This window comes from Balaenoptera acutorostrata, chromosome 11 (genome assembly GCF_949987535.1).
Source record: "Balaenoptera acutorostrata chromosome 11, mBalAcu1.1, whole genome shotgun sequence".
In the NCBI taxonomy this organism is placed as follows: Eukaryota; Metazoa; Chordata; class Mammalia; order Artiodactyla; family Balaenopteridae; genus Balaenoptera; species Balaenoptera acutorostrata.
This window is the reverse complement of record NC_080074.1, coordinates 67,902,494-67,974,582: the sequence shown is the minus strand read 5'-3', so window position 1 is coordinate 67,974,582 and position 72,089 is coordinate 67,902,494.

Sequence of the window (72,089 nt, the reverse complement as noted above, 5' to 3'; positions counted from 1 at the left end):
TTACCAAAGGAGAAGGCAGGTCAGGGATAAATTGGGAGTATGGGATTAACAGATGCACACTACAAAATATAAAATAGATAAGCAATAAGTTTTTACTGTATAGCACAGGGAACTATATTCAATATCTTGTGATAACTTATAATGGAAAAGAATTTTTAAAAATACGGTCATATTATCTGGCATTTCCACAAGACTATTATACCCCCCCTAAATAACACAACTAGCAAATGTTTAGCCTTGATCTACTAACTCGGAGTAAATAATTAGCTTACGTATACTTTTAAGTGTTCATACTCAGGCTTAAATGTTTCAACTTCTAGTATTTAAATGAGATACATTAAAAGCTGAGCTTATCCTGCCTTGGGAAAGGAGGAAAGGACAATCATTATCAGCTTGTACTTGGAGAACCCCTTAAAGTATGCAAAACACCAACCCATTCCTGGGAGGAGTAAAGTGGGCCACCTGGAGACCCCACTCCCTCCTCACTGGGAGACTACAGGCTCACATTTACTGCACATGTTCTCCAACTATACAAACCAATCCTGAAAGCCACACCAGGTCCCCACTATAGCCACTGGACTTACTTCAAGGACACAGCCAAATTCCACTAAATCCAGACGCTCACCTCCTCCATTGCACCTTCTAATTGAGTTTATGTGGGTCACATAAAATGCATGCAGGCATCTCTGGTCATCTACCATCCGTGGAGTCCTCATCCCCAGGCTGCCTTCTGTGTCCTATCTGTTCACAGAACCCCAGATCCTCTCCTCAGTCTCACACCCATACCTCTGACCTCTATACTTCTGGCACTGCAATCACCAATCTTCCCTAGATCTGCAACTTCTTTCCTGGACATGTGTTCCACCTCCTTGACTTCACTGAAATAACCCCCAGATGGCACTATTTCCCCTGCAGCCTTCTCACATGGGGGTTATTTCCTTTTGTGCTCTCCAGAGTCACGTGGGTTGCTCTCCATAATTTCCAGGCCTGCATCGAGGTTAATGTTTCCCTTCCTTCTTGTAAAACCCTTGCCATTGAGGCTCATGCTCTCCTGGTACAACACCTTTTTCCTTCTAATCACCTGCATCTCACAACTTCCTAAGCACTCTTGTTCATTGACTGAGATAGCTCCTTGTTGACAGTTTTCTCCTCCCCAGTCCAGAGGGTTACTGGGCATCCATGCCCACAAAGATGTCCTACCCAATATCCCAGTCTCTTGTTATTTGACCTCCAGTGACCTCCTCTTCTTCACTTCAGACACCCACTTGCTTTTTCCCTGTGCCATGTCATCACCAGAAACACTCCTTCCCTGAAATCACTGATTCTAACATTCTTCTTCTATCACAACCCAGTATCTTTCTGGTTCTTTGCTCAAGAACTCTCACTGAAATAGTGTTTTAACCTCTTTAAGACTTCTAACTCATTGACCATGCCCATTTCTCTCATAACCCCCCTTCTACCTTCATTAACTCCTTATCTAGCCTTGATGTCCTGGCCCATCACTACAACCTCTCTCCCTTGGTAATCTTCATTCCCTTGGTCAGAATTCAAATCCTGTTGCTTCATCTTTAAAATGAGAATAATATTAATATTATTATTACAACTTACAGGGTTGTTAGGAGAATTAAATCTTAGTGTATGTGAAACACTTGGAAGTTCACCTGAAACTTAAATAGTACTAAATAAGTGTTATTCTGTCATGCCTTCCTGGAAAAACCCAACTCTGGATAAATCTGATCTCTGGCATTCTCAGAATATGTGTTCAAAGACTGAACATTACCAGAAATTTTTTTAATGTAATTGTGAAAAATAACAGCTGTAGATACTCTTGATCATCAAACTCAAATTGGCCCTTAATATTGCTAGAAGTAAATTCATTCTTCCTTCTACAAGTGTTTCATATGCTTTTCCCTCATCTTCAACATTGCATCTGACTTCTCTAAACTTACATGACTATCTTATGACTACCTCATAAATTATAAAGGATCACTCATGGGCCCCCCCTTTTGCTCCAGCAAGTCTAAAACTGTTCTTGTATCTGTTCCTTTCTTCTTTTCATCCTTTCTGCTAAGAGATAAGTGTTCCCACAGTTATCAAAAGCAAGTGTCTCCTTGAGTGTTCTGATCTTTTCCTGCCTTCCCAAAGACCTCCATCTTTTAATTATCCCATCCCTGTCCTTTACCTTCCCTTTTATGTAGGTCCTTCTTATCTTAAGAAGAAACTCTAGACTTACGAATTTTATACATGTGTTTCAATACTACCCACTCCCAGTTTGTGGATTGTCATTTCACTCTCTTTGTGGTGTCTTTTGATGAACATGGGTTCTTAAATGTAATTAAACTCATCAACTTTTCATGCTTTATGCTTTTATATCATATTTACAACATTCTCCCATAAGCTGAAGTCATAAAGTATTCTATTTTCTATTTTTAATGTTTAATAATTTTGGCTTTCTCATTTAGTTTTTAATCTATCTGTGATTGTTTTTATTTACAGTGTGAGAAATGCATCCAACTTTATTTTTTTCTGAAAGTATAGCTAAGTAATGTACAGAATGGTTTAGTGAAAAAAAATTGTTTCCTTATTGATCTGCAGTTCTACCCCTGTCTTATTTCAACAGCCCACATGTTAATGGGTTTACTTGGGGAGTCTCTAATTTTTTTCTATTAGTCTATTTCCCTATGCCTGCATCAATACCTTATAGTATTAATTACTTTAGCTTGATAATGCCTTATGGAAAGGATGTCTACTTGGGTGTGACCCCCACCTGTTTTTTTCTTCAAACATGTCTTAATTATTCTTGGCCCTTTCCATATATAAAATTTTCAATTAGCTTATCAATTTTCAAAAGAAACATTTTAGATATATATTATATTTTATTAAATTTATTTAGAGAGACAAACTTTTTTAAATACTGCATTTTCTAATCAATGAACATGGTCTATCTTTCCACTTATTTAGGCCTCCTTAAACATCATTCAGAAAAGTTTTATACATTTATCCAGAAAAGTTTTGCCTATCTCCTGTTATATTCATTATTAGGTACCTCTTTAATGTTATTTTAAATCATATCTCTTTAATTTTATTTTTAAACTGTTGCTGGTATGTGAAATGCAAATCAACATTTATTTCCAGCAAATTTGCTAAACTCTCTTGTTATTTCTACTAATTTTCTGAAACATCTTTTGGAGTCTTTATGTACAAGATCATATCATTTGCAAGTGATTTCAGTTTTGTTTCTTTCTTTATAATCCTTGTAATTTTACTTTCCTCTCCTTGTCTTCTTTTCATATAGGTATGCTAAATTCAAATGGAACTGTGCTGTGTTGTAAGCATGTACTACACAAATTCCACCTTTATTTGTATCCATTTGCTATAGTTCTTTGGTGTAGAGGTAAATATATAATGAAGAATGTTCAATAAACCTGTTAGGGGCTTCCCCGGTGGCGCAGTGGTTGAGAATCTGCCTGCTAATGCAGGGGACACGGGTTTGAGCCCTGGTCTGGGAAGATCCCACATGCCGCGGAGCAACTAGTCCCGTGAGCCACAACTACTGAGCCTGCGCGTCTGGAGCCTGTGCTCCGCAACAAGAGAGGCCGCGATAGTGAGAGGCCCGCGCACCGCGATGAAGAGTGGCCCCCGCTCGCCGCAGCTAGAGAAAGCCCTCTCACAGAAACGAAGATCCAACACAGCCAAAAATAAAATAAATAAATAAATAAATTTAAAAAATAAAAAATAAAAAAAATAAACCTGTTAATGTCAGGTTAATAATGATTTCTAAGATGCTGCAATGCTATATCATCTTGATGCCAGTAAGTACACTTTACAGAGCTATCAAACTGTGCCTCATTAAAAATGCCATTTGAAGATCGGCAAATTGCTAAAATTTTGACTAATATGATATCTGATTATCTTGAACTAGCAAGCAGAGCTTTGATGTTAATAACATCACTTTTTACAACACAGTTGAGAGCAGGCACTGGCATTTATATTGTTGATGTTAAAAAAAAAAAAGAGAAACAGGCTGCATCTTTCAACTACTAAGTCAAGCTTTGGCAATTTAGCTTCTGCAAAACAGCATCTTCTGTAATAGTATATTAATGTCCTAAATTTGAGTTATATTTTTCCTAGTGTTTAATTTGTAAATGTATTGAGTTTAAAGCCATAAGAACTATAATTATACATCGTTTATGCCTAGTTTTATTACATGTTTAAATAACTTTATAATTAAAATAGGTTTAAAAAATCCTGGTAGCCCGTGTGCACTTTTTTCCTTTGAAATAGTCTCTCATTCTATTACTTACATTTGAGAAATTCTGTTCTAATGAGTAGGAGACTCTCCTTGGTCTCACTTTGGGGATCCTGGCTTGGCTGGTCTTCCTAAATGTGTAAGTTACCTACTTATATTGGGTGATTGTACCTCACTACATCTGTTTAACCACAAGGGCTCCTGAGTGCTCTTTCTAAGAGGCAAATTGATTCTAAACTTTGTCTACTTAAAAGTATTCAATAATCTTCGTTTATTTTTAAGATAATATTCAAAAATTCTTAACATAATTCAGAAAGCTCTGTATAATTTTTTTCCTACCTACCTCTCTAAATGCATCTTTGCAAACTGCTTCTCCCACAGTTGACTCTGTTTCAATGGAAACACCATCTTTGCAAATGCTCAGACCAAAAGCCTTGGAGGGACACTTGGCTCCTCTCAGTTGTACACCAGATCAGCAGATCATCCAAGCTCTACCTTAAAAACATACACAGACTCACCACTTCTCATCACTTCCATACTGTTGCCTGGACCATGGCACCAACATCTCTTACTAGAATTTTGCAGTAATTTCTTGATTAGTGTTTATGCCCTTACTCCTGTATTAGTTTTCTGTTGCTGCTGTAACAAATTATCAAATAAAATGTTTAAATAATTTGCTGTAACAAATTATCAAAACTCAGCGTCTTAAGGGACTTCCCTGGTGGCACAGTGGTTAAGAATCTGCCTGCCAACGCAGGGGACAAGGGTTCGAGCCCTGGTCCAGGAAGATCCCACATGCCAGAGCAACTAAGCCCATGCGCCACAATTACTGAGCATGTGCTTTAGAGCCCGCGAGCCACAACTACTGAGCCCTGCATGCTGCAACTACTGAAGCCCACGCACCTAGGGCCTGTGCTCCGCAACAAGAGAAGCCACCGCAGTGAGAAGCCCGCGCACCACAACAAAGAGTAGCCCCCGCTTGCCGCAACTAGCAAAAGCCTGCGCGCAGGAGCGAAGACCCAACACAGCCAAAAATAAGTAAATAAATTTATGAAAAACAAACAAACAAAAACTCAGCATCTTAAAACAACATTAATTATCATTTCACAGCTCCATTGCAATCCAATTGGCTTGGCTGGCTTTCTGATGTGGAACCTACAAAGTCGAAAGTATTGGCAGGGCTGCTCTCCTTTCTGGAGGCTCTGAGGATTATTCCACTTTCAAGCTCATTCAAGTGGTTGGCAGAATGTAGCTCCATGTGGATATAGGCAATGCAATGTTTCTGTGCTGACAATCACGTGCAGGCTGAAGGCCTTTGTAGTGCGGAGAATCATGGTCCAATGATTGAGCTGGCTCTCACTGAGCATGGGGGGAACACATACATCCACAGTGCACTGCAATAGAGTGTTTTATATATAATGTGCTATGTGTGTGTCTCGTGTGTGTGTATTTTTAAGGAAACAGTTTCAAAATAAATGGTGTTGTAACAAATCAATGCTGCATACATAGGCTGGCTTTAAAGGAGGTATGTGTGCACTTGCAGGACTGTTTATTATTAGGCTCTTCCCCTGCTAGACTGTAAGATTCGAGGGCAGAGGCCCTGCTTCTGTTGTTTATCACTCAATCTTCAGGGCCAAACGCAGTGCCTGGCACAGAGGAAGTAGTCAGTAAGTACATGTTGAAGAAATAAATGAACAACGGTTTTATATTGGTCACCAAAACGAGACTACAAAAATGTTTTAAATCTTAGTTAAGTGTTCTATTCATAAGCAAAATAAAACCATTGAGCATAGCTGTAATCTGTACCTGCGTGAGTTTAGGAGAAAATAAGTCTATGAGAAGTAAGTTTCTCTTCCTGATGCAGTAGCCCTGGGGTGGATCAACCAGAGATGAACAGGTCCTGCCCTAATGGACAGATATGGGGTGAGACCTGAGCCCCGGGCAGGCCAGGGCTGCTGTTTTATCTAGCTCACTGGTTTAGGTGGTGCTTTGAGACCGACCTGTTCCCGATGTCTTCTCCCTCTGGGCAAGATTACAAGGATGGAGATGCAGCAGCAATCGAGCCTTGGTCCAAGAAGAAGCCCTAATTCTTCATCTGTCCCAACCACAGCTGCCCCAAAGGAGACCATGTAGACCCTCAGAATACACTACCTTAGAACTAAAAGAGCAGGCTATATGGGGGATGCGCTAGTCAGTCTTCATGAATTTTCGTTATTGTATATGATTCCCTTCGAGTAGGCCCTTCTTCCTTGTGTAAGGGCCTGTACTGAAGGCTCAAATTGATCTGACAATGTGGGTGGCTTACAATGGGTTGTCTTTAACTCCACTCAACTACTACAGAAGAGATCCAGGTGAAACTGAGCAAAATAAAGAGAATGAACTAGTGCCATTTGTGAATATTTTTCTCTACTTCCAATATTATAGAAGCTGGAGGAATGATTATACTAATGTGTGGAGTCTATTCCATACACCAGAAACTATTCAGTAAGCTAATGATGAGCAGGATTCATCATGCGAGTACCTCTTTAAACAGGAATATTAGTTCCATATCTAAAAGTTAAGAATGTATTTGTTCAATTCATACAGTCAAACAGACATTTAAAATAATCATCATTCAATTTCTGTTAATCGTCCAAAAAAGAAAGTTGTATTGGATAACCCCCTCTGAACGTTCCCAGGGTTTTGTGGATTTCCCCAGTATAGTGAGCAGTTACACGTCAGGGTCAAAGCCAAGGAGACAAAGACACTTTGTGGTGAGAGCTAATGATTTGCCACATGACTTTAGATGCGGTTTTCTGATCTATCTGGGCTCAGTCCCTAATCTCTAAGAGAGGGTGAACATTTCTCCTTAAGGGTTTTGAGAAGCAATCAATGAGCTAATTATAAAACACTTTGCCAAAATACCATGCCACACAAGTGCTCGAAAATAAAGGCTGCTTTGTAATTGCAGAATGTCTTGAAAGCTGATCAGAGATGATGAGGGTGATGTTCATTTCGAAGCTAAAGTTTTGGTTAGATTTGTTTTCATTTTTTGCGGGGTGGTCCTGTGGGGAGGGCTGCAGTCCCAGGGTCTAGTGACTTAGGTCTAGTGTCCTGTGTGGTGGGCATTTTGACAGGCAATGGGAAGACAGCAATGAATAAGTAGCTCTTGTCTTCAAGGAGATTAGAGAATGGGGGAGGCAGGAAAATGGGCACTTACAAAAGCACTTTGTGTTGTGTTTGTGCTGTGAAATAGAAGAGGGCAATGCCACCGTAAAGCAGCTAAAATCTGGGGGAAAAAATTGTTGAGGGGAGAAGAGGAGAAGAAGGTCCCAGGAGGAGTGAAGAGAGAGAAAGCCAATCTTAGAGGAACTAAAAGTAGTTCCTGTTTGGCTAAAGCGCAGAGAAGAGTAGCCTCATGGCAGGATAGTGGAGGGCTTTCATCCACATTAGGGATTTTAAACTTTATCCTAAGGGAAATAGGCAATCAAAAGATTTTAAACAGGGAAGCAACATAACCAATTTGTGTTTTAAAAAGTCACTATGTCATGTATATTTTGCCACTATATATGTATATATATATATTTTTTAAACAGCCACTATGAACACAACTTTCCAAAATCCATGGGACATGGCAAAAGCAGTTCTAAGAAGGAAGTTTATACTGATACAGGTCTACCTCAGAAACAAGAAAAACCTCAAATTAAAAAAAAATGGTCACTATGGATAATTTTTTCATAAAAGGAAAAAATTGGACCTCATCAAATTAAAAACATTTGCTCTATGAGAGTGTATGTGAAGGGGATGAAAATACAAGCTACAGACTGGGAGAAAATGTTTGCAAACCAAATATCCAACAAAGGTTTAATATCTAGAATATATAAAGAATTCTCAAAACTTAATAGTAAGACAGCAACAGCAACAAAATAATGCAATTAGAAAATGGAAAAAAAAACCCATTAGCTGTCATTTCACTGAGGAGGATATACAGATAGCAAATAAGCACATGAAAAGATGTTCAATATCATTAGCCTTTAGAGAAATATAAATTAAAACTCCAATGAGATATTACTACACACCTATCAAAATGGCTAAAAGGAAAAGCTATGCCAATACCAAATGCTGGTGAGGACGCAGAGAACTAGATCACTCATACTTTACTGTAGGAATATAAGTGGTAGGAACAGCCACTCTGAAAAATAGTTTGGGAGTTTCTTATAAAACTAAACATGCAACTACATACCACCTGGCAATTGCATTCCTGGGTATTTATCCCCAGAGAAATGAAAACATACACTCACACAAAAACCAGTACATGAATGATTCAATAGCCACTTTTTTTCTAATAGCCAGAAACTGAAGTCAGTCTAGATGACCTTCACCAGGAATGATTAAACAAATTGTGGTACATAAGTACCATAGAAATTACTCAGCAATAAAAAGGAACAAACTGTAGATACACACAATTTGGATGAATCTCCAGGGAATTATGCTGAGTGAAAAAAGCCAATCCCAAAAAGTTACACACAGTATGTTTCCACTGGTATAACAGTTTCACAATGACAGTTTTAGAAAAGGAAAACAGATTAGAGGTGGTCAGAGGTTAGGGACGAGGGAGGTGGGTATAGTCATCAAAGGACAAACTGAAGGATCTTTGTGGTGTTGGCACATGCCTGTGGTGGGGGAATGCATGAAAGCACACAGGTGATAAAACTGTATAGAGCTTAATACACACACACAAATGACTACTAGTAAAACTGGAGACATCTGAACAAAATAGGTATATTTTATCAGTGTTAAAATCCTGGTTATGGGGGGCACTTTCAAGACGACAGAGGAGTAAGACGTGGAGATCACCTTCCTCCCCACAAATACATCAAAACTACATCTACATGTGGAGCAACTCCTACAGAACACCTACTGAACACTGGCAGAAGACCTCAGACCCCCCAAAAGGCAAGAAACTCCCCACGTACCTGGGTAGGGCAAAAAAAAAAAAAGGAAGAACAGAGACAAAAGAATAGGGACGGGACCTGCACCAGTGGGAGAGAGCTGTGAAGGAGGGAAAGTTTCCACACACTAGCAAGACCCTTCACTGGTGGAGACGGGGGGGGCGGGGTGGCGGGGGGGAAGTTTTGGAGCCATGGAGGAGAGCGCAGCAACAGGGGTGCAGAGGGCAAAGCAGAGAGATTCCTGCACAGAGGATCGGTGCCGACCAGCACTCACCAGCTTGAGAGGCTTGTTTGCTCACCCGCTGGGGCGGGCGGGGGCTGGGAGCCGAGGCTTGGGCTTCGGTCGGATCCCAGGGAGAGGACTGGGGTTGGTGGCGTGAACACAGCCTGAAGGGGGTTAGTGCGCCACAGCTAGGCAGGAGGGAGTCCGGGAAAAAGTCTGGAGCTGCCGAAGAAAGAGGCAAGAGACCATTGTTTCGGGGTGCGCGAGGAGAGGGGATTCAGAGCGCTGCCTAAACGAGTTCCAGAGACAGGCGAGAGCCGCTGCTATCAGCGCGGACACCAGAGACGGGCATGAAATGCTAAGGCTGCTGCTGCAGCCACCAAGAAGCCTGTGTGCGAGCACAGGTCACTATCCACACCTCCCCTCCTGGAAGCCTGTGCAGCCTGCCACTGCCAGGGTCCCATGATCCAGTGACAACTTGCATGGGAGAACATATGGCACGCCTCAGGCTGTCGCAATGTCATGCCGGCCTCTGCAGCCACAGACAGGCCCCGCATTCCATACCCCACCCCCCGCCCCGGCCTGAGTGAGCCAGAGCCCCCTAATGAGCTGCTCCTTTAACCCTGTCCTGTCTGGGTGAAGAATAGACGTCCTCAGGCAACCTACACGCAGAGGCAGGGCTAAATCCAAAGGTGAACCCCAGGAGCTGTGCGAACAAAGAAGAGAAAGGGAAATCTCTCCCAGCAGCCTCAGGAGCGGCGGATTAAATCCCCACAATCAACTTGATGTACGTTGCATCTGTGGAATACCTGAATAGACAACGTATCATCCCAAAACTGAGGTGGTGGACTTTGGGAGCAACTGTAGACTTGGGGTTTGCTTTCTGCATCTAATTTGTTTCTGGTTTTATGTTTATCTTAGTTTAATATTTAGAGCTTATTATCACTGGTACATTTGTTTATTGATTTGGTTGCTCTCTTCCTTTTTTTATTTTATATATATATATACTTTTTTTCCCTTTTTCTCTTTTTGTGAGTGTGTATGTGTATGCTTCTTTGTGTGATTTTGTCTGTATAGCATTGCTTTTGCCATTTGTCCTAGGGTTCTGACTGTCCGTTTTTTGGGGGTTTTTTAGTATAGTTTTTAGCACTTGTTATCATTGGTGGATTAGGTTTTTGTTTGGTTGCTTTCTTCTTTATTTCTCTTTCTTTTTTCTTTATTACTTTTTTATTTTTTTATTTTTAATTTTTTTCTATTGCAATAACTTTCTTTTCCTTTCTTTCTTCCTTTCTTTCTTCCTTCCTTCCTTTCTTTCTTTCTTCTTTCTTTCTTTCTTTCTTTCTTTCTTTCTTTCTTTCTTTCTTTTTTTCCCTCTTCTTCTGAGCTGTGTGGCTGACAGGGTCTGGGTGCTCTGGCCAGTTGTCAGGCCTGAGCCTCTGAGGTGAGAGAGCCGAGTTCAGGGCATTGATCCACCAGAGACCTCCTGGCCCCACACAATATCAAATGGCAAAAGTTCTCCCAGAGAGCTCCATCTCAACACTAAGACCCAGCTCCACTCAATGGTCAGCAAGCTCCAGTGCTGGACACCCTATGCCAAACAACTAGCAAGACAGGAACACAAACCCACCCATTAGCAGAGAGGCTGCCTAAAATCATAATGAGTTCACAGACACCCAAAAAAACACCACCGGACATGGTACTGCCCACCAAAAAGACAAGATCCAGCCTTATCCACCCAGAACACAGGCAGCAGTCCCCTCCATCAGGAAGCCTACACAAACCACTGAACCAACCTTACGCACTGGGAGCACACAGCAAAAACAATGGAAACTACGAATCTGCAGCATGAGAAATGGAGACTCCAAACACACTAAGTTAAGCAAAATAAGAAGACAGAGAAATACACAGCAGATGAAGGAGCAAGGCAAAAACCCACCAGACCAAACAAATGAAGAGGAAATAGGCAGTCTACCTGAAAAAGAATTCAGAGCAATGATGGTAAAGATGATCCAAAATCTTGGAAACAGAATGGAGAAAATACAAGAAATGTTTAACAAGGACCTAGAAGAACTAAAGAGCAAACAAACAATGATGAACAACACAATAAATGAAATTAAAAAGTCTCTAGAAGGAATCAATAGCAGAACAACTGAGGCAGAAGAACGAATAAGTGACCTGGAAGATAAAATACTGGAAATAACTACTGCAGAGCAGAATAAAGAAAAAAAGAATGAAAAGAATTGAGGAGAGTCTCAGAGACCTCTGGGACAACATTAAATGTGCCAACATTTGAATTATAGGGGTCCAGGAGAAGAAGAGAAAAAGAAAGGCTCTGAGAAAATATTTGAAGAGATTAAAGTTGAAAACTTCCCTAATGTGGGAAATGAAATAGTTAATCTAGTCCAGGAAGCGCAGAGAGTCCCATACAGGATAAATCCAAGGAGAAACACAGCAAGACACATATTAATCGAACTATCAAAAATTAAATACAAAGAAAAAATATTAAAAGCATCAAGCGAAAAACAACAAATAACGTACAAGGGAATCCCCATAAGGTTAACAGCTGATCTTTCAGTAGAAACTCTGCAAGCCAGAAGGGAGTGGCAGGACATATTTAGAGTGATGAAAGGGAAAAACCTACAACCAAGATTACTCTACCCAGCAAGAATCTCATTCAGATTTGACAGACAAGTTAAAACCTTTACAAACAAGCAAAAGCTAAGAGAATTCAGCACCACCAAACCAGCTCTACAACAAATGCTAAAGGAACTTCTCTAGGCAGGAAAGACAAAAGAAGGAGAAGACCTACAAAAACAAACCCAGAACAATTAAGAAAATGGTCATAGGGACATACATATTGATAACTACTATAAATGTAAATGGATTAAATGCTCCAACCAAAAGACATAGACTGGCTGAATGGATTCAAAAACAAGACCCATACATATGCTGTCTACAAGAGACCCACTTCAGACCTAGGGACACATACAGACTGAAAATGAGGGGATGGAAAAAGATATTTCATGCAAATTGAAATCAAAAGAAAGCTGGAGTAGAAATGGAAATAAAAACAAAAATAAACAAATGGGACCTAGTGAAACTTAAAAGCTTCTGCACAGCAAAGGAAACCATAAATCTTTGTCCCTCACAATGGGAGAAAATATTTGCAAATGAAGCAACTGACAAAGGATTAATCTCCAAAATATACAAGCAGCTTATGCAGCTCAAAATCAAAAACACAAACAACTGAATCCAAAATGGGCAGAAGACCTAAATAGACATTTCTCAAAAGAAGATATACAGATTGCCAACAAACACATGTAAGGATGCTCAACATCACTAATCATTAAAAAAATGCAAATCAAAACTACAATGAGGTATCACCTCACACCAGTCAGAATGGCCATCATCAAAAAATGTACAAACAATAAATGCTGGAGAGGGTGTGGAGAAAAGGGAACCCTCTTGCACTGTTGGTGGGAATGTAAATTGATACAGCCACTATGGAGAACAGTATGGAGGTTCCTTAAAAAACTAAAAATAGAATTACCATATGGTCCCGCAATCCCACTACTGGGCGTATACCCAGAGAAAACCATAATTCAAAAAGAGTCATGTACCACAATGTTCATTGCAGCACTATTTACAATAGCCAGGACATGGAAGCAACCTAAGTGTCCATCGACAGATGAATGGATAAAGAAGATGTGGCACATATATACAGTGGAATACTACTCAGCCATAAAAGAAACAAAATTGAGTTATTTGTAGTGAGGTGGATGTACCTAGAGACTGTCATACAGAGTGAAGTAAGTCAGAAAGAGAAAAACAAGTACTGTATGCTAACACATATATATGGAATCTAAAAAAAAAAAAAATGGTTCTGAAGAATCTAGGGGCAGGACAGGAATAAAGACGCAGACATCGAGAATGGACTAGAGGACACGGGGAGGGGGAAGGGTAAGATGGGACGAAGTGAGAGAGTGGCATGGACATATATACACTACCAAATGTAAAACCTATAGCTAGTGGGAAGCAGCCGCATAGCACTGGGAGATCAGCTCAGTGCTTTGTGTCCACCTAGAGGGGTGGGATAGGGAGGGTGGGAGGGAGATGCAAGAGGGAGGAGATATGGGGATGTATGTATATGTATAGCTGATTCACTTTGTTATACAGCAGAAACTAACACATCTTTGCAAAGCAATTATACTCCAATAAAGATGTTAAAGAAAGATTACTGGTTATGACATTTTTGCAAGGTGTCATCTTTCTGCTGGGAAAAGAGTACAAAGAATCTCCCTCTATTATTTCTTACATCTGCAGGTAAATCTACAATTATCACAATAAAATTTCAATTAAAAAGAAAAATACCACTCTTGCTCATAGAGAATGTGGGTCAGGCAGGGGTGTGTGTATAAAACACAGATTGCTGGGCTCTTCCTGTAGAATATCGGATTCAGCTGGTCTGGGTGGGGCCTGAGAATCTGCATTCCTAACAAGTTCCCAGGTGATGCTGATACTTCTGGTTGGGGAACCACACTTTGAGAGCCACTAAATTAGAAGGTCACTGTGGATTTCCTCCATTTAAGGGAAAAAGCAGAGTTTGGCTTTTCCAAATTGTTTCTTTTCACAAAGCCTTGAGTCTCCATGCTGGGCTTCTGCAAGGCTAGATCTTTGAAGACTTGCCTGAGTCTTGTGTTCTAGGGTGGCTTGGGCATATCCGGTTAGAACAGGAGTGCTCAAAGTGCAGTAGCATCAGTGTCACATAGGAACTTTCTAGAAATGCACAGTTGGGGGCTTCACCCTAGATTTGGTGAACAGGAAGCCCCGTAATCTGTTGATTCTGATACAGGCCGAAGTTTGAGGACCACTGGATTAGAGAGGATGTTGGGAAGCCATTTAGGATCTTTTTAGTTAATATTAGCAACTGTGAAGGGCCTTCTAGGTGCAACTATTTGAAGACAATATGTGGCAAAGGAAAAGTCGAGCTGTGGTCTTCTTAGGGCAGTGGTCACTGACTTCCAGTCTCTTATGAGTAGATGCAGAAGGCAGCACTAACTTACCTCCTTCACAGCCAGTTCTGGTCTAATTAACAAATTAAGGGATCATGGAGCACACAGAAAGACTAAAGCCCAAGGTTAACACTAAGTGGCAATTTGTGGTATTAGGCAGTGCCCATTATATGCTCATAAACACATCAACATTTTGCTCTTAAATGGGAATGAATACCACCAGACAGTGTTCGTGAACTGCCAGGCTTCTAGGGGCCTCTCGTTTACTGCAAGTCACAGGATCAATTGCCCCTTGATCAATTACGTTTCATGTTGGTTCATGCTCTCATCCCAGAACTTAATCTATCAGCTGCCTACTGAAGCCCTAATCTGGTTTTTCCATTATGCTGCTGTGAGGTTTCTGGAAGTAGTGAGTGGTGTCTGGTTTCTAAGTCTCCTTCCTTTCCTAGCTGGGGTTTTAGATGTGGCTGGATGTCAACATTCAGAAACACGGTAAGTCACTGGGGACCACAACTCAGGGTGCGTGTGTGAGCAAGTGGGTTTAATACCAACTCTGTGTGCATGAGTCATCTCTGCTCCATTTGTGGAATGGGACAATGACTGCCAGGTCATCTTCAATGCCTGATGGCTCAACAGCTGTCTAAGTGGAGGTGAAGTTGGATAATTCTACCCATTTATTGCTCTGCTTGCAAACTAACCAGTAAAATATCTAAAACTTATAACATTTTTTTCAACATATCGTGGAGGGAAATTGACAACTCTCAAAAATGCTCCTTTGTTGAAAACTTCTCCCAGGGTCTTCTGAAATGTCTCACCAACTTCTGACTTCATAAAGAGATGATACGGTATAGAGGAAAGAACCTGAGTGTTGAAATCTAACAGATTTGTTTGAATAGCAGTACTGTCCCTTAATAGCTGTTTGACTGGTCAAGGGACTTAAATTCTCTAAGCCTCAGATTGGCATCTGTATCATGGGCTAACATGCTTGCCTTATGCGGTTGATTTGAGAAAAACAAAACGACACATGTACAGTGCCTGGCATGCATCTGACATAAAAACCTCTTGGTTCCTTTCTCCTAGTATTGAAGATAATTTCTTGGTCTTGGTGTGAGTTTTTTCCCCATAAATGTAATAGTATGTGGGAAAATTCAAGCAATCATACGACAGGTCCACTTTGCTTTCTGTTGTTTCCTTTTCGCGCTGTGTCAGTCAGCATAAAGCCAGTTCTTCTGAGGTTCAGTCAGTTCTAATCCATTTGCCAAGGATCCTATCACTCCTTTTATGGTCTGAAAAGTGATATTCATATCTGGAAAGCATCCAAATCATAACGATACTTCAGCTCATGTTTGTCAGGGCTACAAAAAACAGACTATAAAGTATTTAAAGGAACAGAATCATTTTCCTATACCCTCAAAAGCACTGAATAAAAAACAACTGCATGTTTAGAACAGTATGATCCAAAACGAGCTATATATATGATTATAACAAAATGATAAAGTAGGATACAAGTTGCTAATATTCAACTCCACAAATAATAGCAAACTCATGTTAGACAGCAAAATATTTTGTAAAAGTTATAAGCAAATGCTTTTTGGCCGTGTGTGCATTCTCCAGCTAGCCACAGTACCACCCTTGCTGTTTCATGCCCACTGGCCCACCTGCTTCATCTATTACAGGGCTTGCCAAGTCCCTGAAGTCATTTAAGTTTGTAGACACCAGTGCCAAAAATTTAGATCAAATTACTGGGTTCCTACTCAAGCAGCTGGGCTCCAGTAGCAAGAGCCCTATCAGCACATCTGACCTGGCCTTTGGGTAAAGTTTTTCCTCTTTAGCACAGAGATGGTAGCAGTCTCCTATAGTTATTAATCTTTGAGTAACTTCTTCTTACCATTTTTTGCATCTCCAGAATTTCCAACAATCTTGTAAAGAATCTCTGTATTAAATTTGATCTGTATTAATGTTTGAAATACCTAGTGTGGTTGCTGTTTTCCTATTTGAACTCTGACTGATATAGAGCCAGACTGAACACAGCTACACAGGAAACCAAACTCAGCATGTGTACTGATCAATAATCATAATCATAAAGAGGAAATCAAGGGTTACTAGGCATTTAAGGAAAATCAACACCATGGAAGAGAAAGACAAAGATAAACAAAAGAAATACTAACTCTAGGGAAAAGGACATAACTTGGTGAACAAACAAGAACTTACACTTCATTTGGGATTAAAATATACACACTGCTATATGTAAAATAGATAACCAACAAAGACCTACTGTATAGCACAGGGAACTATACTTAATATCTTGTAATAACCTATAATGGAAAAGAATCTGAAAAACAAATATATATATATATAACTGAATCACTTTGCTGTACACCCGAAACCAACACAACATTGTAAATCAACTATGTTTAAATTAAAAAAAAATTTTAAAGAACTTACACTTTAAAAAAATGTTTAAAAGATTTTGCAGCCAAAAATGAGAACAGGCTGCTATAAAAATAGAGCAATCAGAAAATGGGAAAGACTTTATTGCAATTAAAAGTACCATTGCCCAAATGAAAACAAAATTAACAAGTGGTCTGAATAATGAATTAGACACCTAGGAAAGTTGATGATATGGAAGGTAAATTCAAGGAACTCTTTAGAATATATGAGCAAAGAGTCAATGAAGAAATAATAGTAGCCCTTAATATGTGCCAATCTGTTCTAAGTGCTTTAGTTATGATAACATAGTTAATTTTCATAACAACTCTCTGAGCTGAGAACTATTATTATACACAGAGAGAGGTTAAGAAACATACCCAGTCACACAGCTAATGAGGTGGTAGAGCTGAAATTCAAATCCAGGGAATTTGACTCCAAAGACCTTGCTCTTAACTAGTATTCTGCATCATCTATTTTAAAAGCAAAAGATAAGTTGAGAGATGTGGAAGATATATTTAGGAAGTCCAATAGCCACCTAATTTGAGTTCCAAAAGAAGCAAACAGGATGAATAAAAGGAAGAAAATAATTGAGAAAAAAGAGTAGAAATGTACTGAGTTGAAGAAAGATTCGAAAGACCCTATTAAGTGGCAACAATAATAACTTAAAAAAAAAATCTAGACACATATTTAAGAAATTTTAGAACTCTGGGATAAAGAGAAACCTTAAAAACCTCCAAAGGAAAAATAACTAGCTACAGGGTACTGTGAATCGGATTAGTATCAGATGTTTCATATATAGCAATAGAATAATGGTTTATAAATTCTGAAGTTTGGATTTAGACTTCTGTACCCAGACAAATATTAATCAAATGGTCATGGAAAATTAAGACATTTTTGGACGTGCAAGAATTCAGAAAGTCTAGTGTCCATTGCTATTTAAACAGACAAACCAACAAAATATAAAATGTGTCTTAGTTTGGACTGCTGTAACAGAATTCCATTGACTGGGTGGTTTATAAATAACAGACATTCATTTCTCACAGTTCTGGAGGCCAAGTCCGAGACCAAGGTGCTGGCAGATTCAGTGACTGGTGAGCCCACTTCCTGGTTCTTACATAGTCACTTCTTCCTGCATCCTTATGTGGCAGAAAGGGTGAGGGACCTCTCTGGAGCCCCTTTTATAAGTGCACTAATCCCATTCATGAGGGCTCCACCTTCATGACCTAATCACCTCCCAAAGGCCCCACCTCAAAATGTCATCATATTGGGGATTAGGTTTCAACATATGAATTTGGGGGGCATACAAACATTCAGTCCAAATGATTCTAAAAAACAGAAGGATGTGAGATCCAAGGAACATCAACAATTGAGTATGATGAAGAAATAAAAGACTCTAGAACAAAATTAAAAGAGAACCCATCAGGCTGGGGCTTGTGAAATATTCTCTTTAGAAAAATATAAATGACAATAATATTTTTACCTCTCTGTAACTCCAGTATTTGGTTTTACCAGCAAAATATTTACATAATCATAGTGTAAGCAATGTAAGTAAATGACTTTTCAAATTGTTATTATTTGAGATTTTAAAAAATTATGTTCATTAATTTTTAAATATCTAATTAATGATAATGAAGACAATATGTTCCAGTAGTTATAAAGGGATTTAAGCCCAAAAAACAAGAACAAAAACAAAATAGGTTGTATTATAATTATCAAGTAGACCTTGATTGAGATCAAACAACCCTTTTTTCCACTTTGGAGGGAAAAACACTTTGCTTCTATATTTTTTCAGAATAATGGAAACATGTTCTTTTCTTGATTGTGTCTCAACTATTCTCGAAAAGACAAGAAACAACACCTTCCAGCAAACCTAAAGAAATTGCTAGGCAGCAGTCCAAGATACAGGCAATGGTTTGAGACCAACTGAACAATTTAGGTGTGCTGTATCTAAAAGTTACCTGCAACTTTCTCAGCAAGCTAAACAGTTTGAGAAGCCAAATCACTAACACCTCCTATTTTACATTTTGCATTTCCAGAGTTTATTAATAGATTAAACTTAGGTGTAGTAAAAATGGTGAGTAAAACCATATAACATTATAACCATATAATATTATAATATTCTCTGCCTATTTTTCTCCTGCTTCTTCAACTTCAAATAACTTATTATTTTATTCAGCTATGGTGATGTTTTGGTGACCTTATACAAGAAGAATATTAGACTCAGAACAAATGTCTCTAGGTGGTATGAAGCTAAATATCTCTTTAGAATTTTCACAATAAAACGAAACCAAAGCTCACTCAAAAGGAATATTCATTTCATCTCCTATGTGTCTCAATAGGCTTAAAAGGATAATTTTGAAACATCATGGTAATATACTAACATCCTGTTATAAATTTAATTATCTTTTAACCATCAAAATGGATTGAATTTATTAATTCAATTTAAGTCATGTTGGTGAAAAATAACACTTTGTCTTCTGGAACTGGTGGGAGGAAGAATGTGGGAAGATTGATTTAAGAGTAAGTTTAATTTGCTTTGAAGTAAGATTTCTTTGAACTAGGAGTAAATTCTTTTACCTCATCAGTCTGTGCTGACTTGCATATAAGCAAAATACAGTTTAGCTTTGGAGCTATAGTTGAGAAATTAATATACTTCATCTACTTCCCCAAGTCAGGATGTAAAAGTCAGTCAAATTCAGTGCTGTAAGTGCTGAAAAAAATTACTATGTAACAGGAGGCTACTCATGGTAGTTGGAAACTTTTTATCAGTGTCATATGGTTGCTCATTAATCTGTCCATCCATTTACAAAACATTTACAGAGAGCTCCCTATGCATTAAAAACTGTGCTATACTCTGAGAACTCAATGGTGAAAGAAAGAGACATGATGCTGCCATCAAGGGAGGTTACACTTGTCAGTGGGATGATATCTAATATGGACTATGGACTGTCATTTAGAAAGATGACTCTCTCTTACTTTCTTTAACTGTAAATTTACATTTGTTAAATTAGATTCCCCTACTGAAATTAGCAGTATTCTGATTTGAAATGAAGCTCTTTTGAAAGCTGTGCACAGTAAGAACTGAAGAGAAATGTCCTGCTTAACATGGCATACTTATCAATGGTTATCTTCTTTTGCTCCTGAACACCATTAAAATGATGAATGAGCAAAGCAAGAAAGGGAGATGAATCATCAGCAGACAGAAGATTTCAATAGACTTTCAGATGATAAAGTGAAAAAGAGGTATGGCAAGTGACTTAGAGTGGAAGAAGATAACACTGCAGTGCCTGCTGAAAGGGGCACTGATGAGAAATGAGTCAATTTGTTGCACTGAAACTAATAAAGTCTCAGAACTTGGATGCACCAAGGTGTGAATATAGCAAAAGTTTAAAATCAGGGGAATAAGTTGGAAGTCTACATTGGAAATGGTTGAATACCCACAGATAATCTGTTCCAACCCACACTGGACAAGTGACAACCTTCTGCTAACCACCTACCCATCACCTCTCTCTAAGTGATCACAGGCTAATTCTTTGGAGGAATTAAGCAAGAGATGTTCTGGACATGAAAGCAGCATGTGCAACAGGTAAAGTGCAGGGTTAAGGAGAGAGTGATATATCTTTGCATATTAGCTATCTAGGAAAATCAGGGAAAAGGCTAACTCACTGCCCAATAACCCTAGAGTAAAGCCTACCAGTTGATTAATCCCTCTCAGACACATAGCACTTCCAATTAGTCTTTTAGTATTTCACTTTTTGATATGGATGAACAAGTCTTTTCAGCAAATGGGACTGAGTCAATTGGATATCCACATGCAAAGAATGAAGTTGGACTGCTTTTTCATACCAAAAAAACTCAAAATGAATCATAGACCCAAATGTAAGAACTAAAACTATAAAACTTATAGAAGAAAATATAGGATTAAATCTTTATGACCATGGGTTAGACAAAGCCTGCTTATATATGACCCCAAAAACACAAGCCACAAAGAAACAAAAATAGATAAATTGGACTTCATTAAAATTTAAAACTTTTGTGCTTCAGAGGATGCCATAAAGAAAGTGAAAAGACAACACCCAGAATGGGAGAAAAAAACTTGCAAATCATATATCTGATAAGAGACTTACATCCAGAATACATTAGAAAAAAAAAAACCTCAATAATAAAAGGATAAATAATGCAATTAAAAATGGACAAATGATCTGGAGATACTTCTCTTAAGAAAATATACACATATTCAGGAAGCACATGAAAAGATGCTCAATATCATTAGCCTTTAGAGAAATGCAAATCAAAACAATAAGCTATCACGTCATATCCACTAAGATGACTGTAATCAAAAGGACAGATAATAACAACAGTTGGCAGATATGTAGAGAAATGGAAACCTTCATACATTGCTGGTAGGAATGTAAAATGACACAGCACTTTGGAAATCTTTTCTGGCAGTTCCTTAAAAATTTACACATAGAATTATCATATAATCCAGCAGTTCTACTCCTAGATATAAACCCTAGAGAAATGAAGACATATGCCCACATAAAAACCTGTACAGGAATGTTTATACCAGCATTATTCATAATTGGCAAAAAGTGGAAACAACTCAAATGTCCATAAACTGATGAATGGATAAACACATTATGGTATATCCTTACAATGGAATATTATTCAGCAATAAAAAGGAATGATGTTTTAATACATGCTGCAACATTGGATGAATCTTGAAAATGTCATAAGTAAAAGAAGACAGTCACAAAAGACCACATATTTTGAGTCCACTTATATGAAATGCCCCAGATAAACAAATATATAGAAATGGAAAGTAAATTAGTGACTTCCTAGAGCTGGCTCAGGAGCAGGGAGGGGAGAGATTGGTTGAGGGGAAATGGGGAATGACTACTAATGGATCTAGGGTTTCTTTCTGGGGTGATGAAAATATTCTAAACTTTATTGTGGTAATGGCTGTACAACTCTGTGAATATACTACAAAACATTGAAGTGTACACTTTAAATGGGTGAATACTATGGTATGTGAAGTATATGTCAACAAAGCTGTTAGAAAAATATGCATGGTCAGCCACAGACCACCAAACATCTGTGTAAAGCCTCCAACACAGTAATGGAAACAAACCACACACACACACATACAAAAACCCAAAAAACAAAAAACAAAACAGAACTTGGAAGGAAAAGACACAATATAAGAAATAGAAGAAAAGGTCAAATTAAACATATTTTATTAGTATCCTCAGAGAGATAAGAGAAAATATTGCATCTTGATATTTTCATAGCAGACCAAGCTGCTGCTGTGAAGAAATAAAGAGCCCCCCCCGAATAAAAATATGATTACAACTAAATCAAAGGAACTATCCCAGAAAAATGAAACAAAAAGGCAAAGAGTTGTAATCCAGTAGAGATAAGATAAAATTGGAAGATCAACCAGGAATTTCAACAATAAGGTTTCTAGAAAGAAAGAGCAGAGAATATGGAGTAGAGGAAGGTAAAATAGAAATAGAAAGAAAATTTTCTATGGCTAAAGTACATGAGCTTCCAGAATGACAACTCCACAGAACACTCTGAATAACAATTTTTTTCAAAATTCATTTCAAAGCATCTTCAAATTAAAGAAGACCAAAAATATAGATATAAAATTCTTAATACTTAAACACCCTGAACATACATACATGTGAACATATGTACAAATATGAACATATATGTGTATATATGTATGTATGTGGAGATATATGTATAAAATCAATGGCATGGCATCTCACCTTTCATTTGTAATACTGAAAGCTATAAGACAATGAATCAGTATCTTCAAAATCTGAGAAAAAAAAAAGACGTTAGGCCAAAAGTTCTATACTTGGCCCAACTACCATTGAAGTATGAGAGCAAAAGATATTTTTAGATATGCTAGGGCTCAGAAAAATAACCACCCCCGCACCCTTTCTTAGGAACGTACTGGAGAATATGCTTTAGAAAATGAGGAAATAATCCAAGAAAGAAGTTATATGACCCAGGAGACTAGGGGTCCAACACAGGAAAACAGAAAAAGGAAGAACCGGGATGAAATCTCAACTCAGGACTAGAAAGTAATTCATAAAAACTGGAACAGAGCAAAAGAAGACTCAGGAATGAAGATTTGTGTATGAGTTTCAGGGAGCAGATGTAAAATTGATAAATATCTGATGTAGGTATTTGGATAATTTAACAAGCATTTTACAGATTTCATGGGGCAGTTGAATAGACACACAAGAAACTACGAAAAAGGGGGAGGAAAACTAAAGAGCTATTATACAAAACAGAAAATACATCAGACTATAACGTTTGACTCAGCAGTGTTTACATAGCTACAATAGTGCAATCGTGAACTGATCATTTAATTTTAGAAATTGTGATACAGCTGGGAGAAGCTTGGGAGAAGGGGCAAGGGGAAGTGGCTAAGGGGGCAAGACTTGTAAGAGAGTTAAATAATCTCAACAATAAATATAATATAGGCTAAAGTTGAAATAAATCAAGATAGAGATGTTACAATTTTAAAATGTGATGGTAAAACCCAGAAGACGGTTAAAGAAATTGAAAGTTTTTGAGAGGGGGCAGTGATAGGAAGAGGTGGGTTAACCAACTGCTGATTTTTAATCAAAAAGTTTTAATACTGCTTGTTGTTTTTAAACCATGTGCGTGTATTAATTTGGATAAACTATTTTTAAATCCATTTTTAATTATAGCACTGAAAAAACTTATAGCACTGTGAGGTATAGACACAGGCTGCCAGAAATCTTACAGAGTATAGAAAAGACATTCTTTTCTTTGAAGACCACTGTCACGCTGAAAATCAAACTGCAATAGTCTGTTTTAATTCTGAATTATCTTGGAAAAACTCCTTAACTGCAAGATATATAGACCTTTAATACACTTCCTTGCCATCCAAAGACAGTTGTTCCACCTTCCAAGAAAGATATTCCATGAGAAATAAGAACTCTCTCAACACCGACTTTCCCAATATGTTTTATGACCAGAAGAAGGTTCCACATGCACAGCCAAGTGTTCCTTGGAAGGAAGCCCAGGAAAAAAGAAAAGAGGACAATGTTTCCATGCTAATCTCAAAGCCTGGAGCTGCCAGGTGGAAAGGTAATTGAGATAGAGTGAGAGTATCCTGGGGCAGCCCTGGAGAATCTACTGGGGGGGTGTTGCCGGGGCCTGTGCGTTAAAGATACACAAGGCATCAGGACAGAGGCTGGCCTATCCCCTCTAAACCTTGCAAGGCCACCATCGAAGGGACAATAGAATCCTTCCCCTTCAATCAAATCTTTGAAACCAGCTTAGATCAACAATCATGTCCCATCCTTTCTAAATCCCAGCATATGGACAGAGTAGTCAACTCTACTACAACAAGAGGGATTCTGTGGTACAAGCCCTATCCAGCTAAACAGAACACAAGATAAAGAATCTGGCCTTTGTGGGAGCTAACACATTTATCTGGCTCTGCCAAGCCCTGCTGGTCAGTTCTCATAGCTCTAGAATTTGAAGACACCAAGTCCACTCTGCCTTGGCTGAATTGCCAGTTGTGAGTACTTCCATAGCTCCCAAACTAGGAGGGGAGTGGTTTCTGATCTCTTTCCTTAATCTCCTGGGTGCCACACTCTTGGAAGATCCCTATCTACCTGCCCTTGTTAGGGTCCTATCTTGTCATTCTCAGGGTTTCCTACATTCTTAGTCTTATGCACTTATTAACCTTTTTTATTAAATGAAGAGTGAGCTTCTCAGGCCTGGTTCCTGCTTTCTACTTTCTGGGGCTCCTGGGTTTCCTGTTTCAGATGGCCTCTGGTCACCACATTATTAACAGACATCAAAATTCTTATGTCCATAGAACCTCACAGCGTGGCTCTCATCTAAAGAAGAAAGGGCAGAATTATAACATACATGTAATTATCCAGCAAAACAGAGCATAAAGTTGTTAAGAATCCAACTTGGAGGATATAATTAAGGAATGGAGTCTTTAAAATATACCTCTTTAGGACTGTGAATGCTCTTAGAGGGGCAGATGTCATTCCCATCCATTCACTTCAACAGATATTTTCCAAGTACATTCCTTGTATGCAGATTTCATGTGTTGTAAATCAAATAAGGCCCCATAACATGAAGGAATTTATAAATTGTAGAAGAGATTGGACAAGGGTAAGGGATTGAAATAGTAGAAAAAGGGTTAAATTGTATAAGAGAAGTGCTAAATGTGGTGGTTTGAGGAAAAATAAATTATATGTAGTTGGAGGGGGTTTGTACAGAGTTTATTAAATAATTTTATGCAGAATTTGGGAAGCATCTGCTCTGTGCTTTACTAGATGCTGTATTAGAGGAAACCAAAAGTGTAAAGACAAAGTTAGGCTGTAAGAATGTCAAAGTGCTGGAAGATGGGAGAAGAGGGGATAATTCATTCTCCTGGGTGTGGAAACAACGGTGGAAGTGTCAGAAAAACATAACTGAGGATATTGGTTTTTGAACTAGACCTTGAAAATAAGTGGGATAGTGATGGGCAGAAATGCTAAAATAGATATTGTAGGCATAGGTTATAGCAGGAGCAAAAGCTCAGCTATTTACCAGAAGCTGTGTAACTTGAGGCAAATTATTTAGTTTGTCTCTTGGTTTCCACACCTGTAAAATGGAGATAATAATACCAAACATGTTGGCTTTTGTGAGAATTAAATGAGCTAGAACATGTGAAATGCTTAGAATAATACCAGCCACGTAGTAAGTGCTCAGTAAGTGATGACTAATATTATTTTTATTGTGTAGTAAAAATGTCAATGCTGACAAATTTAGTGACTGGCATATACTTTTAGGGAGAAAAGCAGAGCAATTCCAGAACAAGTTTTAGTAGAATAATACATTTCTTAAAAACGTCTCTCAAAAATTGAGACTTTTTTGTGTACATAATCATAGTAACAATAAAATATTTTTTAAAAAATAAACATAGATGGTAACATGATTGAAAAGAACCGTAGCTCTTTCAAAAGTGAGAGTGAAGAACCTTTGTTCTTAGCCTCCCCTCCCGCCCCTCCCCCAACAATCAAGGATTCATGTAGTAGGAGACTGTTCGAAGGTTGTGTAGGAAGAGAGAAAACCAGAGCAGTTTGGGATGAAGTAAGGAAGAAGATAGATGACCTCAAGGGTTTGTCATCCGGGCAGTGGCCCATCATGACAGGGATGTGAAGTTGGGTAGGATTAACTGGACACAAAATTCCAAATGAAACTCTTGGGTCCAGTTCTTCCAGTATCACCGAGGGTGGACTGTGGAATCTGTGTCAGACATTTGAGGAACTGCATAGTTGGGGTCAAATCCGAGCATTCCTGAAATAGAATAGTTTAGAGAGGTTTTGTTACTACAACTTAATATGTTGATATGAGAAAATTTAATTCACAGTATCCTGTCCATTTTTTCCTTAGGCCTATTTAAATATCTTTTTAAAATTTTGTCCTGCTGTACACCATTTGCTTTTAAGAATACGATGTTTGTTCATTTCTTCAGAAAACACACAGACACACACACGATTCAGTGCTTGACTTGTGAAAGACAAGAGGGGTTGCAATCCCATTTCTCTTCCCACTGAAATATTTTTCAGAAGTTAGGCACAGAGTGGACGAATTAATTCACCTCTACATTTCTCTAAATGAAAAAATATACAAACCATCACATTTCCTCCTCGCCCTTCCTCCATCTTGTCACTTTCATCCTTCCAAAGATTCTATCATCTTGGTCATACGGACCCTGGATGTTGGAGGATGGGAGAAGGAGAGAGTTGGGGAACATACGGGGCCACCGGATCAGCCCAAATGTAACATGTTTGTCTATAATGGAAGAAAAAACTTTTATGACCATGGCAAAGAGTGTCTGTTAGCTTGGGTGGGGAACAGAATAGGATTTTCTGGAAGAGTTCTCAGGATCTCTTTCCATTCTATTGCATGAACATGATTCTGAGCTTTAAATCTATCTCAGGGCAGTAAGCAGGTGGTGCTCAGTGGATTGGTGTTTAGGGGGAGCACCTACTGTAAACTCCTCTTGGAGCTTGTAATCCAGCAGGGAGTCAGGACTTAGAACAGGAAAGAGTGAACAACACAAATTTGAAGTTCTGTGGCAGACTGTATACTCTGATTGTTCCAAGCTGAAGAATAAAAATGAAAGCTGGGATTTGGGGGAAAACACATGGAGAAAAGAATTCTGAGTTGATCCTTGAAGGATGGCCAAGATTTGATTATGTAGAAAAAGAGTATTTTCTAATGGAATCAACAGAAGCATCGATATGGTTAATTTATGAGCTTGATTGAAGAAGAGTGCTATGTGGTCAAGTTATAGAAAGGAACGGTGGAAGGTCTCGGAGGCCAGGTTAGAACATTTCACCTGATGTGATGAGGCTCAGGGAGCCAAGTGAGTTCAGCAGAACAAAGGGACTGCCACTTACTTCTCTATGTCTTCTACCACACCTGCCCTTAGTAAGTGTTGAGTAAATGTTCCTTGAGTCAAAATGTGACATGATGATGGAAGCTTTCAAAGACTTAAATTCCACAAATAGGACCTAAAAGTAACTACTTAAACTACATTTTCTGCTAATTTTTGAGAAAAGAGGGAAAGGATATTACTCATTTCAAGAATAAAAGCTACAACCATTATGAATGTACTTCATTGAATCGATACATTATACAGGTAATATTTATTGCACATTTACTGTGGGTCAGGCATTATTCAAGGCTCCTGAGCTTCCACCATGAACAAGAGAGGCAAGATGCCTGCAAGCTCATTTTACCCAATGATAAATGCTTTGAAGACAACAAACACAGGTGATGGAAGAATTACTGGCCGGGATAGGTTGATCATTAAGGAAGGGCTCTCTGAGGATGTGACATATGAGCAGAGTCCTCAATGGAAAGAAGGAGAAAGGAGAGGGAAGATCAGAGCATTTGGCTAGAGGCAAAGGCCTAGGGAGGGAACACTTAGCATGCTACAACTCATAACTTAAAGACAAATTTTGTCTTCAGATGTAAATTCATTTTAAGGTATGCTAATAAAAATCTGGCAAGGAAAATGTTTTTTCTTATTTATTTATTTATTTCTCTTTGACTATTTTCAAAAATAAAACCGAGCCCTCCCAAGACCCTGTAGTAAAGGGAGAAACTTAGCAAAGAGAACAGAAAGTAAATTTGCATTGAACAAAGGTTTGAAAGGTATCTAGAAGCACAATTTCCAATAGCCAAAACATGGATGTAACCTAAATGTCCATGGACAGATGAATGGATATAGAAGATGTGGTACATATACATTGGAATACTACTCAGCTATAAAAAAGAATGAAATAATGCCATTTGCAGCAACATGGATAGACCTGGAGATTATCTACTAAATGAAGTAAATCAGAGAAAGACAAATATCACATGATATCACTTATATGTGGAATCTAAAAAAAATGATACAAATGAACTTATTTACAAAACAGAAACCGACCCACAGCACAGAAAATAAACTTATGGTTACTAAAGGGGAAAGGGGAAGGGGAAATAAATTAGGAGTTTGGGATTAACAGACACACACTACTATATATAAAATAGATAAACAGCAAAGACCTACTGTATAGCACAGGAAACTATATTCAATATCTTGTAATAACTTATAATGGGAAAGGATATGAAAAAGAATAGATAGGTATATGTATAACTGAACCACTTTGCCATACACCTGAAACTAACACAAGATTGTACATCAACTACACTTCCATTGTAAAACCTCAACCTTGGGGGGAAAAGTGTCTGGAAGATTGAGAGAGGATGGGAGTTCAAAGACACGTAAAACAGAGGGAGGAATGGTGTTGGGGGCGGGGGGCAGCAGCCAAGGGGAGCCAAGAGAATGGGTCTGCCTGCTGGGACCACAGAGGCCCGCCTTGTGCATGTACTGTGACTGCACCGTCAGCAAGGGGACCACATCCCCTTCCCCTCCTCTTCCTCCGTGGAAAAGAACCCGGAGATAAAATTTAGAAGGAGGTTGGGGTAAATAATAGGGCCTTGAAACTGACTCCGGAAAGCTTTAAGGAGATCAGCAGGCATGGGTAGAAAGCACTTTGAAACATTTGGTTGTGAACAGGAGAGACTATGGCTAGAGCTAGAGAAAAATATGGAGTCGCAGGAAGAGGTTTTTATGGTGGTGGTGATGGTGGTGGTGATGCTTTTCAAACAGCATATGGACTTGAAGATGTTGAAACTTCGGTGAAAAGAGCAGTGGAAGAGAGCTTCCTAACCAGTGTTCCTACTTCTAGGTTTCCCTCTCTTTCCTCCTTCATGGTTAATCTTAGCTAATTTTTCTAAAACACTACAGCTCCCCTGTACATAGCCCCCTTTGCTGTTGTTACCCTCTACTCATGCCCTTTCTGGTATTGAAAATACTTTCTTCACATTTCAACCCCTGAAAATGCCAGTGAACTTTTGGCTGCATTTCAAATGAAGCCTTGTCTTACATTTTCCTGGAGAACAAGCACTTGAACTTATTTCTTGTTTGTTTTTATTTCACACTCTGGCCACCTGTGCTGATTCTCCCTCCCCAGAAGGTTATCACTTTTTCTAACACCATTTGTTGAATAGTCATTCATGTCCTCACTTCCCACTCACCTCATGCTGGCTGCTGTACCCAACACATCCCTGAAAATGCATTTGGAAGATCTCCCACATGCTCTTTATGGCCAATCCAGAGAACACTTCACAGGTGTTACCCTGTGTCAGATTTCAGCAGGACTTGACTCTCTAGACTGTAACTTTCCCTCGAAAATTCTCTTCTCTTGACTTCAATAACACTTCATTTTCTTGGCTTTCTTCTGACCTCTCTGCTTCTTTTCAGTCAACTTTTCAGGATCTTTTCCCCCTTGTCTTTCCTTCAATATCATACTCACGGGCTCCAGCTTAGATTTTTTTCTTTTCTCACTCTGCCTGCTCTACCTGGGTGTGCTCTTCCACATGAATATCATCAACTGCATCTTTCTTTCCAGCCCAGATCTCTCTCCTGAGTACGAGACCAATGAGCATCATTGTCTCCAGACACCGTCTCTTGGACATCACAATCACTCTTTAAATTTAGTGTGTCCAAGACGAAACTCCTCCCCTCTGCTCCACTCCTTCCCTTCCAACCCTTATCTTCACAAACCACTTTATCCTCCATGCTTCCTTATCTCAGTGAATTAAACTATCAGCCATCTAGTTTCTTAAATCAGAGTTTGACCTCAGCATCATCCCTGATTACCAAAAGATGAGTCAATTTGTATTCCTTGGAGAGTAGTGGTGCCCGTAACAGTGACTGACACCTTCAGGAAAAGTTTAGCTCTTGTTTGTTTATTTATTTGGAGAGGACAAGGGAAGAGTGATTTAGTTGGATTAGAGAGGTTGAATTTGAAGTCAGAGATGCCTATGTAAAAAATGTTGATTGGGCATTTGGAAAGGTAGGTGCTGGAGTGATGAAGAGATTTCAGAGCTAGAGTTACGTATTTGCGAATTATCTACAATACACAGAGACGATCATTGAAACCATTTGAGAGGATGAGATCATCATGGAAAAGAGTACATAGAAACAAGGATATGTGGAAACAAGTTGTGGGAACAGGTCATAACTCTTTGAAAGCTGATAGGACTTCACACATCATCTGGCACAACTTTTCTTTTCACCTGAAAATTATACTAAGAGAGGAAGAGAGAAATTAAATTCTAAACAAAAATCTACTTATAAGGTCTTTGATGCTAAGTTACTTGAAAGTTCCAAAGACTTTTCAGACCAAGAAAAGATTCCGAAGGAGTTGACTCTACTCAAGTCAAGAGCAGCACCTCAGAATCAAGACGCCATTGTTGCTGGAACCAGAAAGAACGTGTATCTTTTATGAATTCCACGAACTAACTAATAAGCCCAAACTCTCACCCTACCCCCAGATTTCCAGTTAAACCAACATATTCCTTTACAGTGTAAGCCAGTTTGATATGTCACTTACTGAAGTAAGTGCTGGAGCCAGCTCACCGGAGCTGATTGGGCATCTCTTCCCAACTCTGTATTCAGTGACGTCATCTTGCTAGCTTGGAATTGGCCATCATGGGACTATTTAAAATTCGGAAATTAGCAAGTGCTCTGAATTAGGGAATCCCACCCCCCAATCCCGGAAACCTGGGTGTTAAACATTTTCTTGTACATCACTGGTTACAGAGAAAAGTATTCTTACTGGTACACATGTTGAATCAAAAACAGAGGATGGTCTGGACTGTCAAGAGACCCGACACAGGTGTGGACAGACTAGGAGTTAGGAGGATGGGGGGGGGGGTGATTGATGGCGGCCAACCGAGGCGGTGTCTTCGTCCAAGTCAAAGAACTGTGAGAGCCCTCTTGGGATGATATTAGGGGGTATTGATCATATCACAAGAGTCCACGATTGTGCATCTGCCATAAGAGAGCACTAATCCCAGATTATGACTGTACTATACAGTTAGAATAGGCTATCATAATTTCTCCCCTTTTCCATTTGTTCCAGCTGTGAAGAGGCTCAAAATAGCAGCTAGTAAGGGGTAAGGAGTAGGGGACTAGAAGAAACAAGGAAGAGATCAACCTCAAACTCTTAACCCTGCAGATTTTCCAGCCACAGACAAGCCTTGATGGGAGAAGCAGAGACTTTAAAGGGGATAAATGATGGACATTCCAAGGTTAGACTGGAAGATGCTTTTCCAAGCTACAGAATGAAATTACTCTTGTGACTGCTGGAGACTAGAAAAGCTGTGGAATATGCTTGGTATTTCCTCCAGGGGCAGGAAAGAACCTGCAAGAGGGAGCGTTTGAAGGGTCCTTGGGGGAAAATAGTAAAGAGAATCTTGGTTTGTGCCCTACTGGCTAATTCAATAAACATGTTAGATTTGCATAGATGATTGAGGCACTTAAAAACTTTATTAACTATAAGGACACACAGTAAATGTGCTTAATTGATGTCTTTTGAATGAATGAATAAAACTCTAACGGAGTAAGAAAAAGGATTTAGGAGGAAATTCTTCCATCTGAGCAAAATCAGAAATTGTTTGAGTCTGTGTCATGTCAGAAAGAAAGGTATTCTTGTAATTCTCTGTATTAAACAAAGTATGTATTTCACGGATTCATGGAAAGGTGGTGGTTTGTGGATATTTAATTTTTCTTTCTTTTTAGCCCCATGAAGCTAAATACAAACACAGAAATTCCATCTCTCTTCCCAACCTCTGCCCTGTGCAAAGGTGAAGAGAAAGATTCCTTCATGTCTTTTGATGGTTCTGCTTTTCTCCACAGGAAATGAGGCTATGGTAGCAATTTGGACTCCTAACTTTTTCATAGGGAGAATTAGAACTCATGGCTCTTAGGGTCTAGAAGCCCTGGATCTGCAGTGTCCAAAACAGTAGCCACTAGACACAGGTGATTACTTAATTTTAAATTAATTACCTAGAGGGGCGGGATAGGGATGGTGGGAGGGAGGGAGATGCAAGAGGGAAGAGATATGGGAACATAGGTATATGTATAACTGATTCACTTTGTTATAAAGCAGAAACTAACACACCATTGTAAAGCAATTATACTCCAATAAAGATGTTTAAAAATAGTAAAAAGAATTAAAAAGTCAGTTTTTCTATCATTCTAGACACATTTTAAATGCTCATTGCTACAGACGGCTAGCGGCACAGATTTAGAACATTTTTTATCAGCACAGAATTCTTTTGGACAGCATTACGCTAGATCTTTTTTTTTTTAAGATTTTTAAAAATTTTATTTATTTATTTTTGGCTGCATTGGGTCTTCATTGCTGCGCGTGGGCTTTCTCTAGTTGTGGCGAGTGGGGGCTACTCTTCATTGCAGTGCACGGGCTTCTCCTTGTGGTGGCTTCTCTTGTTGCGGAGCACAGGCTCTAGGCAGGAGGGCTTCACTAGTTGTGGCACACGGGCTCCAGTCGTTGCAGCATGTGGGCTCTACAGCACAGGCTCAGTAGTTGTGGTGCACGGGCTTAGTTGCTCTGCAACATGTAGGATCTTCCCAGACCAGGGATCGAACCGATGTCGCCTGCCATGGTAGGCGGATTCTTATCCACTGGGCCACCAGGGAAGTCCTACCCTAGATCTTTATTAGAGAAAGACAGAAAATATTTTTTGAGATAAATTTTTACCTAATGTGGTTCAGGTCCATTAAAAAAATAACTTTCATATTTAAACAAGTCAAGAAAGTAAATAAAATAGTCTTCAAATTAAGAATTTGGAGTACATTTAAAGACAAACTTTGATGGAAGTAGTCTTGTGTGTACATATTATTAAAATGCTTTCAATGTGACTGTTTAGATAATTTTGTTATTCTGCATTATAATCTTACAATATATCTTCTGGGATCATTCCCAGAGAGTTCAGCTCAGTTTTTGTAAAGCATTACATAGCTATTTGATAATGGCAAAGATAAATTTAAATTGTCTGCAATTAGGAAGGAATCTTTACATTCACCATGACCTAAATCTTGGACAAATCTGGACAAATTAGATTGATCCTTACCAGGGATATGAAGACTGCCTAGTTCCCCTCTCTGAATGTCAAGGATAATTTATAGCAGTTTCACTTCTAGCTCAGAGCTGGTGACTGGGGAAAAACTGTTATGTCAGAGGAGGGCCCATTGGATTTAACATATGGTAACTTCAACAAAAGATCATTATGATGAAGTATAATTACAACAATTTTCCATAGCATAGGAATTGCCAGTGGAGAGGGACAGGGATAGATGAGAGAAAGAATGGTAAGATTGTCATTTTCCTGGGAATGAAGATAGACCCCTTGAGAACAGCCATCTTTGTTTTGCTCTATATGTGCTTCGGAGCCCAAAATACTGCCTGACACACAGCAGATGCTCAATATTTGCTGAATGAAACTGTTTACCACAGATAAAGTAACTGGTGTATGTGCACATGCATATTGCTTTTTTTTTTAATCAAGTGGCCAAAGGTATGTTTTGATCAACATCTAATGGAAATGGAATGGGGAAAAAAAATACTGGTTCTATGGAAACACCCCCTTTCTCCATTAGTGGCACGTTCATTCAGCTCTTACCTTTATATTCCAGTAAGTTATTTTGCTCTCACAGTTGAACCAAAAAAGACAACAACAACATAAAAATCCTTGCATACCATTTTAATATCTGATATTGTAAAGGACAATCATAATGTTTTTGTATGTAACTATTATATGTAGGGCAATCTATATTCAAACAGGGATAAATTATGCTAAAAGAAATGAGTCCTAGATAGTTTTCCCTTCAAATCAAGTGTATTGTTTTTTAAATAAACTTCTTGTTTAAAAAGAAAAAGAAAAAGTGAGCTAGCAACCTCCTTTAATCTATCTTAGCAAGCACTCATTGAATGTCTAATAATATGCAATCATCAATATAATGTGGGAGATAACGTTTTAGTATGACAAAGTTTTTGCTCCCAGGAAACTTGCAATCTAGTGGGGGAAAACAGGTAAGTACATTAAAGACAAGGGGAGGGATGGTAAGTACAACTTGAAAGGAACACAGTCCTATGGGAACACAGAGTTGAGAAGGGTTTTTTCAGTGTGGAAGGACTAGATGATAGAAGGCAGGCACTGCAGTACATTTTAAGAATGTAATGTATTCAGTACCAATTTAAGAAACAGGCTTAAACTGGATAGAACATGAATACAGTTCAATACTCCTTCATCCTGCATCTTTCCTTCAGTCTTATCATCAACCTTCCCAACATTTTGACATCACCATTTGACTTGTTGGTTTGATTTGCCCCTTGTAGAGGTAAAAGATTGTTTCCTGGTTACTTTCTGGTCCCACCTGTTAGAAAGATATTCAGCTTCAAAAATAAGGGCCCTATATATTCTTGGCCAAAATGAGTAGTTCTCAACCTTGGGCACGTGTTGGAATCATATGGGGAAAGTTACAAAATATAGATGCCTGTTACTTGCCTCCTGTAATGATGTACTGAGAAGGACACAGCATCACTCTGGGGTGTCCCTGCCAAAAAATGCAGAGCTTGAATTTAATCATAAGGAAACATCAAAAAACTCAAATTGGGTAACATTCTACAAAATAACTAGTCTGTTATTTAATTTTTTTCATGTCATGAAAAATATGAAGAACAATTCCTTATTAAAGGGGACTAAAGAGACATGATAACTAAATGCAATGATGATCTTGAATAGGATCCTAGACTAGAAACTAGATCAGAAACATGACATCCATGGGACATTTGGAGAAATCTGAAGAAAGTTTTTAGATTAGATAATATGACAATCATCATATTTCTTAATTTTCTCGATTTCTGGATTTCTTGATTTTGATAACTGTATTATAATTATTTAAGAGAATGTTCTTGTTTTTAGGAAATACACACTAAAATATTTTGAAGTAGAGCACTGTCACACCTTTGACACCATTCTCAAATGTTTCAGAAAAGAAATATGTGTATACAGAGAGAAATATATATATTCAGAGAGAGATAGAAAGAGGGGGCAGGGGTAGAGGAAGAGAATGATAAAGGTACTGAGGAGAATCTGGAATAATGATATACAGAAATTCTTTATATTTTTTGCAACTTTTTGGTAAGTTTTATCTTATTTCAAAATTTAAAAATATTTTTAAATTAAAAGAAAATCACCGATGCCTGGATCCCACTCCCAGAGATTCTGAGTAACTTCTTCTTGGGTGTGGCCTGGGCATCAGGACATTAAGCTCTCTCCAGCTGATCCTGATGTGCAGCCAGGGTTGAGAGCCGCTGGCCTATTCAGAGCCTGGTGTCTAGAGATACAGATACTCTAAGCTGCCCATCATTTATGGAACTTATTACAGTGAAGGGCATTGGGGGTGGAGATTATTTTTAAAAGCATCTTTGGAAAGAACAGTTTATCAGGGTCTAAATACAGATACGTCAAGGACTGAGCAAGTAATATAAATGTGTAAAACAGCAGAACACAAGATAACAGGGAATGGAGAGAATATGTATGAGTTAAAGTCATTTAATTCTCCAGAACAATCCAAAATTGGCAGGCCTATTTTGGGGCAGTGGGTTATCAGCTTGTAACATCTGGACCTGAAAGAATAGAGAACTCTGGTCATGATTAGTAGGCATAGAAATTAGACAGGACTTAGATTCCCCCGAAAATACTCTATTGTTGACCAGACACTATGTTTAGAGATTAGGGTTATATTAAATTTAAGCAAAGTATACATTTAAGATAAATTTAGAAATAAGATAATATGCATTTGATAACAGTTTTCCATTAGCTTAACTTGTCTACAAGTAACGTAAAGCCTCAATTTAAACTGGTTTAAACAATAAAGGTATTTATCATCTAGTATAACAGGAAGCCTAGCTGCTTAACAATGTCCTCAAAGATCTGGGTTCTTTCCATCTCCCTTTTCCACCTTCCTTGGTGGGTCACATTTGCCCTCTGGCTAGGTCCCCTTATAGTCCCAAAAGGGCATCTAGACCTCACATCCAGATGTAGCAACAACCTTTTCTTGTTTTTACCTTCTAGGAACAAAGAGATCTTTTTCAGAAACTCCTTCCCCTATGTCCCAATGTCCTGAATTGGGTCACATGTTCATTCCTAAACTAAGCATTGGAACGAACATAGGATTTCCAGGTTGGGCTTAGACTAAACAGTGTCTGCCTTGAGGGTGGGATCACCGTCCTCTGAGACATGAGGGAGGCAGGATGCTACAAACCTGGGGCGGAGGTAGGGAATAAGTATTAAGTAATTAAACAGTAGAGTCTGCAATAACAAACTGTTTCTAATCAGACATTTCTTTGAGATTAAGTCAGACTTCCACATAAGACAGTGGACTGTGTATACACTCAATCCAAGTAGAGAGACTGGCAAATTAAGAATTTAAAAACTGAGAGATGTGGACTGTAGTGAAAAAAGCAGCAGACTAACCAAGAGATTTGGCTTTACATTAACCAGCTAAATGACCTTGATGAAGTGACAATTTTTCTAGACCTCTTTTATTTTTTCACATAAAAAATAAGGTTGGATTGGATGGTTTCTAAGATCACTTCCCACATTAATCGCCTGTTAACCTCTAATCACTGTTAACTAAACTCTCTATAAATAAATGAACAGAAGAACTTGGTATTTGTGAGGATGTCTCTCAGAGTAAATAGTTCAACAATGGAGACACAAAGAAAGAACAAGGCAAATGCTTTAAAGGCATCATTAGGACTTCCGGTTTCCTGTCTGGCATGTAGAGAGCTTGGAAGTCATCACTCCATCTTAACCAAAAGTAAAAAGCCGAACACACTGAAAAATCAACAGCTCTTCTTAGATCTATCAGAGAAGTTAGATCATAGGGCAAAGTGCTGCACCAAAAATTGGAGACACAGATGGGCAGATACAGATAATCACAATTTACCAGAGCAAAAACCCCACAAGCAGAAACAGTCTCAGGAACCAGCCTCAGTGGAGGAAAACTTACACAGTAGCTGACAAATTGCTGGAAGCTCAGTGTGGGCAATTCCACGGGGAGGGGCCTGGTCAGAGGGGAGTACCCACATTTTTGTGAATTTTACCTGCACGAATTCTCACAATGAAGATTAGAGAAAATCCCCTAGTGCTTCCCACAGATGGAGGGGAAACTAAACATTTGAAATTTACCAGAGCATTCTCTTCTTCTTAACAAGGTCTACGGACGAAAGAAATTATTTTACCAGAGCTTAAACTATTGGGGTTTTAGCAGAGCCTAACCTATCTGAGGGAAGAGAAATATTCATCTCTAGCCTTGCATGTGGGAGAAAGGAAATACCCAACTCCAGCCCACTCTAGCCATCCTGACCACCTAAGAGGGTGTGGGAAACTGACATGGACTTCTGAAGTTCACGGCTTAGAAGTACAAGCTCACTAAAAGACCAAGGATTAAAGAATGGTTCCCCTCCCCAAAACTTACCATCGCTAAAGGCCAGTACATCATGTCTGCTTTCAACAAAAAATTGTAAAGAACACTAAAAGGTAAAAACACAGTTTGAAGAGATGGGCCAAGCATGAGAACCAGACTCAGATTTGGCAGGGATGTCAGACTTAGACCAGGAATTTATAACAACTATGATTAATATACAAAGGGCTCTAATTGATAAAGTGAATAACATGTAAGAACAGATGGGCAATGTAAGCAGAGGGATGGAAATTCTAAGAAAAGGTCAAAAGGAAAAGATAGAGATCAAAAACATTGTCACAGCAATGAAGAATGCCTTTGATGGACTCATTAGCAGACTGGACACAGCTGAGGAAACAATCTTTGAGCTTGAACTTGAGTGTATGTCAATAGAAACTTCCAAAGTGGAAAAGCAAAGAGAAAAAAGACTGGAAAAAAAAAAAAAGTAAAACAGAAAACAATTTCCAAGAACTGTGGGACAATTACAAAAAATGTAACATACTCATAATGGGAATACCAGAAGAAGAAGATGCAGAGAAAGGGACAGAAATATTTGAAGCAATGACAACTGAGAATTTCTTCCAAATTAAGGTCAGATATCAAACTATAGATCCAGGAAGCTCAGAGAAGAATAAATGTCTAGGGACCTTCAAGATGGCGGAAGAGTAAGGTGTGGAGATCACCTTCCTCCCCACAAATACATCAGAAATACATCTACATGTGGAACAACTCCTACAGAACACCTACTGAACGCTGGCAGAAGACCTCAGACTTCCCAAAAGGCAAGAAACTCCCCAGGTAGCTGGGAAGGGCAAAAGAAAAAAGAAAAAACAGAGACAAAAGAATAGGGACGGGACCTGTACCAGTGGGAGGGAGCCGTGAAGGAGGAAAGGTTTCCACACACTAGGAGCCCCTTCACTGGTGGAGACAGCGGGGGTGGGGGAAGCTTCGGAGCCACGGAGGAGAGTGCAGCCACAGGGGTGCAGAGGGCAAAGCGGAGAGGTTCCCGCACAGAGGCTCGGCGCCGAGCAGCACTCACCAGCCCGAGAGGCTTGACTGCTCACCCGCCGGGGCGGGTGGGGCTGGGAGCTGAGGCTCGGGCTTCGGAGGTCAGATCCCAGGGAGAGGACTGGGGTTGGCGGCATGACACAGCCTGAAGGGGTTGGCGCAACACAGCTAGCCGGGAGGGAGGCCGGGAAAAAGTCTGCAGCTGCCGAAGAGGCAAGAGACCATTGTTTCGGAGTGCACGGGGAGAGGGGATTCAGAGCACCGACTAAATGAGTTCAAGAGACGAGCGAAAGCCACAGCTATCAGCGCGGACACCAGAGGCGGGCATGAGACGCTAAGGCTGCTGCTGCCGCCACCAAGAAGCCTGTGTGCGAGCACAGGTCACTCTCCACACCTCCCCTCCCGGTAGCCTGTGCAGCCCGCCACCGCCAGGGTCCCGTGATGCAGGGACAACTTCCCCGGGAGAACGCACTGCGCGCCTCAGGCTGCTGCAACGTCACGCCGGCCTCTGCCACCGCAGGCTCGCCCCACCTCCTCTGTACCCCTCCCTCCCCGCGGCCTGGGTGAGCCAGAGCCCCCGAATCAGCTGCTCCTTTAACTCCGTCCTGTCTGGGCGGGGAACAGACGCCCTCAGGCGACCTACACGCAGAGGCGGGTCCAAATCCAAAGCTGAACCCCGGGAACTGTGCGAACAAAGAAGAGAAAGGGAAATCTCTCCCAGCAGCCTCAGGAGCAGCGGATTAAATCTCCACAATCAACAGGTGAATGGATAAGGAAGATGTGGCACTTATATACAATGGAATATTACTCAGCCATAAATAGAAACGGAATTGAGTTATTTGTAGTGAGGTGGATGGACCTAGAGACTGTCCTACAGAGTGAAGTAAGTGAGAAAGAGAAAAACAAATATCTTATGCTAACACATATACATGGAGTCTAAAAAAAAATGGTTCTGAAGAACCTAGGGGCAGGACAGGAATAAAGACATAGAGAATGGACTTGAGGACATAGGGAGAGGGAAGGGTAAGATGGGACGGAGTGAGAGAGTGGCATGGACATATATACACTACCAAATGTAAAATAGGTAGTGGGAAGGAGCTGCATAGCACAGGGAGATCAGCTGGGTGCTTTGTGTCCACTAGAGGGGTGGGATAGGGAGGGTGAGAGGGAGACACAAGAGGGGGGGGATATGGGGATATATGTATATATATAGCTGATTCACTTTGTTATAAAGCAGAAACTAACACACCATTGTAAAGCCATTATATTCCTATAAAGATGTTTAAAAAAAAGAATAAATGCCTAAAGCACTACACTTTGATAGATACAAATATCTATCATATTCAAATTACAAAAAATCAAAAATAAAGAGAAAATCTTGAAAGAAGTCAGAGAGAAAAAGATCTTAACTCTAGAGGAGCATAGATAAGAATTATATCTGATTTGTCTTCAGAAACCATGCATGCAAGAGGAGTGGAGTGAAATATTTGAAAGGTTGGAATGAAAGAAAGACCAACGTAGAATTCTGAACCCTACAAAATTATCCCTCAAAAGTGAAGGAGAAATAAAGACTTTCTACGACAAACAAAATTTGAGAGAATTTGTTGCCAGTAGTCCTGGCTTGCAATACATTTTAAAAGAAGTTCTTTAGAGAGGAGGAAAGTGATACATGTCAGAAACTCAGATCTGCATAAAGAAAAGAAGAGCATTGAAGAAGGAATAACTGAAGTTAAAGTAAAAACTTTTATTTTTCTTATTCTTAATAAGATTCTTATTCTTAATTGATCTGACAACAGTTCCAAATAATATCAACAATGTATTTGATTATGTATTCTTATGTATGCTTCTGTATGAGTAAAATGAATGACAACAAGGATACAAAAGATGGGAGGGTGGAATTAGGATTATTTCTTATTATAAGGTACTGCACTATCCATGAAGTGGTATAGTGTTATTTGAAAGCCAACTTGGTTTAGTTGTAAATGTATACTGCAAAATCTAGCACAACCACTTAAAAGGTAAAAAAGAGTATGACTGAGATGACAAGAGAGAAAAGAAAATGAAATTATATAAAGTTTTGAGTTAAAACCACAAAGGGCAGAAAAAGAGTGAAAGATAAAAATAAAAACAAAAATCAAGGGCAATGAACAGAAAACAATAACAAATATGGTAGATATTAATCCAACTATATCAACAGTCACTTTAAACATCAAGAGTCTAAATATACCAATTAAAAGAAGTTGTCAGAGTGGATCAAAAAATGATAATTGTCTGCAAGAAACCAATTTTATTTTATCATTTTTGTTTGATCATTTTGTGTTGGTTTTTATTGAAATAGAGTTGATTTACAATGTTGTGTTAGTTTCAGGTGTACAGCAAAGTGATTCAGTTATACATATATCTATTCTTTTAAATATTCTTTTCCATTATGGATTATTACAAGATATTGAGTGTAGTTCCCTGTGCTATATGGTAGGTCTTTATTGTTTATCTATTTTGTATATAGTAGTGTGTATCTGTTAATTCCAATTTATCCTTTCCCCCATTTCCCCTTTGGTAACCATAAGTTTGTTTTCAATGTCTGTGAGTCTATTTCTACTTTGTAAATAAATTCATGTGTACCCTTTTTTTTACGTTTCACATACAAGCAATATCATTTGATGTTTGTCTTTCTCTGTCTGACTTACTTCATTTAGTATGATAATCTCTAGGTCCATCATGTTGCTGCAAATGGCATTATTTCATTCATTTTTTATGGCTGAGTAATATTCCATTGCATATATATACCACATCTTCTTTATTCATTCATCTAAATAGACATTTGATGGATATTTAGGTTGCTTCCATGCCTTGGCTATTGTAAACAGTGCTGCCATGAACATTGGGGTGCACATATTTTTTTTTAACATCTTTATTGGAGTATAATTACTTTACAATGGTGTGATAGTTTCTGCTTTATAACAACGTGAATCAGCTATACATATGCATATATCCCCAAATCCCCTCCCTCTTGCATCTCCTTCCCACCCTCCGTATCCCACCCCTCTAGGTGGTCACAAAGAATGGAGCTGATCTCCCTGTGCTATGCAGCTGCTTCCCACTAGCTATCTATTTGACATTTGGTACTGTATATATGTCCATGCCACTCTCTCACTTCATTGCAGCTTACCCTTCCACCTCCGCATGTCCTCAAGTCCATTCTCTATGTCTGCGTCTTTATTCCTGTCCTGCTCCTAGGTTCTTCAAAACCATTTTTTTTCTAGATTCCATATTTATGTGTTTGCACGCAGTATTTGTTTTTCTCTTTCTGACTTACTTCACTCTGTATGACAGACTCTAGGTCCATCCACCTCACTACAAATAACTCAATTTCACTTCTTTTTATGGCTGAGTAATATTCCATTGTATATATGTGCAACATCTTCTTTATCCATTCATCTGTTGATGGACCCTTACGTTGCTTCCATATCCTGGCTATTGTAAATAGAAATGCAAAGAAAATTGTGATACATGACTCTTTTTGAATTATGGCTTTCACAGAGTATATGCCCAGTAGTGGGATTGCTGGGTCGTATGGTAGTTCTATTTTTCATTTATTAGGAACCTCCATACTGTTCTCCATAGTGGCTGTATCAATTTACATTCCCACCAACAGTGCAAGAGGGTTCCCTTTTCTCCACACCCTCTCCAGCATCTACTGTTTGTAGACTTTTTCATGATGGCCATTCTGACCGGTGTGAAGTGATACCTCATTGTAGTTTTGATTTGCATTTCTCTAATGATTAGTGATGTTGAGCATCCTTTCATGTGTTTGTTGGCTATCTGTATATCTTCTTTGGAGAAATGTATGTTTAGGTCTTTTGTCCATTTTTAGATTGGGATGTTTGTGTTTTTTTTTTATTTTGAGCTGCATGAGCTGCTTGTATATTTTGGAGATTAATCCTTTGTCAGTTGCTTCATTTGCAAATATTTTCTCCCATTTGAGGGTTGTCTTTTCGCCTTGTTTATGGTTTCCTTTGCTGTGCAAAAGCTTTTAAGTTTCATTAGGTTCCATTTGTTTATTTTTTTTTTATTTCCATTTCTCTAGGAGGTGGATCAAAAAGAATCTTGCTGTGATTTATGTCATAGAGTGTTCTGCCTATGTTTTCCTGTAAGAGATTTATAGTGTCTGGCCTTACATTTATGTCTTTAATCCATTTTGAGTTTATTTTTGTGTATGGTGTTAGGGAGTGTTCTGATTTCATTCTTTTACATGTGCTGCAGTTTTCCCAGCACTGCTTATTGAAGAGGCTATCTTTTCTCCATTGTATATTCTTGCCTCCTTTATCAAAAATAAGGTGACCATATGTGTGTGGGTTTATCTCTGGGCTTTCTATCCTGGTCCATTGATCTATATTTCTGTTTTTGTGCCAGTACCATACTGTCTTGATCACTGTAGCTTTGTAGTATAAGCTGAAGTTCGGGAGCCTGATTCCTCCAGCTCCATTTTTCTTTCTCAAGATTGTTTTGGCTATTCGAGGTCTTTTGTGTTTCCATACAAATTGTGAAATTTTTGTTCTAGTTCTGTGAAAAATGCCATTGGTAGTTTGACTTTTAGTTTTTTTGATCTTTGCTATGGTTTCCTTCATTTCTTTTTCATCTATTTCTGATCTGATCTTTATGATTTCTTTCCTTCTGCTAACTTTGGAGGGTTTTTTTGTTCTTCTTTCTCTAATTGCTTTAGGTGTAAGGTTAGGTTGTTTATTTGAGATGTTTCTTGTTGCTTGATGTTAGACTGTATTGCTATAGACTTCCCTCTTAGAACTGCTTTTGCTGCATCCCATAGGTTTTCAGTCGTCGTGTTTTCATTATCATTTGTTTCTAGGTATATTTTGATTTCTTCAGTGATCTCTTGGTTATTAAGTAGAGTATTGTTTAGCCTCCATGTGTTTGTATTTTTACAGATTTTTTCCTGTAATTGATATCTAGTCTCATAGCATTGTGGTCAGAAAGATACTTGATACAACTTCAATTTTCTTAAATTTCCCAAGGCTTGATTTGTGACCCAAAATATAATCTATCCTGGAGACTGTTCCATGAGCACTTGAGAAAAAAGTGTATTCTGTTGTTTTTGGATGGAATGTCCTATAGATATCAATTAAGTCCATCTTGTTTAATGTTTCATTTAAAGCTTGTGTTTCCTTATTTATTTTCATTTTGGATGATCTGTCCATTGGTGAAAGTGGGGTGTTAAAAGTCCCCTACTCTGATTGTGTTACTGTCGATTTCCCCTTTCATGGCTGTTAGTATTTGCCTTATTTATTGAGGTGCTCCTATATTGGGTGCATAAATATTTACAATTGTTATATCTTCTTCTTGGATTGATCCTTTGATCATTATGTAGTGTTCTTCTTTGTCTCTTGTAATAGTCTATTTTAAAGTCTATTTTTTCTGATATGAGACTTGCTACTCAAGCTTTCTTTTGATTTCCATTTGCATGGAATATCTTTTTCCATCCCCTCACTTTCAGTCTGTATGTGTCTGAAGTGGGTCTCTTGTAGACAGCATATATATGGGCCTTGTTTTTGTATCCATTCAGCCAGTCTATGTCTTTTGGTTGGATTATTTAATCCATTCACGTTTAAGGTAATTATCGATATGTATGTTCCTATTTCCATTTTCTTAATTGTTTTGGGTTTGTTATTGTAGGTCTTTTTCTTCTCTTGTGTTTTCTGCCTAGAGAAGTTCCTTTAGCATTTGCTCTAAAGCTGGTTTGGTGGTGCTGAATTCTCTCAGCTTTTGCTTGCCCATAAAGGTTTTAATTTCTCCATCGAATCTGAATGAGATCCTTGCTGGGTAAAATCATCTTGGTTGTAGGTTTTTCCCTTTCATCACTTTAAATATGTCCTGCCACTCCCTCCTGGCTTGCAGAGTTTCTGCTGAAAGATCAGCTGTTAACCTTATGGGGATTCCCTTGTATGTTATTTGTTGCTTTTCCCTTGCTGCTTTTAATCTTTTTTCTTTGTCTTCAATTTTTGATGGTTTGATTAATATGTGTCTAGGCATGTTTCTCCTTGGGTTAATCCTGTCTGGGACTCTGTGTGCTTCCTGGACCTGGGTTGCTGTTTCCTTTCCCATGTTAGGGAAGTTTTTGACTATAATCTCTTCAAATATTTTCTCTGGTCCTTTCTCTCTCTTTCTCCTTCTGGGACCCCTGTAATGTGGATGTTGTTGTGTTTAATGTTGTCCCAGAAGTCTCTTAGGCTGTCGTCATTTCTTTTCATTCTTTTTTCTTTATTCTGTTCCACAGCAGTGAATTCCACCATTCTGTCTTTCAGGTCACTTATCCATTCTTCTGCCTCACTTATTCTGCTATTGATTCCTTGTAGTGTAGTTTTCATTTCAGTTATTGTGTTGTTCATCTCTGTTTGTTTGTCCTTTAATTCTTCTAGGTCTTTGTTAAACATTTCTTTCATCTTATCGATCTTTGCCTCCATTCTTTTTCTGAGGTCCTGGATCATCTTCACTGTCATTATTCTGAATTATTTTTCTGGAAAGTTGCCTATCTCCACTTGATTTAGTTGTTTATCTGGGGTTTTATGTTGTTCCTTCATCTGGTACATAGTCCTCTGCCTTTTCATTTTATCTATCTTTCTGTGAATGTGATTTTCGTTCCACAGGCTGCAGAATTGTAGTTCTTCTTGCTTCTGCTGTCTGCCCTCTGGTGGATGAGGCTATCTAAGAGGCTTGTGAAAGCTTACTGATTGGAGGGACTGGTGGTGGATAGAGCTGGGTGTTGCTCTGGTGGGCAGAGCTCAGTAAAACTTTAACCCACTTGTCTGCTGATGGGTGGGGCTGAGTTCCCTTCTTGTTGGTTTTCTGGCCTGAGGCAACCCAGCACTGGAGGCTACAGGCTCTTTGGTGGAGTTAATGATGGACCCTGGGAGGGCTCACGCCAAGGAGTACTTTCCAGAACTTCTGATACCAGTGTCCTTGTCCACACGGTGAGCTACAGCCACACTCTGCCTTGGCAGGATACCCTCCAGCACTATCAGGTAAGACTGATTCAGTCTCCTATGGCATCACTGTTCCTTCCCCTTGGCACTGATGCACACACTACTTTGTGTGTGCCCTCCAAGAGTGGAGTCTTTGTTTCCCCCAGTCCTATCAAAGTCCTGCAATCAAATCCTGCCAGGCTTCAAAGTCTGATTCTCTGGAAATTCTTCCTCCTGTTGCTGGACCCCCAGGTTGGGAAGCCTGACATGGGGCTCAGAACCTTCACTCCAGTGGGTGGACTTCTGTGGTATAATTGTTCTCCAATTTGTGAGTCACCCACCCAGTGGTTATGGGATTTGATTTTATTGTGATTGTGCCCCTCCTACCATCTCATTGCGGCTTCTCCTTTGTCTTTGGATGTGGGGTATCTGTTTTGGTGAGTTCCAGTGTCTTCTTGCCGATGATTGTTCAGCACTTAGTTGTGATTCCGGTGCTCTCGCCAGAGGGAGTCAGTGCATGTCCTTCTGCTCCGCCATCTTGAACAAATCTCCTGCATTTTTTTTAAGGTAAGCGTCTAATGATATATTTTCTTTAAAAGTACTCTTTTAAATATTTCCTGTCCTTAAGATGTTGTGGACAAATATCCTGAATTCTGCTTCTGTTAAAGCAGATGCGGAAACGAAATGAGCAAGGTTAGTCCTGACATCTACTGTCAGAACTTGAGTATGAACTGCTTTACCACAATCCACCTGCTGTAATGAACAGGGCATTGGGTAACAATAGGGGCAGGTGTAGGAGTGATTGGAGTAGAGCATCACCCAAATCTCCATTATCCTGCAAAGGGGAGGAAGGGCATCCCTCAGCACTTCTTGAGATAAACATGTTGAAGATTTTGGAGGCAGAAGATAAACAAATGTCAAGAGGTATTTGTCATTCTCACCCAGGAGTCTTCCTCAGCCTCTTGTGTCTTTAACAAACCTCTGACTTTGTTTCTCTTGTAAATGCTTGTGTCCCTGGTGCTCTAAAGAAAATGTAGATACTGGGTTTCAGAACTAATATTAGGGGAGGGAGAGAGGAAGGGAAAATAGAAGCTTCCCTGACCTGGTCTTTCTCCTGCCCTGGGGCTTTGCTCTGTGCTAAAGTAGCTATCTACCTTTTGTTTGTTATCTTTATCTTCCTCTGGATTTTCCACCCCAACCTGGGAAATGGCTATGGAATGATGTCACCAGGCTATTTTAAAAGGTGTGCATCCTGTGAGGGCTCACACTCCGTCACCTCACAGTCGCTTTTGTGTCTCATGAAGAGCTACCCCCCAGCCTGGGGAGAAGAGACCCAGAATGGATAGTCTTCAAGGGGAAGAGAAGCACACTCATCCCTGCTGTGAGCAAAGGACAGCAGCAGTGTTGCGATTGTTTTGACACAAGGACTTCTGTAAAAGTAGAGAACGGCCCTGTCAGTATCCGAAGTCTGGTCACCATTGTTGCCAACCCAGGGGAATGTCGCACAGGCCTGTGAGGATGGACTACAGCAGTGGTCCCCAACCTTTTTGGCACCAGGGACCGGTCTCATGGAAGACAAGTTTTCCATGGACTGGGGGCAGGGGGGGCTGGGGATGGTTCAGGCGGTAATGCCAGTGATGGGGAGCGCTCGCCCGCCACTCACCACCTGCTTTGCGGTCCAGTTCCTAACAGGCCGAGGACTGCTACCAGTCTGCAGCCCAGGGATTGGGGACCCCTGGACCAGAGGACTCAGGAGCCGTTAGTGAAAACCATCAACCCCGCCCCCCACCCCCGTCCCCCCAACACAGCTGATGTTTCTACAGGGTTTTCTGGTCTTGCTCTCTCATCCTTGTTCCTTGCTCTGGTGCTTCCCTTGTCTGATAGATACACCCTCCCTCAGAACTACAGGCTTGTTCCTAAGTACTCAGAGGACTAACTATGCCCCCACGTGGAGAACACAGAGAAATCCTCTAGCTTTTTGCACTCTTACTCATTTGTTTTCAAGGCAAATCAAATAGGCTAATTTAACTGTCACACTTCCTTTGTTTTTCTATTTTTATTCTAGGTTATTTGAGTATTTTAAATGGGATTCATTTTTAAACAACAAGGACCTACTCTCTAGCACTGGGAACTATGTTCAATATCTTGTACTAACCTACAATGAAAAAGAATCTGAAACAGAATAGATACATATGTATAACTGAATCACTTTGCTGTACACCTGAAAGTAACACAATATTGTAATTCAACTCTACCTCAATGAAAAAAATGGGATTCATTTTAGGAAAGATTGTTGGTAGTAGCCAACATCCTTCATGGAAGATATTTAGGGTAAAATCATAAGAAGACTTCTCCTTTTATTCATACAGATATAATCAAAACACTCTGAACAGCTGCTCTTATTTGGTTGGCACTTTTTGGGAACCCACAATATGCAATAATACTTTTAAAAATCAGTTTCATAGGAGACCACTGGGTGTTCATTGAAACAAAAAATCTTTACAAAACATGTCAGAGGAGGTGGGACTGGCGAGCTGATTAGCTGTGTTCACTCACCTGATGCTGTTCTGTGTGGTGATCAGTGCAGTACAGCAGTTAGAAGCATAAACCCTGGCCTCATAGGGCCTGCGTTCAAAGCCCTGCTCTACCCATCAGGCACTGTATGAGTCTATGGGTGATTTCTTCATACTCTGTGACTCAGTTTCCTCAGCTATAGAATGAGGTAGTAAGTAAAAATACTTAATGCTTTTCCTGGCGCTTTGCAAGTTCTCAATTTATATAAGCTATCACTATTGTTATATGTAACATGTTACTGGTCATATCCTATCTTATTATAAAAGAAACATCCCAAATGATTGGCTTGTCTTTCCCATTGAAGTATTGTAAATTAAGAAGTGCTGGGTTTAGAAAATATTTGATTGACAAGGAATCTCCTTATTTAGAGGATATTAGTGTTCCCCTAATTTTCTCTAGGAAGGATATTTTTAATATAACTTTGTTTCATCAACAAAAAGACACTTTTTTCAAAGTCTGGACCCTACTGCAAACCCTCCACCTCTCTGTGCTCCCCTGCTGCACTTGCTAGCCCCCGATGAGTCTGTCCAGTCTTTTTATTTTTTTATTGAAATATAGTTAATCTACCATGTTGTGTTAGTTTCATGTACAGCAAAGTGATTCAGTTTTATATATACTGTATATATATATATGTGTATATATATTCTTTTTCAGATTCTTTTCCATTATAGGTTATTACAAGATATTGAATATAGTTCCCTGTGCTATGCAATAGGACCTTGTCATTTATCTATTTCATATATAGTAGTTTGTATCCGTTAATCCCAAACTTCTAATTTATCCCTCTCTCCTCAACTTTGGTAACCATACATTTGTTTTCTATGTCTGTGGGTCTGTTTCTGTTTTGCAGATAAGTTCATATGTGTCATTTTTTTAGATTCCACATATAAGTGATATCATAATGATATATGTCTTTCTCTGTCTGACTTACTTCACTTAGTATGATAATCTCTAGTCCATCCATGTTGCTGCAAATGGCACTATTTCATTCCTTTTTATGGCTGAGTAATACTCCATTGTGTGTGTGAACCACATCTTTATCCATTCATCTGTCAATGGACACTTAGGTTGCCTCCACATCTTGGCTATTGTAAACAGTGCTGCAATGAACACTGGGATGCATGTATCAAAAAAAAAAAAGATAAGTTTTTAAACTTTTGCTGTCTCAGTTCTGTTTTATTTTGTTTCTTTGTTTTTGCTTTCCTCTAGGATTTTAGTCTCTTTTGCACTCCTCTGTTCTTCTCATTTAAGCTCGTTTCCCAGGCCTCCATCTCCTGTTTTTGTTTCTCAGTCTGGGGCCCTGACCCCCAGGATTGTAAGCAGGGTCCCCTCTAGGCCTCACTGTGAAGAGAGGTCACAAGAGGGCAGTGTACAGAAAGAGAACATGCAATGGTTTGGCCATCAGCAGTGGTCCCTTTCCCAGTGAGGGACAGGGGAAAGGAAGAGGAATGATGTCAACTGTTATTAAATTGAAAACATGTGAACGCCCAGCACTGTCTCCTTTGACCAGCCCCACTGCCTCTGTGAGTTGTGTTCACTAACCTGGTGTTCACCCGGGACCCAGGATGAACACCTACATTTTCTGAGGCATTTTAAATTTATTCATTTGGCATTTTCCTCTTCTTTAAAGTATGGGTAAGAACATATTAACTAATTCTAGAAGAAATTTAGAAAAACATGTGTGTGCACCTTTCTCCCCCTTCCCCCAGTTGTTAGCCATTCTTTGTCACCTCTGATATTTGTCACCAATGGAATAGTATATAACTCTTTTTGCCTTCTCTGCCCTGGCCGCTGCCCTGTCTTACCTTTTCTGAGCCCACCACTTGATCTACTACACAGTGTTTCCTCCTTTCTTCCTTACCTTCTTAACCAGAGCTCCATTAGATTGAGGGCACACTGGATTTTTCTGGAGCACACTGAGTCCCAATTGGCCTTTGGGTGGTAAAAGATCCCAGTTAACTGACTCAGCTGATGGTGGTTCATTGAGGCTTGATTCAGTACTTGGTACTAGTCAGCTTCATGCCCTTCAATGATGTGTAAAGAAAGAGAGAAAATTAACTGGGAAGGTGGTTTCATGTTACTGTTGCCTGTCATTGTCAGTAACCCCTAGTATATATGGTGGGACTCCTAATGTCCTAGATCGCTCAGAAAAAAGTCCAGCACAACCCACTGCACTATAGAACCCTCTGCATTTCTGGTGTACCAATATTTTTCCAGCTATTGATGGCTCCCCCCCTTTTTTTTTAGTTTTAAAACATATCTCCTATAGGCATATTCAACCAGAAACCAAGTATTCATTTGGAAACCAAGAGATCCCACTATTTCATCGTCCATTCAAAATGAGATGACTTGCAACATTTTCTTAGTCAAATTTTTCCCTCGAATTGTCTGTTCCAAAAGCCCAAGTCAGATGGCATCAATAGCAAGGGATTTACTTCAGAAATTGCTGCCACTCTAAATATTGAAGCTTTCAAAAATACATATAGCCTTTGAACCAGCACTTTTTAAAATTAATTTTTATTGGAGTCTGGTTGCTTTACAATATTGTGTTAGCCTCCACTGCACAACAAAATGAATCAGCCATACACATACAGATATCCCCTACCTTTTGGACTTCCCTGCCATTTAGGTTACCACAGTGCATTAGGTAGAGTTCCCTGTGCTATACAGTATGTTCCCATCAGTTGTCTATTTTATACATAGTATCAATAGTGTATATGTGTCATTCCCAGCTTCCCAATTCCTCCCACCCCTTTCCCCCTTGGTATCCATACATTTTGAACCAGCACTTTTATGTCTAGTAATTTATCATAAGGAAATCATTAATCCTAAGAAAACAAATACTTAGCTGAAGAAGTTTATGGCAGTGCTATTTATAGGAGTGAGTTTTTTAAGACAGTCTAACTGTAGAATCTAGAATACCTCTATCCAAAGGAATTCTATGCCACCATTAAAAAATGATATTGACATAGGAATGTTTATTGACATAGGAAAATATCTTGATAAATTGTTAAGTGCAAGAATTAGGTTAAAGGTATCTGTATAGAGTATGTACAGTATGCTCCCATCTTTGGAAAATACATACATATATGCATAGAAAAAGTCTGAAAAGTTTTCAGACAAAATGCCAATAATGGTTAATTCTTGGGTGGTGGAGTTATGAGAATTTTAATTTTCTTCTATTTCTTAACTTCAATTTATTTTCCAATGAATGAGTAGTAATTATATATATTTTTAAAACTTCCCCCCAAAATCACCACTGCTCTTGTGAGAAGCACCAATGGATATGATTTCAGTCCTTATGCTCTGAGAAGTGTGCAAGGTATTGTCAGAAACTGTGGGACAGATGTAGAGAACAGATGTATGGACACCAATGGGGGAAAACCGCGGTGGGGTGGGGATGATGGTGTGCTGAATTGGGCGATTGGGATTGACATGTATACACTGATGTGGATAAAATTGATGACTAATAAGAGCCTGCAGTATAAAAAAACAAACAAACAAACAAACAACTAATACTAAACTTTCTTTGGGTTATTTGTATGGAAATATGTTAATATAAATGTTTCAGACATTACATGAAATTTCTAAAAATCTTATATGTTCTGGTATAATGTTATAAGTCATAATTCTAGTTATTACTTTAAAATGTATATCTCAGAAATAACTAAAAAAAAAAAAAAAGAAACTGTGGGATGTGAAAGAAGTGTACGTGAAGGTCGTTCAGAGGGTTTTGATTTATAAAGCACCCACATAACCTTGTTACCAAACAGATTTAATCTTATTAAAGAAATCTGTCTAGGTGGATTCATATTTTGCAAAATATTTTCCTATTGACAGAGAATATTTTCCTACTGACTCATCAGTGTTTAATGGCTCTGTGTAAGTTGCATTAAGCACTACAACATTCTACTACACAGTTCTTCAACCCATAACAGCACTTGAACCTACAATAATGCTGTTCTCAAGGAAGATGACACCAAGCCGTGGAGGTTAAAGAGGCTCTGTTGGCTCTGAGCATGAGCAGGAATTAGGAGGCAAACTCGAGGCGATGAAGGAAGTGTGAATGGGGAAGAGTCATTAGAGTCTCCAACTGCAGACAGTCTCCTGTCCTGCCCCATTCTTGGCATGTGAGGACCAGAGGTTCAAAGATCTGGATTCAAGTCAAGCCACATGAATGTTAAACATGTAAATAAAAATCTGAAATCTCTCTAAAAGTTATTACATTTTAAGACAATCATGTATATACAGAGCATTACATTAAACAACAAGCACACTCTTTTTACCTAAAAACAGAACAAAACAAAACCAAAAAACCCACACCAACTTCCTAGTAATTTACTTTCTCACTATAGTACTTCAATTTCTGATGGATTTTGGCACACCTATTGCATGTTAACCTATAAAAGAATTTCACTTAAAGGCACCAATAGAGTTTCAGCTGACAGATGGACGCTTAGGAGAATAAGTGAAAGTCATTGACAAAATTGGAATGAGCCCAAGATAGAGAATGGAAAAACCCAAGCTTCTATAGATGTTTTCCAGACTTCTTTGAGTTCAGGATTGTCTTATTTAATTCCTAAAGCAGCAATTCCTAACACCCTAGGATCCCTGAACTCTGCAGAGGAAATGATTCAGAAGCAAAGGGGAATAAATCATCTAACAATCAGAATTAAGCCTCATGTCAGTAGGTGGCATGGATACATGCACTTAGTCAACAAACATTTATTGAGCACTTCCATAATAAATCATGGGACCCAAAGATGATTTCCTAGACAAAGATGTGACTCAAGATCATTCATTCAGTATGTGTCCCCTTTAGCTCATAAGCACTCTATGTACCTAGTCCAGTTTGAATGAACCTCAAGGGCAGCAGTGAGAAAAGAAGTGACAATCGTGCAGCGTACAGTGTAGGGATGTGTCTGTGTCAAAGAGGAAGAGGTGCCAGCAGAATTTAGCTTTACTTTCTTTCTGGGGGTCTTTGCCTTGGGAGCCCAGGAAACACTGCAGTCGTCTCCTTTTTCCTTGTCAGCTCTGTTTTTCCAGCCTCTATCCTCTCAATTAAACTATGGTACCTAGAAGAATTTCTCTGATTCATCATACTCAGGATGACCATGGGAGCTACAGGTGGGTATAGGAAGAAAGGAGGCTGCTGGTGCTCTTTGGCCTCCTAGAAACTGCCTCAGTGCTCATGGACTTGAGATGTAAAGCTTCATCAGGGTGTAAGAGGCCAGGTATTTTCCGTGTGCGTTGAGAAGCAGAGAGAAGTCTAAGATAACTAAATGAGAAACTCTGGTTATTCTACTTTCCCCTTTGCAAAGAGTTAACTCTCTAAATGCCAATGTACTTTTTGTGTCTTCTCTTACTAAAATTATTGATGAAATATATCATTTTATTTCTTGCCTTAGCAAATAGAACCTTTCGAATAAATATCCAAAGTGTGTTATGGTTCAAGAACAATGTTTAACTCTAAGCAACTGAAGATGTCTAAGAATATTAAAATCACTTTAGAAGTTGTTATGATTGTTTACTTGTCATTTTTCCATAAAATTAGAGTGCTGACTGTGAAAAACAAAAATCTGATTATTTGAAGGTTCCAATTATTTGGATTACTATTATTCTAACCTGACTTCCCTGTTCAGGAACTTGAGGTAAACTTGAAACATAAGGGTTAGGGGAAACTAAAAGAATGACTAATTCCTAGATAAAGAGAGGCTCAAAATGTTTTTGCTTTTTTGGGGGGTCAGATTTCTTTGCATTACATCAGATCATTGAAAAATATTCCAAACAAGCTATGAATGGAAAAAAACTGGAAAAACACAGAGGAAATCTAATTGTTGAAATGGTATTTTCACATTAATTTCATAAAAGTAATCATTAGGTCAAAGTGGTTTTATGTGGATTAAACTGCACTACGTAAACTGCCATGGGTTTAAAGAAAAGATAAAAAGGAAAAAAGCAGCCCAAACAAAAGAGAAATGGGCCAAGAAGAAGTTAAGTAATTTATCTAAAGTTCAGCAATACACTAGACAACAATGGAAGATTCTTATACTGTGGATGGCATTCTTCACTGCTTTCCTCACCTCTTGGTTATTGTGTATTTCCTGTCATTTTAGGAGCAATCTATTCCCGCAGGGTCCGGATGGACAGTCGTTCTGGTCTGGCTGAACCCACATGCACACCTGTGCTCTCACACATCTTCTCTTCAATGTTCACCAACCAGGCAGAGCGAGCTGTACTCAGCCTATTCCTCAAATGCTGTTTGGACGGTGTTGTAAAAATGACACACACTGTTGTTTGTTTCACATGTTCTCAGCACCTGAGCATTGTGGAAATTAGTGTTTCTGGAGACAACATCTGTTCTTATTAAAGAGAAGTCAGGTGTTCTCTGGAGCCAGCTAGGTGTTTCATTAAATGTGATCTATGCTGCAAGGTACAAGGCATATCGTTTATTCACCTTGAGATGTTATCATGAATGTGCATTTGTGTAAGTCTAATGGCTATAATACAGTGCCCTAAAACAGGATCCTTCCATTTAAGAGCTATTTCACTATGGGTTTGAGAAAGTTCCATTTCTCAGGAACTAGTTAGCTCAATGGCCGTCTCTCTTTTTTAAATGTGGTAGCATATCTTAAACATATGTATATAAGCATGTGTTTACATATATAATAGGGGCATGGACTAATACAAGATAGGTATTATGAATACTCGGAAGTCCTGCCACAATGAGCTTTCTTCCAAGAAATGAGAAGTAAAGTTGCTTCTGGCAGTTACATTTTAAATCAAAACACTACCAAGATGGGCAGTCAGTCCCCTTTAAGAAGAAGAGTGACTCCCAGGGTGTGGCATGTGGGCCACAGAAGACCTCCAACTACAGGATGTGTAATTGACCAAGGGTCTATCTTCCTGCCCACGGGCTGCTGCAGCCAATCACTGAGCCAGGCAGGGGCACTAAGGCAGATCCATTCTTGGGAGTCAGGCGAATTCCTCCTTCAGCCCACTTTGCCTCTAATCACTTCCTCCTCCTGCTCCCCCGCCCCCTCCCCCAGTGGCTTGGATGAACTTCCTGAGCCTGCGTGACAGTCTTCCACTCTCCCTTCTCTCCCTTTCTCCTTCATTCGGGGTCAGACTTGTCTTGTGGTCCAATGGCCTTCCCAGCCTTCCCTGGCTCCTTCCCCCCATTAAAATCCATGCCAGTTTAATCCCATCTTGACATCTGCTTCCTGGACTAACATAAAATGAACTGTAACTTGGGTAATTAGCATATTAATACAATTAAGGGAAAATGTTACTCTCAGAAAGAGGTTGGTCAGTTTAGAGAGCTCTGCAAAGGGTGCCAACATCTTCGCTCGTGCTCATCTGACCAGAGAAGATGACAACTTTCCAGCCCAAAGATCATCTTCACTGTGATGTGTCTGGTGCCCTTAAGTATTTCGTTCCTCTGACTAACGCGCCTGACTCTGAGTTCATCCTCCGTGACCCAATGTTCAGTTGACTATATAACTTCTTAGTAGGTCTCTCTTTAAGGAGGAATCGCATACATGAACTAGAGTCCACAAGGGAATTCTTGGGGATTTTGAGAACTGCATACTAAAGACTCAGAGCTGTGTCTACTGAGTGGACCATCTATCAGCAACAGCAGGATCTCTGGATGCTTGAGTCAAGGCGAAGGGCAGCCTGGTCTCTGTAGGGGTGATGGGGCAGGCACTGGGGAGGCAAACTTGATGGTGTCTGGTATGTATACAGCACGTAGTAAATGTTGGCAGTCATTCTTGTTATTAGGTTATGGATATAATTGTCATCTAGAGGGAGAAATTTTAAGGTTGTCTTAGCTTCCCAGGACTGCCATAAAAAAGTACCACAAATTGAGTGGCTTAAAATAACAGAAAATGATTGATTCACAGTGCTAGAGGCTAGAAGTCTAAAATCAAGGTGTTGGCAGGGTTGGTTATTTTTCTGAGGGCTCTGAGAGAGAGTCTATTCCATGTCTCTCTCCTATTTTCTGGTGATAGTCTTTGGCATTCTTTGGCTTGTAGATGCATCATTTCACTCTCTGCTTCCATCCTCACATTGCATTCTCCCTGTGAATCTCTGTGTTTTCACGTGGCCATTGTCTTCTTATAAGGACAACAGTCATGTTGGATCAGGGGTCTACGCTACCCCAGAGTGAACTCTTCTTGACTTGGTACAGCTGTAACTGCCCTATTTCCAAATAAGGTCACCTTCTGAGGTACTGGGGGTTAGAACTTCATCAAATCTTTCTAGGGGACACAGTTCAACCTATAACAATCCGATTTTATAGAATCACCAGATTCTATAAAATTTCTGAGACTATAGTTCCATAATAGATGATGAATATAAACTGGGATGCAATTAGGGTCCTTACAAACTTTACAGTTGATATTTGTTCAAATTGGCTTAAAGGAGGGGTGGGATAGAGAAGAGACGAAGAGAGGAATGGGACCCTGAGAAGGAGGGGGCCCACAGACTGAGTGCATCTCTAATTTCTACACTACAAAGGATTTCCTTGCTGCCCTTGAACTCCTGACAGATTTACGATGAGGACTGTGCCCTGAGTCATTTTCACCCCACACCCCTGCCCAATCGGACACACACACTTTGTCCAACAATCCAGTCTCCACATATTTTCTTCTAATCCCTTTGCCTCATACGCTTTGTCTCTCCAGTCTGTCTGAGAGGCTAATGCAAATAAAATATATCTACAGTGCTGTAATATTTGAATAATGAAAAAGCACTTCTAGTCTCCTCGTTCACATTTTCTGGCAATGTTAGATTGCTTGCTCAATTTTAGCATATTAACTATGGGCAACATACATTAACTCTGTTTTACCTCTTTATTTTGTGACATTAACATTTAACTTTCAAATAATCACTTAAATGTGCACCCCTGGAAAATATGGCTCATAATTACCTCAGTATTTACGTTCCTCAGGGTGAAGCACAGCAATTTGAGTGGATACTGTTTAAGAATTAATATGGATAGATGAAAATGACAGAGAATTCTAAAATGGCCCAGTGGCTTAGGGAGAATAGCAATCTCCAGCAATCCCTTGTGTTTGATTTTGAAATAAGAAAAAAAAAAAAAAAAGCAAGGCAGCTGTTGGATGCTCTTAGGCTACTCTGCATTTACGGAATTTTCCACTGGGTTGTATGTATTCAGGTCGCATACACAATGAGATTTCCTGCAGTGACAGTACAGATAAAAATGCTGTGCAACTCGGTGATAATTGAGCTCCATTTAGGCAAACCGTCAACTGGTGCATTTTTATATTTTCTCAGAAGCCTGGGAGATGCTTTTGTGTTCATGTCTTAAATATGAATTCATTAGCACCCAGAGAATAATGGGATGTGTTTTGAAATGCATTTTAATGAGAAATAAGCATGAACAGGCTTTCAGAATTCATGTTTCAATATCACTTTAAAGCTATTAATTAATTAGAGGTTATTTCCTCAAATGTAGGAGGGAATAAACCTTTTCCTTCTGTTTTCTAGGAGTGTTTTTCCCAAAGCCTGATAACATATTTTGAATATCCATTGTTTCTACCTATTATTATTATTATTGTTATTGGGTTAGAGTAGAAGGTTTAGGATCTCTTAACCACAGAAGGAGAGGCTGGGGAGAAAGGAATATTAAGGTAATCCTTTTTTCTAATTTTTTTTTCCTTTTTTTAGTTCAAGGTATGACCTAGAGTCAAGATGAAAGATTGTGTACTGTCCATGAAATATCTGTGGTTCTCACCACTCCCAGTTACTAAGCACTGATGTTATCTAACACTTTGTGGCATATCTGTTGGACTTTTAAGTCTTTCTAGAAGATAATCTCCTTGGTGTGCAATACTATGCTGGTAGAATTGTTGGATTTTGACTCACTGCATACCTGCAAAGCTGACTTGAGGGCTCCTCAAAGATGTGGAAACTAGTGCAAATATGCTTGGATATTTGCAAGAAGTAAGCAAGAAGTCGGCCATCGCAAGGAAAAGATGGGCATAACACTGAAGCTATGACCACTTAAAATGTTTCTTGTGATAAACAAGACAGAAAATGTCTAACACAATTGAAAATGTCTAACACTAATTTCCAAAGAAATGAGTGATAAGCTAGATGCCTTTCCAGATGCCTTAGCAAAGAAAATCGTTATTAAAATATTGTATAAATTCCCAAAGCTGAAACAAGCCTAAGAGGAATATAAGTTACCTTAGGAAAGAGAAAGACTCTCTTCTGTCTACTCTCAGTAACTCATGCCATCTCTTCACATCTACATCATTCTCTGGCTCTCTGTATACCCACACTAAAATGGTAGCCGCTAAGCTCATGAGACTATTTAGACATAAATGTAAATTAATTAAAATTAAATGAAATTTAAATGGTTCTGAAGAACCTAGGGGCAGGACAGGAATAAAGACACAGACATGGAGAATGGACTTGAGGACACGGGGAGGGGGAAGGGTAAGCTGGGACGAAGTAAGAGAGTGGCATGGATTTATATATACTACCAAATGTAAAATAGATAGCTAGTGGGAAGCAGCTGCATAGCGCAGGGAGATCAGCTTGGTGCTTTGTGACCACCTAGAGGGGTGAGATAGAGAGGGTGGGAGGCAGACGCAAGAGGGAGGAGGTATGGGGATATATGTATATGTATAGCTGATTCACTTTGTTATAAAGCAGAAACTAATACACCATTGTAAAGCAATTATACTCCAATAAAGATGTAAAAAAAAATAAAAGAAGTAAAAGAAATGTAACCATGATACACTTGTATAGCAAAGTGCAGTTGGTATCTTGAGATACTTGGAGTCCAAATAATGGGCACTTCATAAGGATAATTTAATTTAATCTTTTAACAGCCTTATTATTTAACTGTTTCTCACATTTGCCATGTTGTGGTATGTTAACTTGTTTGTTCATATCCTTTGCTATATAGTATTCGATTAAATGAATATGCCACAATTTATTTGAACAAAAAAATTAAATGAAATTTAAAATGTAGTTCCTCAGTTTTGTTTGTTTTAATTTTCCTTCTGTAATATTTAGTTTGATGAAAAGAGCAGAGGATTAGGAGTCAAGAGACCTGGGAGGTAGCCCAGGGTGTGCAACTGACTGGAAATGACTTTGGACAAGTAAACTATATTCTGAGTCAGTTTCCTTGACAGTCAAAAGATAAGTTTCCATATTCAGGGCTGATATTTACATGATATGCTTCAGGATGGTCACATTGTTTTTTAAATTATTGAAATAGTCTCACACCAGTTGGTAAACAGCACCCCTTCTCCAGCCACCCCCAGATCCACTCCTGGGATCCTCCCATCTGCTGGTGAGGTAAAATTGGAAGGATTAATGCTTGAAACAATACAGGCCTTCTGAGGAGTGGGAAGGGAGGAAAATGAGGACAGCTTTGTAGCATTCACATTCTGGAATGCTCTCCATATATTGATAGCTATAAGTTCTGTGAGCAAATTCATGTTGTTGAATCACTCTATGTCAATAGCCAGCTTTGCCTCTTAAAAGTATTTAGGTAATGGGTCTCTGTCCTAAAAAACTAGAAAAATAAGGGTTTAAATTATCATCTTTGACATTTAATACATTTCAAGATTATTGAACCAGATTCTCTTCCTATGACTCACTTTATACTTCCTAAACCAACATTAATTTACCTTTTAAGATACCTGACAACTTCGAGGAAAGAAGTATAGAGCATAGAATAATTTATTCATAAAGTTCCAGTCATTGCTGTTTTTAAAAGACAAATCTGTTAGCTTCTCATTCAAAGGTCAGCCTCTTCACCCTCCTTTTAATGTTAAAAATGCAATTTCTACAGGACTAAGAAGGAACAATTTTTAGAATATATATATATTTTTAAATTGAAGTATAGTTGATTTACAATATTATATTAGTTTCAGGTGTACAATATAGTGGTTCCATATTTTATAGATTATAATTCATTTAAAGTTATTATAAAATAATGTTTATATTTCCCTGTGCTGTACCATACATCCTTGTTGCTTATTTATTTTATACATAGGAATTTGTGTCTCTTAATCTTATACCCCTATTCTACTATTGGGTGGGCCAAAAAGTGCCTTCGGTTTTTTAAGTAAAAATAAAAGACATGTTTCATTTTCGCCAAGAACTTTATTGAACAATATACTCACCATTTTGTTCCACTACCTTCTGCCATTTTGCAGGCAACTTCATAATTCCATCTTCCCAAAACTTTTAATCTTTTTGAGCAAAGAACTGTTCCGGGTACCTTTTACAGTCTTCCAGGGAATTGAAGTTTTTCCATTAAGAGAACTTTGTAAAGACCAAAATAAATGGAAATCCGACGGTGCAATGTCTGGTGAATACGGTGGGTGAATCAGAACTTCCCAGCCAAGCTGTAACATTTTTTGCCTGGTCATCATGGAAACATGCGGTCTTGCGTTATCCTGATGGAAGATTATGCGTTTTCTGTTGACTAACTCTGGACACTTTTCATTGAGTGCCACTTTCAGGTGGTCTAATTGGGAGCAGTACTTGTTGGAATTAATCATTTGGTTTTCCGGAAGGAGCTCATAATAGAGGACTCCCTTCCAATCCCACCATATACACAACATCACCTTCTTTGGATGAAGAACGGCCCTTGGTGTGGTTAGTGGTGGTTCATTTCGCTTGCCCCACGATCTCTTCTGTTCCACATTATTGTACAGTATCCACTTTTCATCACCCGTCACAATTTGTTTTAAAAACAGAACGTTCTCATTACGTTTCAGTAGAGAATCGCATGCGGAAATAAGATCAAGAAGGGTTTTTTTGCTTCACTGATGTGGAACACAAACATCAAAGCGATTCACATAACCAAGCTGGTGCAAATGATTTTCAACGCTTGATTTGGATATTTTGAGTATGTCAGCTATCTCCTGCCTGGTATAACGTTGATTGTTCTCAGTTATTGTTTCGATTTGATCACTATCAACTTCAACTGGTCTACCCAACCATGGAGCATCGTCCAGCAAGAAATCTGCAGCGCGAAACTTTGCAAACCACTTTGACATGTTTGATCAGTCACAGTACCTTCTCCATACACTGCACAAATCTTTTTGTGAGTTTCAGTTGCATTTTTACCTTTCCTGAAATAATAAAGCATAATATGCCAAAAATGTTGCTTTTTTTCCTTCCATCTTCAATATTAAAATGGCTACACAAAAATTCACCAATTTTTATGCCTTTTTTTTTTAAATGCATGCTGATATGACAGCTGTCACAGACTGTCTAACAAAATGGTTTCAAATGAAGTTAAGGACAACTAAGTGCTACTAAAGCCATCTTATGGGAAAAACTGAACAAAACTTTTGGCCCACCCAATATATATATATATATATATATATATATATATATATATATATATATATATATATATATATATATATATATATACATACACCACTTCTTTGTCCATTCACCTATTCATAACCACTTAGTTTGTTTCCATATCCTGCTTATTGTAAATAGTACTGCAATAAGCATAGGGGTGCATATATCTTTTTGAACTAGTGTTTTTGTTTTCTTTGGGGAAAATACCCAGAAGTAGAATTGCTGGATTGTATGATAGTTCAATTTTTTATTTTTTATTTTTATTTATTTATTTATTTATTTTTATTTTTATTTTTTGTCATGAAAACATACTGTTTTCCATGACAGCTGTATCAATTTACATTCCTACCAAGAGTGTACTAGGGTTCTCTTTTCTCCAGATCCTCACCAACATTTGTTATTTGTAGATTTTTTTGTTGATAGCCATTTTGACAGATGTAATGTGACATATATGATGGAATACTACTCAGCCATAAAAAAGAAAGAAATTTTGCCATTTGCAACAACACTGATGGACTTGGAAAGTATTATGCTAAGTGAAATAAGTCAAACAGAGAAAGACAAATACTGTATGATATCATTTATAGGTGGAATCTAAAAAAAAACACAAACTAATGAATATACAAAAAAGAAAGAGACTCACAGATATAGAAAACAAACTAGTGGTTACCAGTGGGAAGAGGGAAGGGGAGAGGGGCAAGATAGGGGTAGGGTATTAAGAGGTTCAAACCATTATGTATAAAATAAATAAGCTATGAAGATATATTGTACAACACAGGTAATAGAACCAATATTTTATAATAACTATAAAAGGGGTCTAACCTTTAAAAATTTTGACTCACTATGTAGTACACCTGTAACTTATATAATATAGTTCATCAACTATACTTCAATTAAAAAAATAGTGCTCTGCCTATGTTCTCTTCTAGAAATTTTATCATTTCACTTCTTACATTTAGGTCTTTAATCCATTTTGAGTTTACTTTTGTATATGGTGTGAGGAAATGTTCTAATCTCATTGTTTTATATGTAGCTGTCCTGTTTTCCCAGCACCACTTATTGAAGAGATCATCTTTTCTCCATTGTATATTCTTGCCTCCTTTGTTATAGATTAATTGACCGTAAATGTGTGGGGTTTTTTTTGGGATCTCTATTCTGTTCCATTGATCTCTGTGTCTATTTTTGTGCCAGTACCATGCGATTTTGATTACTGTAGCTTAATACCTCAAGCTTTGTTCTTTTCCTTAAGATTGTTTTGGCAATTTGGAGTATTTTGTCGTTCCAAATAAATTTTAGGGATTATTTGTTCTAGTTCTGTGAAAAATGCCATGGATACTTTGATAGGGATTGCATTAAATCTGTAGAATGCTTTAGGTAGTCTGGACATTTTAACAATATTAATTCTTCCAATCCAAGAACATGAGATATCTTTCCTTTTTTTTTTTTTGTATTGTTTTAAAATACCCTCATCAGTGTTTTACAGTTTTCAGAGTATAGGTGTTTTACCTCCTTGGTTAAGTTTATTCCTAGGTATTTTATTCTTTTTGATGTGATTGTAAATGGGATTATTTCCTTAATTTCTCTTTCTGATAGTTCATTATTAGTGTATAGTAAAGCAACAGATTTCTGTATATTAATTTTGTATCCTGAAACTTTACTGAATTCATTTATAATTTCTAATAGGTTTTTGGTGGAGACTTTAGGGTTTTCTGTATATAGTATCATGTCATCTGCAAATAGTGACAGTTTTATTTCTTCCCTTCCAATTTGGATGCTTTTTATTTCTTTTTCTTGTCTGTGGCTCAGACTTCCAATACTATATTAAATAAAAATGGTGAGAGTGGGCATCCTTGTCTTGTTCCTAATTTTAGAGGAAAAGCTTTCAGCTTTTCACCATTAAGTACAATGTTAGATGTGGGTTTGTCATAAATGGCCTTTATTATGTTGAGATGCTTTCCCTCTATACCAACTTTTATGAGAGTTTTTATCATGAATGGATGTTATAGATTATACTTCCATCTAAATTCTCAAGTTCCCAAGTGATTTTCAGAACTTCTGCTATTAGTCTTACAAATACTGCTTTTGCTATATAATTGGGAGTTCTTGCCATCTTTCTGCATTAACACTCTCAGCTTATCCACTAATTTTTCTCACGGTAGCAAGTTGGTTGCAGAAGCTTTTGACATCACATCTCTACAAACAAATGTGAAGGGAAAGAAAACGTTTCCCAGAAGTCATCCTAGCAGGCTTATCCTACATCTCATTGTCCAGTCAATTATTAGAAGAGAAGAAGAAACCCCCATGATTGGCTAAAACGAATCAAGATGTACCCAGTGGGTCTAAAGCTAGGGCCAACCTGCTCACAGTATTCATAGAGGATTGTGTTCTGTTAGCAAGGAAGATGTGAATGGCTGTTGGGTAAGCATTTACTGGTATCTGCTACACAGAATGGCCCCGTAGGACAGACATTATTATTTCCCCCATTTTATAGTTGAGTAAAATATAATTTGACATGGTAAGCAAGGTGCCCAAGCATGAAAAGTGGTCAGTGGTGGAGCTGTGATTTGAACCAAAATCACCTGGCACTAATGCAGGTGTACCTGACCACTGTGCTTTACTATCTCTTGGTCATACAGTACGCCCACTAAAGATTTTGGCTTCTAGCTCACAGTCTTGCTCTTAAACCACAATCCTTCTCATCATCCTGAGTGATTTCAATATTTGTGTGGTGACCCACTGAATCTTAGCCACAACGTTTCCTGACCCCAACTTCAATGGCCTTTTTTTTCACTTCACTGTAGCCTCTCACACCCTTGGCCTTACTGTCAATAACTACTCCAATGCTGAATCTTAAATTCTAATATCTCGTGCTCAGACACAATTCTCATCCTTCCAACCTTCCCTTATTCCTACTCCTTCCTGTTTCTTCTTCTTTATTCCTATTATATCTGTCTTGGAGTCCTCCAACCTCTCTTTTATCTGAAATGTCTATTAGAATTTATTAACTTGCAGTCATCTCAAAGCCCCAGTCAAATCCTCTTGATGGGGTTCAGGACATGCTACCCCAAAATATGGCAATGTGGTAAGTTGAATATTTTAAGCTGTAGGAGTTTGAGAAAACATCAGAAACAGGAACTTCGTTCTGACCTTCCCCTATGCCATTCTCCCCTAAAACAGGTCATAAAATCCTCATGTGAGAGGTGGCCTCCCTATACCTGGAGGAAAGAAGTATCCTTAGGTCCAAAGACAAAGAGATGCCAAGAAGAATCCTAACACACACGCCTTGCTAATTCCCCCCAGTTTAATACACGTACCTCATATTCTTTGACCTATCAGAGCTCTACACACCTGTCCACACTTCATCAAACCCAGCATAGAAATACTCAGGTCTAACTGTTCCTTCAGGTCTTCATTTACTTATGAAAGCTCCTGAGTCATATAAAGCTTCCATTAAATCTCCTATTAATCTATCTTTATCAGTTTAAGTTTTAGACCCAACCAGGGACCCTATAAAGGTCAAGGAAAATGGTTTTCTCCCCTACATTCTCATCCAGAAGAGAAGGAAATGAAGGCTCAGAATGCTGACATGAGTTGCCTAAGATCCCACCGCTAGTAATTGCAGTGCCAGGACTGGAACACTGGTCCCCTCTGCTTCCAAGTCTAGGCCAATGTTTTGTTTTGTTTTCCCCATTCTGTCCCTTTAGGTTGAGTATTTCCTCCTTGTAAAGATTTAAAAATATACTAAGTTGGAACAATATTTTGGGGTATTAGTCATTTATATTAAGTAGAATATACTTTATATTTTTAAAAGACTTTACAGCATCTTTAGCTAAGGTCAGGAAAAGGAGATAGTGATGGGAAGCTCCAAAAACAAAAAAAAATCTCTTTGCACATTTCCCCACTGACAGTAAGTCAGTAATGGAATGGTCAGACAGGCAAGTGCTCACACTTGCAGAATTTCAGGTAGATAGTCAAAAGGTAGCTGAAGTTCTCTAAAGTTCTCTTCAAAATAGGTGTTGTGGATTAGATTGTTTTAAGATAAAGACAAAGGCTTGGGAACGAGGTGATATTGCATTTTCCTTAGTAGCTGACCTCTGGAAGGCATTGCTTAGATTCCTACTTTGAAATTCAAAACAAACAAAACAAATGCCTATATGTGTAACTGAATCACTTTGCTGTACAGCAGAAATTAACACAACATTGTAAATCAACTATACTTCAATAAAATAAATTTAAAAGACAAAACAAAAGAAAACCCAGCATAAATTGCAATATGAAAATATTCAGTGCTGCTCTATTTCCTGCAAAATAGGATTTCCTGGGGTAGGACTGCTTGCTTTGAATGATCTGAAATTACGGATTTAGATAATCTGGAGATCAGACTGCAGTATTTGCAAACACATGTAAATATTGCTCTTTCAAAACACTGGATGGGTCTTATTTATGTGCACTGGCTTCATCAGAATCATATTGCCTCACAGAATGATAACCACTCAAACTGAAATTAGCTTCAAGAAAATAGAAAAGTGTTGATTAACAAAAGAGTGATAAGGTGCTGAGGGTCAAAAAAAAAAATCCCTGCTTTGATTTAATTTATACTGACTATGACACATTTTCTGAGGTAAATTTCACTTACATAATCAACAGTCTTCCAGCTTGGTATGAGGTGATTTGATAAGGATTTTAGAAGAATTTTTGTCTTTAAGAAACTTCATAAGGACACAAAGCAGTTTGTAGTTAGACTGGGAACAAAGAGAATCCTGATCATTTAAAGGGTTTGTTTAAATTATATCTGATTACTGTGGCCTGCGAACAGATCTCCAATCTTGCTTCAGTTACTCTCCCCAACCCCACTCCATTGAGGAAAAAAAGGAAGAAGGAAAGAAGGATGGCGGTACAAAAAATTCTGTGTTTAATTATGGCTGTTAACAACAGCAGGTCACTCAGTATCCGGAGGAAGTTTTCACTGTAGATCATAGAGAGGAATGTGGGGAAACAATTTTCAAGACTTCCACATCCTTGGAGAATTTTCCTCAGTGGTAGGCATGCCAACAGTGGCCATCCATCTTGGAGCCAGAATATACGCCATCCATCACAACACTGGTCTGTGGTCACTCCCAGTCTCTTCAGGGTCTGGTGCTATTTTAGTTGTGCCTTTTGACTGTGTTGGCATCACAGATGCATTTCACTGCTGTTATGTTCCAGAATTTGGCTCTAAATCTTTTGGTCATATATCTTGCAGACAGTCCATGGGGGACACAGAAGAGTAGACCTCAAAAATTTGGAAATAGGGAAAGTAAGATTGTTCTGTGAAAATTAAAGTAAGGAATAAGTCCACCGTAATTTGGAGTAGAGAGAGATTTAGAAAGTCCCATGAAAATCATGGGCAAATCTGAGTTGTGCATGCCCAAGAAGTGGATTTATCCAGTCTACCTGGCCAGTGTAGTCATATTATGGAGATGGACACGGCAGCCATCAGAGTTGATGCTGGCCGTATATCTGGTTCATACAATTTTTAATTCCCCTTGTTCTGTTTCCTTTGCTCCAAAGTAAACTTCTCCGTGTATTTTGTACTGGTCAGACTGACTTGAATGTGAGGTCTTCTTGATAGTTATATTTCTCTTTAAAATTTAATAGACTGGCATTCTGTGTTTCTACCTCACGATCTTTTTAGTTTTGTATTTCTCTAAATCCAAGGAACTCTGAGTTACTGATGACTTTCAGAGCCCAGAAGTCTGAGGTCATTCCCTGGCAAGTGGTGGATTCATTCCTTGAGACAGTCTCATCGTGAGGACCTTGTGAGGGCAGCTAGCTAACCCTCTCCTGGCAATGTCCCTGTGTCCTCCGTGCACCTGCCTCACTGCCTTCCAAGCAGCCTTAGGAGAGATGCCATCGCTACCGTGTTCTTTTCCTCAGAGAGTCCTTCAAACACTTCATTTGTCAGTCTTTCCTCCTCCAGTAAGGCCTTGTAGTGCCCGATTCCCCGGATGGATAATGGCCCTACCCTATGATAGAAGAGGGGATATATTGATAATTGTATCTAAATCAGAGAGAGAGGAAAAAGCAACCAGTCAACCCAATGGACAATCTACCACTCTGTGGATGTATAGGAATAAATGATTGTAACTTTTTCCTGGAAGTTTTGTGTGCATGGATAATAAGTAGACTGTCCTTCCTTTATGGAATGCTTTATTTCAAAGAACTCATCTACCTCAAGATTTCTCACTTAACCCTCAGGCTTTCTCGGCTAACCCAGTTCCATAGCTGTCACACCAAATTCGTCTTTAGAGCTAAGAAATTCAACTAGGCAGTGCCCTTTTTCTCAAGAAAAAATTGTGACAAGGACCTTTGTGAATTGTCTTTATTTCATCAGATTTGTCGTCCAAATTTATCTTTTTGAATGTGACCAGAAAATGTTTCAAAATATTAAATGCTCAAATTAGTGTCAACATTTCAAATGTGAAGTCAACATAAGTTCCATACCTCTTGGTAATTTGTGTTAATGTTGCCTTAATAATACACGAGACTAAAAAGAGAAATATGTTTATTTAAGTAAAAGTACATTTTTAAAATAAAGAGACCTAGGTGTGTATGTCACCTTGCGGATCACACTCTCCGATTTCAAAATTTCAACGTCTATCCTGACCTATCAATAATTAACTGTTGTCCTTTTTGCTGCTGAAGAGACTGTATTATATAACAGATTGCCCCTGACTACTGAAATGATTAATTGGGGGGTGGTAGGAGAGGAATATTTAAAAAATATAAAATCTACTGAATTCAAGCAAAGTTACTTGTAACTTTGTTACTTTGTAACACCTAGTATCTCAGAAACCAACTAAATCTATGCAAATTCACTTCGTAATCGGAGAAATGAAGTAGACGGTTACTAAACCAATGGAACTCAAGCAGCCCTTCAGATGCTTGGCCATGTGTCCAATATTGTGGGATATACAGAAAAGCTTTGAGCATTTCATGGAACAGGGACCCATAAAAGAGATGGTGTGACTGCGGACACTGCCAGCCCTAAGTGCAGTGGTAGTCTGCCTACCAGGACTGGAATTCATTTATGTTTCTACCACCCTCAGCTCCCCTCCACCTCAGCCCTCCATCAGCTCTCAGCAAAGTGATTGGCGTGAGTAACTAGAGACATAGAAATGAAAGGGATGCAGAGACTGCAAACTATGGTCCCTCCATTTCCTCCTACAAAATAGATGCCAGAAATAAGTCTTAAGGAATCAGAATCTTTTCCTATTTTTTCCTCAAAAGAGTGACTTTTGAGGAAAAAATAGGAAATCAATGATTTTTAAGTTCTTGGAAGTCACAGTTCAGTGGCCTGTCCATAGCTCAGCCTGGCACGACCCTCTTCCCCTTTCTTCTACTTGTGTCCCTGGAGTGACCCGGTTCACGTCCATGACTGGATGAGCTGATCAGTTCCAACGACTAGCTTGTAAAAATAACCACCCTGGGCTTGTTGGCAACGTCTGCATCTCAAGGAAGATGAGCGGTGGTCTGAGTCAGGTGCTCATGAAATTCAAGCAGGTGGGCAGGTTGATTATCAGGAAAGGGAATTGATGGCAACCAAAATGTCCCCGGATAGCACATGGCCCCAGTGAGGAAATGCAGGCAGAAAGTGAGCAGAAAAATATGCCAGTGGATTTTCAAAGAAAATAGTTTCAACTGATATTATATTTTAAAATATTATGTTTACCTATGTTTATTGAAACTTAAATAGAAGGATTAATTCAGTGACATTTAAACATGGTAACTAGACTACCATAATTGTCCTCAAAAATTCTCTCTATTACTGGGATTTAATTTTTTAATAACAGTCCACAGGCCTTTGGGAGAGTCTACAGTTGGACCAGTATATGGATTCTATTCTAAAGCTAGAAAAAAAGATTTTCTTTTCTGTCAGGGTTTCTGTCTAGCCAGTAGATTTAATCACAATTCACATGTGATAATTGTTAATAATCTTTCATTTACTTAATATCCACTTGGCTTAGAGATCAAGAATATTGTATTTTTAAGAAATTAAAAGAGGTCAATTTTGTTCAACACTACTGGTTATTTTTTACACAACTGAGTATGTTTAATCATGCATCCCTGCAGCTGGTGTCTGGATTCCCACTGTATATTTCCTTGATTAGGACCCAGCCAAAAAAGTGCAGGAGGCAGAAGAACAAAGATTAACCCAATACTTGGAAAAGTGGAATATATAAAAGTGGAATATTCGTTACAGATAGTGGCTAAAAAAGTTTGCATGTTTATGCTAAAGGCTCTTCAGACTCACTGATTAGCTTCAATAGTTAATCGGTCGATGGGTAATGTTAACACTTTTTAGTGCTTTTTCGTACTTGTAGTATGTATCAGAAACTTGTCATAATAAGTAATTATAAAGTTCAAGAGGAGACCCTATCTCTGCTGGGCAGGAAGAAGCAGGAGTGGGGGTGATTTTCCTCACCTCCTTCACTGTCAGGGAGAGACCTCACCTCCCAAAGGCACCCTTCTCACAACCAGTGCTTGACAGAGTAACTCAAGGTTCACAGAGCGATGTCACATACCTCAACACCAACCTGTGAGGTTTTGCAGGAGGAAACTGAGGTACCGAGATCCAAAGTGCCTCTCCCAGGAGAACACAGTGAGGGATAGAGACTGGGTTTAAATCCAAGTCTTCCCCAGACCCCAAGCCCTTTCCATGGTATCATTTGACAAGCCCCAAACAGGTAGTACTCCTTTCTCAACAGACAGAAATAAGGCAATGTACAATATTGGAATATATATGACGTCTTTCTCCAAAGGTTTAAAGACCTCTTAATTGATGAGACTTCTTAGGATCAATTTTTTTCTTAAAACTGCCAGTTATTATTCACATAGAATTAAAAAAGAAACTTTCAGATTTATAGATTTAAATGGGAAAATAAAATTCATCCTAGAATAACTTAAGTAATGTTCAGAATAATGTATACATATTTTTAAAAGCATTCTCAAAGCTGCTTTTGGAACCAGAGGGCCTGAGAATATTAATGAAATAAAGTTTGAAACAGACCAGAGATTCTGGGAGGGAGGAGGTGGCTAGATCCTTTGAAATCACACTTAGCCTAAATGACTGGAGAAATATGATAGTAATTATATCACAGTGACACCCAGTCTCCTCACACCTAAGGACATCAGCCAGGACCAGAGCTTTGAAACTCTGTGTATCATAGGCTCTTGTCGGAATAGTCTTCTAAATGATTGAAAATATTTTTGTCTTCTTCAGAGAAGAAAGCAAACTAATGTCAGGTTTTCATCTAGAGGGGCACACACACACACACACACACACACACACTCCTACTCATAGATCCTATGTGGATGAATTTGGTAGACAGACCACCCTTTCAGGTCATTCCCTTTAAAAGTCAATTCAGTGGATATATTTAAAGCCTCATCTCTCCAAATATCCCTCCGACAGTGTTTGAAATGGTTATTTAAAAATATGCCTAGCATGTAGTAGATGCTTATTACATATTTCTTGGCTATGTGATTGATATAAGATGAATTGAAGAGGGAAAGAAAGGAGACAGGGAGCCCAGGTATTGACTATTGCAAGAGGTGATGAGGACTTATTTGGGGGCAGTGGAAAGAAGAGGGAGGATACCAAGGCCATTGTTCAGGTAGAGTTGACTTCCTTGTTGAATATTTGGTAGCTTCCCACAATCTAGAGAAACTACTGAAGGCTCTCCACTAATTTCTTTTATCTACTTTCCTAACCTTACTCATTCTCTATGAAAAGCTTTGTTCTCTTCAAATCATCTCGAAGGTAAACAAAGCTAAAACATGTAAACAATTAAAATCAGTTATATTCCAATAACATCAGAGGCAGTTGCTTTATTCTTTGTGATATATTTTACAGATAAAACATTCATTTAATGTAGTCTGGTCTGTATAGGTTAAAATCATAGTTAAAAGAGACATTTGTCTTCAGGAATTAAGAAGATAAGAGGAAAAAATAAAAGAAAACATCAGACTATCACCTAGATGAATTCTAAAAGTGTGTGTATTTGCCTTTTGTTGAGACTGGTTCTTGGATGAGCCAAACAAGATCTCTCAGAAAGAAAAGCTTCTCCTGTAAACTGCATGTCACCTTCCTTGAACTTGGTTCCCCCAGTAGACTCACTCCTATGTACAGAAATCATGGTGTCTGCTAGGATTTGTCCTCAAACATTGCATTGGCTTCATCTGTTGATGCCTGTGGACTACTTTTGGTTGGGAAGGTAGAGGACAAAAAGGAAAGAAGTTGCCCACAATCCTAATTCAGACTAAGGAGTTCAGAGAGAGTTTAAGAAATTGGAACAAGTGTTAGTTCAATTCAGTGACTG